This window comes from Stomoxys calcitrans, chromosome 1 (genome assembly GCF_963082655.1).
Source record: "Stomoxys calcitrans chromosome 1, idStoCalc2.1, whole genome shotgun sequence".
Classification (NCBI taxonomy): domain Eukaryota; kingdom Metazoa; phylum Arthropoda; class Insecta; order Diptera; family Muscidae; genus Stomoxys; species Stomoxys calcitrans.
Genome location: NC_081552.1, coordinates 234,032,203 through 234,104,291, shown reverse-complemented (window position 1 = coordinate 234,104,291; position 72,089 = coordinate 234,032,203). Strand labels below are relative to the sequence as shown.

Below are 72,089 nucleotides of genomic sequence, written 5' to 3'. Positions count from 1 at the left end.
ACTGAAGAAAACCCCAGACGTTCTTTTGGTTGGGTCTATGAGAAACCCATCTCCAGATTTCGGAGATTTGCTTAAGCGATTTCACAGAGCTTTTGTTTGGATCATCATTGTTAATCACAAACACTAATCTGAAAAAATTTGGGATTTGGTGACCGGGTTCCGGTCTACCTCAGAAATTACCCGTCCATTTAGATTGATCAGCACAGTATGGTGGATTTGGGGGAGTTCGATAGAATGTTCTATGCATTTGTGGTAAAGATTATTATTAGTAGTACATGGAATGGAAAACCAATGGGTGGTTGTTATCATCATCTCATTCACCGTGGATTATATCTTTCTATTAATTTTCGGCACAAGGACAATGATATATGTATGTATGAAAATAATGTATTTTGTATGAATTGGATTTTGTGATCTTACCTTCTTATTATGGAATAATATCTGGGTGCAATATCTTCCTCTACAGGATCCATAAATGGCCAGGCATCACGATGATTTTTCACATAGACCAGAACTTTGTGCATGCCAATTTGTAGGACCTCCTCGGTTTCGGTAAAGCTAAGAACATTTGTGGTGATGGAATTTTTGTTCGTACAATAATTGTTGTAGTTTTTTAGGTTGTTGTTGTTGGTTGTTGTGTTCATAGAGGACGAGGTGGTGTTGGTATAAAATAATGAAGATGATGATGATGATGATGGTTGGTGTTTTTGTGATTGATATTTGTGATAGGAGGTTGATGATTTTTTATGTACATAGGAGGAATCATGATGGTGGTACAAGGAATTATTATTTGAGGTGACATTGTTATGGTAATGATTAGAAAGGTGTGCAAAAGAGGAATTAGTGTTGGAAGTAGTTAAACGGAAATTATTATCGTTAGGGTGATTGTAGGAAGAAGAGGTAGTAGTTGTGTTGGCCGAAGAGGAGTGCTGATGATTGTTGTTGTGGGTGGTAGTTGTAGTGGTGTAGGTGTTGGTTTGTGTTTGGTTAGTGGAATATTTTAAATAACGTTTAGTTGGTGGTATGGCCGCAGTTGTTGTTGACTTGGATGTTCTACTATTGCTACTACTACTACTATTGTTGTTGTTGTTGCTGTTTTGAGGAGAATGATGATGAAGATGATGTTGGTGGTGATTATGGTGGAGGTTGTGATGATGATTACTGATGTCATGATCACTTTTGTTATGATTTGACGAAGGAGCACAAGATTGCTGCTGACTTTCTTGTTGTTGGTAGTGATGTTGATGATTCGCATGGCTTTTGTTGCCCCTACTACTGTTGGTATTGTTGCTACACACACACGCGCACACACACACGCATACACACCGATAGTGGTGAAATTAGATTTTGTTTTATTGAGGAATTTTTCAATTCAATATGGTGAAGAGCAATTTACAAGGTGAGATCGTACGCATCGGTCGCAGTGGTAGTGGTAGTGGTGGTGGCGGTGGTGTAGTTTGGTATGGATGAAGAAGGGTTGTGGTGTTTGCAGATACATACATAGTTGTGATTTACAAATTTTTGGGTTGGTTTGGTTTTTTGTTTTGTTTTTAATTTCAATTGCATGATACCATTTTTATACACAAAAAAACGAAAAAATTAAGAAGGAAGAGGGTACAAAATACAATTGGTTGTTGTTTAGATGATTGATTATTTACAAATGAAATTTGTACTTGTTGTTGTTTTATACAGGAAGAATAAACAAAACAATAGCTGTAGTACATACATAGAAACATGTTTCTAAGCAAATTTTCGAAATAAAGATTTAACTTAAAAAGCATGCAAGCACCAGAGTGGGAGGGAGAGAGTAATGCGCTCTAATGTCTTAACTGTTTAATTATTATTTTAGAGAGAGACAGAGCCAAAGTGAAATGAAATCCCAGAATGGGACGAATGGGATACGAAGCAAGCTGGAGTTTATATCTATGGCCCCAGTATTTACAAATTTTCTGTTAGAGAGAAAAATCTTCGCAAAACACGGATCAAGGATACAGGGAGCAACAGGGGAACATGAAAATAGGATATAATTTGTCTCGGTTGTCCCGATAGCCGAGTTGGTATCGTGCTCGCATTACCACCGGGGCTTTTTGGTTCTCGGGATTTAAGAAATCATATAGACTTTTAGGTAGACCACCTGGGTTCGAATCCTGTCGAGAACAACAGATTTTTTTTTTTTTTTTGAATTGCTGGCAACATTGGCGTTTTACTTTGCCATGTAAAAATCTCGACCGGAAGATCCAACTCATCGGTGTCGTATGAAACGCAAGACGATATATTCTATGACCTATGTTTACTATGTCCTGTTGTGAGATTGGAAGAGCAGGCACCAACCACAATGTCACTTGTGGTAGTTAATCCCGAAACTCAATATGAGAAAATGAAAAGGAACTGCACAATACCAAAGCGCTGTAAGTATTTATTTTGGAATCATAGGTGATATCTTTGCCAACTTTGTATAAACACGGAAAAAAAGTTTATTTTAAAAATATTCGGATGTTTTCCCAGTGGTGCGAGGGACTAACGAAAAGCATATATGTAAGTTCGCTAGCTAAACACGCACTACCACTAGTCCCAGCATAATATTATTATACAGCAATACAATATGCATGCATCCAGGTGTTGAAATTAGCAAGGGCTTGTCCAACAAGAAGGTGGCGTTTGCCCCCTCATTCGTTTATTTGTGACCACCAAAGGGGTCACCCAACGGGTTCAGCATTTAAGGGTGGCATTGGCGGACGAAGGTGCTAGCCCTGGTAAGATGACTTATAGCCAGGGTTACAGTTGAGATTTTTTAAAAAGGGTCAGATAAAGGTTATTTATTTGGAGAAGTTATTTCATCTTGTTTTACCCATCTATACTGAAGTTGACGCCCACCATAGCCCAGACGTTGAACGCCTGGGTTCAAACCCCGGCGGGAGCACCAACAATATTTCAGCGGTGGTTATCCCCTTTTTCTCCTACCAGTGCTGGCGACATTTCTGAGGCACATTTTTACCTTAGATAGTAAGCCGTATAAAGTTATTTCATCTTGTTTTATCCATCTATACTGAAGTTGACGCCCACCGTAGCCCAGACGTTGAACGTCTGGGTTCAAACCCCGGCGGGAGCACCAACCATATTTCAGCGGTGGTTATTCCCTCCTCCTCCTCCTACTAGTGCTGGCGACACTTCTGAGGCATATATTTACCTTAGTTAGTAAGCCGTATAAATGTCTTTAATAAGTAGTGTCATTGATATGAGGGAAGTATCATCGCTGTTTCTAAAGGCCCAACAAAATGAGCGCGTTGAACTTTGTTTTTGAGCGTTGTAACTCTGCAAACAAATTCTGCAAAAACAACGAGCAAAAGTTAAAGAATTTTCCACTTTGACGACTGAAGTCGAGCGTCATTCTATGTTTCCAAACGTGACGTAGTATTTATAAGCGTTAAAGTTAAAAATTGTTTAACTTATACGCATTTCTTCTTTACATTTGTTTGCAGAGTTGCAGTTTTTAACGCAACGCTCTTAAACAACAAAAGATAGTTTTGGAATTAAATAGAATGTTCATACGCCCATAATGATATTGCCATTCTTTGGAGAAGATCCGGGAAATTAATTTTTACGGGTAATTTCGGTTAATCGACATTCCTTGGCTCTGAATCAAGTGTGAAATCTGATTCAGAGCCTATTTCCAAAAATGAATGCAGAGTTTTTCCAATTGATCGCTGCCATCGGGCAATTCACCTGTGTTTTTCCTCTATAAAATCAGCTGATATCGATAAATTGGGGAACGAAACGTTATCTCTACAAGGCACAAGAAGTAAAAAAGGGTCACAGAAAGGTTCAAAATTCCAAAAAAAGGGTCAAAATTACCCTTTAGGGTGACAACGGTAACGCTGCTTATTGCTAATCCCACTTCGTATGGTGAAATATAGATGGATTCATTCAAATTTCAACACAACTAAATACATGTACAGTGGAATGAGGATGAGGTAAATGCAAATACAGTCCAGATTTAATACCCATTAATGCAGAGCAAAGTTTTATCTTTCGACTTGAAACCCATAAACCATTTACTGGAAAGCAAGAAATATAAAAGGATTCTGATGATTATAGTCCAAAGAATTAGAATAAATGATTTTGTATTAAACAACTCATGCACTAACTAAGAAACTAACCAATGTATGTACAAAATGATTGTAGAAAAAAAAATTTTGTACTCAAATCCAAACCAAACAGAACACAAAAGCCAATCGAATCGAATAGTAGTTAAAAAGAGATATTTGTTTGGTATGAAAAATTAAAAAACAATTGATAACTTACTCATCGGCACTTTTCTCCGAGCTCTGCGATGATATATTTGCATTGGAGGAAGTTTTCGTACATGTGGTATTGCCAGTAGTGTTGGTGCTTTCCTCGCGTTCTTCTTTGGCAGTGACGGCGGTGGCGGTGGCAGCGACAGCGCTACTAGCAGCCGCAGACTCATTGGCTGCCTTTGCATTGGCTTTTGATTTGCGACCACCTTTACCGGTGCTTGCCGCATTTGTATTTGTATCTGTGGCTTTTTGCTTTTTATTGGCCATACTGGAAGTTTTGCCCTTTTGTGTATCTTTAACTGTATTATGGTTATTGCTGGTGGACGAAGATGAGGCGGCAGCTGCTGAGGAGGAATCTTGCAGTGCTGGAGGTATAAAAATATTGCCTGTTAATGAGGAGAGAGAGTTATTGGTTTGACGACCGGGTAGTTTCATATTTGTAGCCGGGGCCATATCCTGAGGGTGTGTATAAAGATGGTGATTGTGATGATGGTGTGTCGATGAATCCTTTTCTTTCTTGATAACAATGGCCGTGTTAGCAAGAGTATCGCTGTTGTGGTTGGCTTCGTGTGCTGAAGTTGGTCCTGTATGTTCCAAATCACTATGAGTATGGATGCTGGTAGAATGATTGTTGTTGCTATTGTTCTGTGTATTTTGTTGTAAAAGTAAGTGTAGACTTTCTGTAGGCACCACACCAATGGCACGACAGAAATTTTCCTTATCTTCGGGACTTAATACTGGTTCCTCTTCGTCGTCAAGTTTTTGATAGGGCGTCAAAGAGGCGGCAACTGTTGCAGCGCTAGCTGCTGAAGTTTTCTGCTGATGCTTAGAACGTTTTTCCGAGTGTTGTTTTTGTGAGGGCGGCGTTGGTGTTTTTGAATCCTTGTTCGCATCACCAACCACTGGTGCTACCTCGTCTAACAGATCACAGTTTTTTTCGCTGTTGCTATTGTTATTATTATTGTTGTTGCTGCTGCTGCTATGTTTTTGTTTCTTACGATGCTCTTTTGATTTCTTCTTTTGTTTCTTTTGGGATTTCTTCTTCTTGTGGTGATGATGATGATGATGATGGTGGTGATGATGTGATTTCTTATTCAATTTTTGATTTTTCTCTTCTTCCGCTGTTTCGTCTTCGTTAAATTCATCTATTTTTTGATTATCGTTATGATTCGTCAAATGTTTGTGGTTATGACGGACTTGAGTATGCTCTTCTTCGTGTTCTTCCTGTTCTTCAGCAATTTGTGAATATGTAGCTGCCACCTTAGGCAATAAACAATTCGCTTGCTCGTCCTCTTCTTGCTCTTGTTCCTGTTCTTCTTCGTTGGGCTCTAATTTTATATTTTTCAACAGATTCAAGTGTTCATCTGTCAGCGTAGTTGAATAGTCCACAATTTGTCCAGCATTTGCCTCCGGCAGATGACGATTTTCCTCCTGTTGTTTGCCCTCAAAATCTATTTGAGTATGTTGTTGACAGCGGTAATCCAGCTCCTCATCATCCTCGTAGTAACGACCCTCGTCTTCGTCCTCCTCTTCGTCGTCCTCGTCTTCGGGTGTTAAACAGAATGTCTCACGATGTCCCAAAAAATCACTCGAATTCGTGGTTATAGTTCTACGCAAAGAACTGGCATAGGTTGATATACCGCTGGCTGTTGATGTTGATTGTGAGCTGAAAATTTCCAGAGAATTGAAAAGAATTCGATTAAGTTTTTTTTTTTCTTCAAAATATTTAACAAAAATATTTGAAAATAATGTATGAAATCATGCAATTTAGTGTTGTTTAAAGTGGATGAAATCATAAGGAATGCATTGCAAAATATAAACCAGCGTTGGAAACTGGATATAATTTCTATTCAAATCCTATCCTCAATCCTTGGATTCCAAACTGACGTTCGTTCCGCAGATGAAGTTATCAAAAAGCGATCAGAATCACGGCCCAACTGAGAAGGCGAACATAGGAATATTTTAATGGAAGCTTGTAACAGTATCCTCTTATACGGGTGCTAGATCTGTACATATAACCTTCATGTCAGGCCCAGGGCACAACAACTGATGGCATCGGCGTATCGGACCGTTTTGGCTGCTTCGGTGTAGATAAAAGCACTGCTAGACCTGCAAGCCGAGTAACGCTATGCACTTTTTAAAGCGAAAATGAACTACAATGAACCTACACAAAACTACATAAATGATCCGGCACGGCATAGCTGAGAGCACCACACAATCTGAAACTTTGAGGTGCGATCTGTGTGGTGTTCAAAGTTGTCACGAGAAGCTTAGCTGCGAGCTACCGGACGCAACCACAGGTTGCGGATAGTGGAATGCACAATACGGAGTGACAACGGCGTGGCAATCAGAGACATAGGACGGAGAGTCTCACTGAGAGACCGGCTCTTGCATAAGTACTATGATGCTCGATATGACAAGGCATATTGGCACCTTTAAATAGCCCAAGGCCACCCTTTTCCCGCGGAGATTGGTTCTTTGGACCGGAACGAGCTTGCTCACCTACCGGAGCTTGACAAGCATCGGTTTCTCCACATGAGAATGTTGCTACAACAACAACAGAAATGAAATAAGAGAAGAGACTACAAGAAAGTGGCATATACCGCGAAACTGATTCCAATTATCAAGAACTTTGTATATAGGAGCATTGGGGATGTAAACTATTGCAAATGCCCATGAACATTCCACTAAGGAACAGGGAGAAACTTCTCACATATGAATGAGTGTAGTCCGATTCAAGTTAAAGCTCAATGATAAGGGGCCTCCTTTTTATAGCCGAGTCCGAACGGCGTGCCGCAGTGCGACACCTCTTTGAAGAGAAGTTTTACATGGCATAGTACTTCACAAATGTTGCCAGCATGAGGAGAGGAAAACCACCGCTGAAAATTTTTTCTAATGGTCTCGCCAGGATTCGAACCCAGGCGTTCAGCGTCATAGATGGACATGCTAACCTCTTCGCTACGTTGGCCTCATGACAGAGCTGCCAAATAAACCGATCTCCTATTTTGACTTCTTGAGTCTCTAAGGGGGCAATTCTTATCCGATTTGTAATATTGGGTTGCCCAAAAAGTAATTGCGGATTTTTTAAAAGAAAGTAAATGCATTTTTAATAAAACTTAGAATGAACTTTAATCAAATATACTTTTTTAAACTTTTTTTCTAAAGCAAGCTAAAAGTAACAGCTGATAACTGACAGAAGAAAGAATGCAATTACAGAGTCACAAGCTGTGAAAAAATTTGTCGACGCCGACTATATGAAAAATCCGCAATTACAACCCAATAGTTTACCACCGTAAACTACGGTGGTAAACTATAAACGCAAATATTCGCAAACGGATATTTTAGGAAGTATTTGCACAAAATGGGAAGGTTAGGTTAGGTTGAAAAGAGGGTGCAGATATTAATTCGCCCCATGCCACTATGGACATACACCTAAGCCAGTAACCGGCTTGTTGTGCGCTCTAAAAACTATAAAGTAACCTCTAAAAAGAGGTCGGACTGCGTTGACCCGAAAGGCTACGGGTTAAACAAGTTTATTGACGGCAGTCCTCTGGCCTTCACCACCAAATCGTCTGCCCTTTCATATCCCCTTACCCCGTTATGGCCCGGCACCCAAACGATGCGGATTTTGCCATCCTCAGAGAAGGCGTTAATCTCCTTCTTACACTACAAGACCTTACCGTCCTGGTTGTTATTGCCCTTATGGCAATTTTACTATCGGTAAAGATGTTCACACTCACACTCGAAAGGCTACGGGTTAACCAAGTTTATTGACGGCAGTCCTCTGGCCTTCACCACCAAATCGTCTGCCCTTTCATTTCCCCTTACTCCGTTATGGCCCGGCACCCAAACGATGCGGATTTTGCCATCCTCAGAGAAGACTTCAATCTCCTTCTTACACTGCAAGACCTTACCGTCCTGGTTGTTATTGCCCTTATGGCAATTTCACTATCGGTAAAGATGTTCACACTCAACGTATCTCCGCCTGCAGGACCGATTATGGTCAGGCAGTCTAAAACAGATCTCAGTCCCCAAAATGGGAAAGTGCAGCACTCTTTTTTGCCTCTACGAAGATGAAAAACACATGGATGACGCTGAACATACGTTCTTCCACTGCACACGTTGTGAGGAACCATGTGCGTCCCTTGAAGACCAACCTTGAAGACAAAATGATCAGATGTATTGGCAACTGGACCGCAGTAGCAAGATCCACCGAAGACGTCCTAAGACAAAAGAAAACTGATCTCAACGATGGGAGCCTGGACGCAAGCATTGAAATGGACGAAGGTGTAAGGACCGATTTGTAACTTCACCTCGATGTAACGCCAAAGCGGTCCGAGGTGGATTTGAATCTCAGTGGTGATAAGGTGGGTTTTTAGTCTGTAATAGGGATTGTTAGCCCGACATAACACATAAGTGACGATTTATGTGCATCCAAAATAAAAAAAGTATTCCCTAGTTTCTTGATCGAAATTTACTCCAAAAAGCCTACTTTTGATAAAGTGCTCCGTGCTCCATATAAAACATAACACAATATTTTCTTTAAATTAGAAAAAAATACACCTCCTCAAAATGCATAAACCCTTGTTTAAACAAAACAATACAAGTGACAAAAATTAACTTAATTGAATATAAATAATAGTAATAGTAATAATAAATAACAAATTAATAATAAATAAAGCATGCTTACATAATTGGTTAAAAGAAACGAATGTTTTTTTGGCCTGTTGTGGCTGAAACAATCAATCAATCAACATGTTCCAATCAGAGTAGCCGAAACAGAAGAGGATGATGGTTATTTTTTATATATTTTGTTTTGTTTTGTCATAAGAGAACACATAAAAATTAAATGGTGATGTCTCAAACAAATCTCTTGGTCAGAATAATACGCGCCAGCCACACAAATACATACGCAAAGGATAAGCTTGCGTTAACGAAGAAAGAGCGTGCAGGTCTTGCCAAAACTCATTTTTGAGAGGGATTTAGTTTTATCTTTTTGTTTTTTGAAAAAAAAAAATCCTCTACTTTGCCAAATTTGTGATTTTTTTCCTTCTTTCTTTACCCAAATGAAAGGTGATTTGAAATGAGCAATAGTTTGGTGATACATTACATTGCGATTGATTAAAGTGGCGGCATGTATTCTGGAGAGTTCTCTCTTTCTTTGATTACAGTTTTTTTTTTAGAGATGAAAAAACAAAAGAAAATTGTTTGATGAATCAAATTATAAAAAAAGTTAAAACTGAGAAAAAGAAAAGCCAACAAATAAATGATCGAAATTGTTATGGGTAATGTAATTCTGCAAAGGTTTTGTCTGGGATTGGGATTTATTTGTTTGGATGGTTTGGATTTGTCTTTGGAATTAAGATGAAAAGCTTGGTTGTTGTTTGTGTGTTGTCGAGATTATGGTGTAAGAATGATGTTTTGGTATGCAAATTAAAATTTTGATATTTTCTTATACAAAGAGTTTTTGCTGTTTTCGATATATGCTTTCTTTTTGGAGAGTTTGGCTTTTTTTTGTTTGTTTTTTTTTTTTTTTCTAGGAGAGACTATTTTGACTTGCTAACCATCTGCGCGCTCTAACGGCTTGAGAGCAAGTTGTGGTCGTTTTCGGAGGCGGCTGTTCAAATTGCAAACGTTGACGTTCTTTTTGTTTGCGTTCCTTCTCTTGACGCTCCTTTAACTCTGCCAAATTACGTATGCGGCTAGAGTTGCGCACCTGCAGCAATCTGAAATTTAAATAAGCGAAATGATATTGAAACAACATTCGCATGACATTGAAATATTTGAAAGTAAAGTTAAAACTAAAGCCGAGCACGGTCAATCTTATGATACCCTACACCACAGAGGTAAAGCAATCCCATGGCAGCCGGTTGTACATAACGCCGCCGCCGCCGCCGCCTCAGTGTACAACACACTGCTACAACAACAACAGCAAGAATCGAGAGCAGCCTCTTCACTACAAAGATTGCTTGCTGGCCTATGGCCATTTAGGACCCGATTAGACCTAAAATTGACCTTAACCTAGTTTAACGTTTGAGTGTAGTCGTTTTAACACCATCGTTGGTCCTGGTCTTTATCTTTGTCAAAGGCCTTATAGAAGTCTATGTCAAAGGCCTTACAGAAGTCTGTGTCAAAGGCCTTATACAAGTCTTAGGCCACAGCGACTAGGCAGTCCGGTTGTTATTGTTGTTGTAGCAGTTTATTGTGTACTTTCTTTCGTCTGCTTGGTTCTGTTGAGTGTCAAGACCCAGGAACTCCGCGACTAAGATGGGGTGCGTCCACAGGGATCTGGGTCTGAGTCGAGTGGGTCTGGCCGGGCAGTTAAACAGGTGACGTGTATCGTGCGGTCCCTGGTTACAATCGGGACATACATCTTGCACGTCGGCATCAATCCTAGCTCTGTAGGAATTGAGGCAGCTGCATCTGCCGGAACGTAATTGAACCAGAACTACTCTGGTTTGCCGGGGGAGGTCGATTTCTTCGGGTGCAATGGGTGGCGGTCGTTCTCCAAGGACTACATTCACCCGGTAGCCAATTAACGCGTCTGCTACCGTGTCTGCATGAATGTTGTTCAGACCCGCTTGATATGTCGCTTGATCTACAGGTTCTCTCTTGTAGCGCTGGACCTCACGCTCTAGATCGTGTAGATCTACCTTAAGGCTTCTGGGCGGTGGGTATCTATCCACAAGATGATGATTTGGAAGATTTCTGCGATAACAGCCCAAAAGGTATTGCTTAGACAGCATGTAGTTATGTCTTCGCACTGGTAGGATCTTTGTCTCCTGATGGAGGTGGTCCACATGAGAACTAAGGAGACAGCCCGTCGCAGTTCGGAGGGCGGCATTCTGACAGATCTGAATATTATTCCACTGCGTGTCACAAAGTTGACGTGACCACACTGGCAGTCCAGTAATATGGGCTGGTAGTTGTTGTTTTTGTTGTTGTTGTAGCAGTGTGTTATACACTGAGGCGGCAGCCCTTGCCAATGAAAAACTCTATCGGGTCAATCCGGTACGTACACCCGGCTGCCATGGGATTGCTTGTTTTTGTTGTAGAAGTGTGTTGCACACTGAGGCGGCAGCCCTTGCCGATGAATGACTACATCGGGTAAACCAGGGACGTACAAACGGCTGCCATGGGATTGCTGCTTGATATTGTAACCACATTCACTGTATTTATACATATTCTATTCCAAGATTATTCTGATCCGGCTACCGTCTCCATATCTAGCTCCAGGAATATGGCTGCTTTAATTGGAGCGGTCCACGGTGATTCTGCATTCAGATTCATAGTGATTGGCGTCATGGGGTCCTGTGTTGAACGCAGGGCCTGATAAAGGCCTGATACAAGTTCTTATCGTTGTCATAACCACATTTGTATGTGGAGGTGGCCATCCTCAAGTTCCATATGTGAGCAATATCGTCCTGATAAGAGGACCTAACGCTGCGGGAACGTTATGACTATTGGTTATTTAAAGGAGCCAATAACTCGCCTTGTCATTTCTAGTATCATAGGCACTCAGCATTTAAGCAAGAGCCGGTGCCACCCGGCATCGCACTGAGGCTCTCCACTCGATACCGCTGACTGTCCGCGACTGCCGTTACAGCTACTCCGTATGGAGCATTCCGCAACCTGTGGACGCACCCGGTAGTTGCCAGCTAAGCTTCTCGTAACAGCAATGAACACCACACACAGATTGGACCTCAATGTTCCAGCCTGTGTGGTGCTCACAACTATCCCGTGCCGGACATAGCTGTTGTAGCAGTGTATTGTACACTAAGGCGGTAGCCCTTGCCGACGAAGGACTTCATCGGGTCAATCCGGTACCTACAACCGGCTGCCATCGGATTGGCATCAATCCTAGGAGTTGACGCGGCTGCATCTGCTGAATCGTAATTGAGTCAGACCTATACTGGTTTGTCAAGGGGAGATCTATTTTTTCATGTGCAATGAGAGGCGGTCGTTATTCAAGAACCACATCTACCGCATCTGCTACCTCTGCATGAATGTTGTGTAGACCCGCTTCATATGTCTCTTGATCTAGCAATCCTCTCTTGTAGTGCTGAACCCCTCGCTTTAGATCACATAATCCACCTTAAGAAATCAGCCCGTCGCAGTTCGAACAGCGGAATTCTGACAGATCTGAATATTATTCCACTGCGTGTCACATAGCTGACGAGACCACACGGCAAATTGTTTCGTACGTGGTTAACAAGGTTTCTTTGTCAGCACCCAAAGTTGCCGGCAAGTGACTTGAGGACCTTTTTTTTGCTTTTGACTTTATCGCAAACTGCTGTGGCATGTGGGAAGAATGTGTAAGAGCTTCCAAATGTGATACCAGCACATTCGTTATTCACCTCACGCGTATTTGTAGTGAACTGTGTGACTGAAGATTTGGTGGCATATATAGATGTAGATATGAGATAGACGTTTAACCTATCGCAAATTTCATCAATGGGTGTGGGGCCTGATGCCATGCTCGTACTATCGTCCGTATATGATACGAGGATAGGTAGAGGTTAAACAGTGCCGGAGATATCACCCCGCCTTGGGGAACTCCCTGTTTTACTCTAAAACGTTTAGATTTCTTATCCTTAAATTCCACAAATAACTGGCGAACCCACAGACGATTCGCGACCCAGCGTTTCAGGCCTGGCTGAAAGGACGTGTTCCACACGGTCATGGAATCCTCAGGTTATGGATAATGAAATGCTCCATACAGAGTAGCTGCAACGGCAGTCGCCGACAATCAGCGGTATTGAGCGGAGTCTCAGTGAGAGGCCCGGCGGCACCGGCTCTGGAATAAATACTGAGAACCTATGATGCTCGATATGACAAGGCGAGTTATTGGCGCCTTTAAATAACCAATGTTCCCGCGGCTATCGGTCTTTTGGACCGGAACGAGCTTGCTCACCTACAGGAGCTTGACGAGGATCGCCACCTACACATGAAAATTTGGCTACAACAACAACGATGAACACCACATAAATCGAAACAGAGAGTTCCAACTCGTGAGGTGCTCATAGTCATCCCGCTCGTCTGCGAGTACCACTGCCTGAGCCGGAAAATTGGGCCGTACTTGGGGTATTCGACCGTCTGGTATAAAGCGAGCGGCTTCTGCGTTATTGATGCCAAGGAATTTCCTCTTGGCAACTAGCACATTTGAGGGGGTGTCAGTTCACTGAAGCGGCGATGGGTGTACTCTCTGAAGCAGACCCAATCGGCCTTCTGATCAGGTGGTCGGTCGATGGTGAGAATTATGGGGAGGTGGTCTGATCCCAAAGAAATTACGGCTTGCCAGGATACGTCACTCAGGAGATTGGGGTATGCAATGGAAATGTCTGTTCAGCTGCTGCATCTTCTCGTAATCCTAGTGGGGGCATTCTCATTCGCCTTGCAAATCGTGGAGCCTTCAATCTGCTCTGCCAAACCTATGCCCCGCTGGTCATTACCTAGGGGAGAATGCCATGAAGTGTGATGCGCATTAAAGTCTCCTAGAACCAAGCGATTATGGCCAGACAGTAGGCCACTCATGTCGGGCCTTGTAAACTTGGCCATTTATTGGGACACAACAGGCAACCAGCCGTACATACACGTGTTATTGCTCTATCTCGGCAGTAACGGACTTGCCTGCTGACTTGACAACTGTGCTGGCTACAGGTGTTGGTCAGCTTTGTCTCGTGGATCGCTGCGACCAATATGTTTTTCCGACGCATAAAATCTACTATCTTGTCGATCTTGCCTCGGAATCCATTGCAATTCAATTTCAATGTCTTTTCTACTCTTTTCCTGTCACAAATCTTTCCTTGACTTAAGTAGCGAGATCACTCTGCCCGAAATCGGACCTGTTCAGACAGGTTGAGGATTTAAACATGTACTCGATTCTCTAGACTAGTCTGCTGATTACCAAACTGAACCATAAATGCAATGCAAATTTGTCCATGAACATTCCATTTAGAAACAGGAGCAAACTTCTCACGTATCACCGAGTGCTATCCGATTCAAGTTTAGGCTCAATGGTAAGGGACCTCCTTTTTATAGCCGAGTCCGAACAGCATGCCGCAGTGCGACACCTCTTTTGAGGAGAAGTTTTTACATGGCATAGTACCTCATAAATGTCGCCAGCATTAGGAGGGGATAACCACCGCTCGACAGAATTCGAACCCAGGCGTTCAGCGTCATAGGCGGACATACTAACCTCTTCGCTACGGCGGCCACCTCAACCATAAATCAGCCTTCTAAAAGCCCCCTCACCATTGTAAAGTTGTGTATGTGTCTACTTTTTATTGTTATTACACTACACAAAATTAAAACTCCCTATACCACACTGATATAGCGTAGGGTAAAATAAGACTTGAACATCTCTTTAAGTGCAACTTAATAAATTTATATAGGCACCCAAGCCCACACACATTCTCGTGTTACTTACTTTCTTCTCCTTAAACGTTCACGTTCTCTAAACAATTGCGGTAGTTTGGGCAAAAAATTCTCATCTAATATCTGATAGAGATCTTTCTCTTTACCATTTGTCGATGCTTTAAATTTGGCTGCTAAATTTTGCCAATCCTCTTCGGTGAAACAAATCACCTGCCACACTGAATTCGATTTCAAACTATTTGCACCGGCGGGCTTGTCCTCGCGATACAAGCGTGTTCCATAGAAATACCAATAGCCGGAATTTTTCGAATCGTAACCCAATGGTTCGACACGTAGACTATCCGATTCCAAATTATTCAAAATGACTTGCACATCCACAGAGTCCAAACGAAAGTGGCATAAATCGTATAATATCAAGAGACGTTTGCGTACGGGCAACGATTGAAAATCAATATCGGTATCAAAGTGATTTTCGGTATTATGAAGACGACACTGTTGGCGTAGGAAACGCCTTAAGAACATCTGATAATTACTGTGGGTTATTTCTTTTGCTACCGAACGTAAGGCATCGCAACCCTTTAATAAGCGTACAATTAATTCAGGCACTAAAGCAATATGATGTTCATCATCTGTGGTAGTACCATCGGATAATAATGCGGATTCTAAATCCTGTACAAGAACAAAATTTTGTACAACATTAGACTTGTTATGGTCTAAAGACTCCAATCACGCCCCCACTCACTTACCTCAATATCAATATCTGGCAAATCAAATGCTGAACTAAACAATGAACAAAAATGTGAAATGCACGGTATCTCCCACCATGATTGTATGTCTGTACCAAGAAGGATAAGAAAAATGAGGAAAAATTATTAAATATTTTATGGAAAAATTTGATTTTTCTTTTAATTACCCAAAAGTCCTATGAAAGTAGAAACCATTTATGTTTACTTTCCACAGTTTCTCAAATGAGTTTTGTTCTCTCTTGTCTTTAGTAGCAAAGAAGGCCCCTTTCAATGTTTGCAAGTGCGCTTCCAATTCCTTAGTGTTTTCTTAATGAAAAAGCCTCTTTCTTTGGCATACAAACCATGGATACTTCGTTTTGAATATTTTTGCGGATAGCAAATTCTGAAAACCAGAAAATTAAATTTAGAAAATATTTTTTTTAAATTGTGGGTAAAACAACTTATATGTGCGGATAAGTTTTCATCTTATTAACTACGATATGTGTATATTTTATGTTTATACCAAAACTACACCCCAGCACTCATCGTGATAAGCGGCCATGCCAATATATCCATCGCGGATAGCCAAAAGAGATCATTGATAACAAGTTCACAACATTGCCATCTTCTGCGGTTTATTCCATTTTTAGAAAATCTTTCCAACGATAGAGCAGGTTTTTTTTTCAAATTAAAAAAACTTTTCTAATTTGGTAGTCTTGATCCTGTTTGCAAGGCTCAATGTGTAGACGTGAACTCAAGTGGACAAAACTATTACACGGATTTTTTATACCAACCACTCGATCTAAAGCCATTCTTATCGTTAGATTAGGTTATATGGTTAAGGACGTGTATGCCAACCCTTGGACGCTACACTCGCAGGCTCTAGGGTCCTGTATTTATACAACTAATGATGGTTAATCATTTATCTCAAAGTATATCCACTAGTCCCTAGCCACTTATGATGTTAAAACATTTGAAAATCATCAATTAAAATATAATCGTAGATTCTAGGGACTATCATGAGATATTTTCCCGTCCACAAAACAATATTTGATATTATGATAGTTGTATCTAGTTACTTCTAGCTCTAGCATTAGTGTTAGGATGAAGAAGAGGGAGGGATGAACAGAGAGACCTAAGGCAGCAACTCGCTTCTCGTGCGCTCTAGATACCTTAAAGTAACGTCGAATGTTAGTTATTCCGCGCTGCTCACAAAATCATCTACCGCTCTCCATTTCCTTCGTTGCTTCAACAAAAACCAATCCCATAGCAGCCGGTTGTACGTACCGGATTGACCCGATGAAATCCATTATCGGCAATGGCTGCCGCCTCAATGTACAACACAATCCCATGGCAGCCGGTTGTACGTACCGGATTGGACCGATAGAGTCTTTGCTCGACAAGTGCTGCCGTCTCGGTGTACAACACAATGTTACAACAACAACAACCATTTACACAAGGAAGTCAATATCCTTAAAATTAAAGATCATAGTGGGCTGTTCTCTAAACATTATTTCCTGCCCAATATTTGCCCTGCATGCAGCACAGGACGCCATGACACCTATCATCTATTTACATGCCCGGAAAATACTACCAATCCGCCAGCAGAACCACTATGGACCGCAACAATTGAAGCGGCCAGATTCCTGGCGCTGGATCTGAAGACTGTTAACGGCCCAGAATAATCTTAGAACGAATCAAGCTCTATACTAAATATTCAATGAACATTCCTTAAAGGAATAGGAGATACTTCTCTTATCAATCTCTATCAGAGATTCGAAGTGAGACCGGAGCTAAAACGGAGCGGCCCAATCTTTGCCGAAGAGAGAGAGCGACCTTTTTTTTATTCTGCGCGGAATCCCAATTCCTCTCCAGCCAATCCGCTCTACCCTCTCCAAACCCCGGATCTCTACACATACAGCGAATGTGGCTACAACTATAACAACGTCTCATCATCTTTCCTACATGACCTGCAAATGCTGTCTTTTGCTGCACCTATTCTTTGTAAGTAGACCCTTACTACTGCGTGTCCCGTAATGACTCTGAAAGCCTTGCTGACCTCTTTCCTTCTTGCTTTCAGTAATAAATCCATCTTCCACAATCCTGACCCCTAAAGAATTTTTGTTGTTGTTGTAGTGTGTTGTACACTGTGGCGGCAACACTTGACAATGAAGAACTCCATCGTGTCAATTCGGTACGCACAACCGGCTGCCATAAGATTGCCCATAGGATTTTAGTTCAGCCAAGTCATATGCCCCCACATTCCCTCTTAATGCACTGCAGCCCGGCATCCAAACGATGCGGATCGTGCCATCCATTCAGCTTTTTACACTCGAAGACCGTCTATGACCTTTTCGTCCTGGTTGTTATAGCGGTGATGATTGTTATAGCACTGATGGAGCATTCCACTATCCGCAACCTGTGTGGCGATCCCGTGTCGGAAATAACATAAAATCTGCGTTGAGACCGCTCTCAATACTATGCTGTCCGATCTATGCTACTAAGCAATATATGCTTAGTAGCATAGATGGGACAGCATAGTATTGAGGGCGGTCTCGACGCAGATGTTATGTTATTTCCGACACGGGATCGCTGTGTGCACCTCACAGGCCGGAACATTGAGGTCCGATCTGTGTGATCTTCATTGCTCTAACGAGAAGCTTAGCTACAAACTACGGGCGCGTCCACAGGTTGCGGATAGTGGAATGCTCCATCAGTGCTATAACAATCATCACCGCTATAACAACCAGGACGAAAAGGTCACAGATTTTTTTTTAATCGAGCACAGGTATCTCCGTCTATGGTTGGCGTTTTATTCTTTAAACAACGTATGTACTGTGTTTTCCTTCGTTAGCCAGGACGTACTCCACGTAGACCAGTCTGGTAACTGGTCTTAAGGATTGACTGGGCAGGTAGCACCGGGTACACCTTCTCGGTCATAGTTGAGCCAAAGCTACTCTGTTTTGCCAAGGAAGATTTAGTTTTTCAGGTGTTATTGATGGTCTAAAAGAACAACATTCGTATCCTCGTGAATGCGATTCGTACATTTGGTCAATTATTCGACTACTGATGTATCCAAATTCTAAGCATCCGTCTATACATTTCGTCCGGAATCATCACATTGGACTATTTAAAGCTTTGCCCTGAAGACCACGGAAGGGACAAATGGCATCCTTCTCGCCCTTTCACTCTCGGGATGCTAGATAAAGTGACGGATTAATCATTCACAGATACTTTGCAAAAAGTGACTGAGGCCCAACCATCGTTTCGAAAGCGGCTGCTGACTTAATGATATCTTGGAATTTCTGCTTACAATGCATCAAGCGCTCTAGCTGTATGCGTCAGGATATCGGTTCGCATAGGTAGGTTATTTCTGAATCCATTCCATTCTCTGAATCCATTCCAATCGGCCGCATTCCCATATTTTCTCCATTGATTGTCGTGTGTATAATCTGGGCAATAACCTAGTGCACAACTACCAACAGGCGGTATATACGTACGGTAGACTTGACTGCTACCACATATATTCCATTAAGGGGTCGCAGACGGCAGTCGTACTCGTATTTGGATTATACTGCACGACATAGCATATTAAGAAAATAGCCATGTCCTTGCTTCGACCTCGTTTGCGATATTTGCCTAAGACATTGTAACCGTGCAAGCTGTAGGCTGTAATGTGCCTCTCCTAGAGTCTCTAGAACGCCATAGGGCCAATTCGATACAAAAAACCAGCCACAGGGAAACTGCGGTTAGAAGCATGGAGGCCACAGTGGCGCAGAGGTTAGCATGTTAGCACGATTGGGTTCAAATCCCGGCATGAACATCAGAAAAATTTTCAGCGGTGGTTATCCCCTTACTAATGTTGGCTACATTTGTGAGGTATCCTGTCATGTGAAAACTTCATGACATGAACATGAAAAGGAGGCCTCTAATCATTGAGCTTAAAGTTTATTCACACTCACTCACTTCCCTGCTCCTTAATGGAATGTACATTGAAATTTTAGTAGCATATCTCAGCTGGATGCGTATCCTGCCTTTAGCCGGGATCGTTTCCTTATATAGAATATTTTACTCAAACAACAAGATCCTTAGGACGGAGACCACCATAGAAAGCCCTAAATAATGACAGACAAAACCTTAACTACCAGATGAAGGCATAACATATTGTTACAACAATTACTACCTATATCCCGCGGTTGTCATTATAGCCATTACCAATGCGCAGGCAGAAATTCTGAGGGATACTCTAACTCGTTTTAACTATATAAATAAACAAGACGTAGTAAGCTGACATAATCTCTGAGGCGCGTAAGTTCATCAAGTAATTCATTTCCAAAATTCTAAAACTTTGCTTTATTCTCAAAGTGGGTATCTCTCAAAGATTTTCGTCCCGCTCCCCGCTTAATTATTGTAATTTTCTGTCTGCTTTTCAAACACAAAAAGACTACGTAGGGGTAAACATTAAAATTTTGTTTCATCCTTTACATGGTTAAATATTGAATCATATGTTCCTGTTTCTTTTATTCACCTCTGACATCAGCGCTCTCAACTAACTCACGTGTGTTAATATTTATTAATTTTTTAAAGCGCCCTTTTCTTTGACTCTAAATGTGATAAAAACAATGCATTTTGGCGCAAAACATATTGACATAATATTCTTTTTAATAAAAACAAAATATGCGCGGGAAAATATTTACAATGAGCAAGAAGACGGCGAGAATGTGGCAAAAGATTTTCTAGTACCACTTTTCACCTTCACATCAACCATAACCATTCACACACATTCATAACCACATATGTATGAGCTAAAAGAACGCACGCCACAGGTGGGGGGAATGACGGGAGGCAATAAACAGCGTAGCCACTACAAAAAAAAAACACGAAGCAATTGAGAAACAGGGAGAGAGAGCGAGAGAAGGAGAAAAATACGATAATAAAAACATATGGCTGCATAAATATTGAGACAAATAGTAGAGGAAGTCAAAATCTGATTAATTTAAAGCTTAAAGAAATTATTCTCATGAATTCAACTATAATTACTAAGCCCCATTCACTCACCATAGCTCAAAATTGAATTTATCTCAAAGATACCACCTATGAAGACGGTAATATGTATTGCAAAATAAAACACATCACGAAAAAAAACATGTGTTATCACAAATGAAGAATAGAGAATGGATACATTGACAAGAAAAAATAGCGGATTGTTTTGGTTGGTTTTGTTATTTTTCTCTGTATACATACACCAATCAATGGCATCGTGTGAGTGTATCAGAGTATGGGTTGAATGAAAAAGGTAAAGCGAAATACAAAATTAGCGGGTTGAGTACAAATTATTTTGGGTGTAGATTAAATAGCAAATAAAAATATTCAAATTTAGGAGTTAGGCAATTGAAGCTGTTTTTCTGCAGCTATTTTGTTAGCCATTTTAAGAACCACAAAATGAAATAAAAAAAAACATAAATCTATTTTGTTTAAGGAACCTCTATACGTTATGAAACATTTGACAAATCTATTTGACATACGATATTTAGGCGTAAACTGACACAGTAGGAAGGTAATTAAGGAATTAAATCCAAAAAGTAAATGCGGTAGTGTGATTTTGTTAAAATATCATCTAAGGAAACTCGTTGGACATTTGGATAGATTAATTGAAGAGATGAAGAAGAACATACATACATATACACCTTTGAACGATTCAAGATAATATAAAGGAAGGATAAGCACCTGACAAAAAACGAGAGGAACTTGGCGGACCTGAGAAGAAACCTATTCATGTAGCCATTTCAGTCCCCTACAGTAATTCAAAATAAAAAGAGGGTTATGTGTCTGGAGAGTTCAGGCATGGAAATATGTATCCAGTACCTACTCCCTACAATTGCAAGACAGTGATACAAATGGTGCACGATCATCTCCAACATCTGTCCTCAACATTGTGTCCCCACCTACTACTTCCTAAGTGCCGGTATCCACTTAGGCCCGGCACGGCATGGCTGTGAGCACCAAATAGGCTGGTGCATTGGGATCCGATCTGTGTGGTGTTCACTACTGGTTCTCGTGATAAAACCTTAGCAGCAAGCTACCGGGAGCTGATAGTGAAATGCTCCTTACGAAGTGGCTGCAACGGCAGTCGCGGACAATCAGCGATATCGAGCGGAGTCTCTGTGAGAGGCCGGGCGGCATCGGCTCTTGCACAAACACTGAGTGCCTATGATGTTCGATATGACACCCTGTTCCGGCGGCGATCGGTCCTTTGGACCGGAACGACCTTGCTTACTTAGAGGATCGCCAACTCCACGTGCAAATGTGGCTACGCAACGACAACAACAACCGGCATTTAGGCGGAAACCCAATACCAGACATGAACCATTTAGGGGCGTGGTATGGAAGACAATTAAGGATTTTGTAAGTAGCACGGAAACCCTAAATAAGAATTTATTTTTCGAGGGTACTTTTTACTATTTAGAGCGCACAAGCCGATTGATTACTGGTTTAGGAGTATGTCCAGTGGCTTGGGTGGATTAAAATCCGCACCCTAACCTAAACATCTCCAACATCTCATCATCAATACTCCTACTCGCGCGACGTCAAATACCTAAGAATGCAATAGGCAGGCAGAACTTCCTGATAGTCTTTCTAATGGTCCTAATCAGTCTCGAACCCACATGGCCCATAGCCAGAGCCTTCAGCGCCGCTTAACAACTAACGTATATAGTTTTTCGGACAATCGCTGCTAGATCGAAATCATCGCCAGAACACCCCAAATAGAACGAAATATTGATCAAAGTGCAAGGAATACCCCATTCCCAATCTCCCAGTCTAAGAGCGATATTCGTTCACTCACTTCAATGAATGATCCTTATTGACCATTCAATGGAAAGCACAGCGACAACGACCATTCATCGAATTGCGACACAATTAGAGCGCATTCAGTCCAATTTTGAATCTCTCGTCTATTTTCCCTTTACAGTCAAGTTCCTGGTGAAGAATCACGCATAGGTAATTGGCCTCCGAATAGAGCGGCATCTCTACCCCAAGCAGGAATAATACCAGCTTAGAGCTAACAGCAATATTGGCTCAAAACATACATTGCATTGTATCCAAAACAACACAAAAATAAAAAAATTTTTAAAAATTCCACATCTTAATTTTTTTTTAATTTTATCACCTCATTTTTTCTATAACTTCCGGCTTATTAGAGAGTTGTCTTCCTTGAGGCCTGACGTCATTTAACGCAGTATGCTACATACCAGAGATTTTGGGAGTGGTCCGAAAATATTAAAAATTTTGTAAGCTTCTGTAATCCTAATCAAATGCATCAAGATGGAAGGGCATATATGTCAATAATCTCCTCATTTAATACATATTATTTTCACACTAATAAATTACCTTTTCTCAACAAAAAAGGAGAAAAACGCTGTTTCCCCCTATATGCATATGTACATAAAAATCGTCAAAATCAAAAGAAACACAATGACATTGGCATCACTGTCGCCGTTTATCTTTCTTTACTGAAAAAAATCAAAGTGAAATTTTTTCTTTTTTTCTGCAATCAATTTCTTTTTAGCTTCATTTTGTCACTGTGAGTAAACTGCTACGAATTCATCATTTAACATAGAAATTCTGCAAAATTTCTAACAAAAGTGAGGGAAATTATGCAATATCCTTTCATTTGTTTTAATCACATATTCTTTATTGCTATTTCTTCTTATTGCATCTATCTCTGTTTCCTTGGCAATTTTGTTTTTCTCTATTTTCTTTTTGGGGCTTATTTTGTAACACATTTAAAAGTTCAAGAAGTTGTCGTCCACCAGCACCAGCCAATAACCGCACATAATTTCTTACACACACGCACGCACATATACACTCATACATAAACAGCGCACGCATATTAACTTTTAGTTAAAATTTTTTAATTTTCTCAACGATTTTACTTTTGCTTACATTTTTTCTTTCTTTCAAGCTAATCCTCACTTTTTGGCTTGTGTTCCAGCGCTCTCTAAAAAGGTTTTAGGTTTTTGACTTTTTTCAATTTTCACGGATTGCTACTGCTGCTGCTGCTTCTTCTTCACAGTACACACTCCTCTTTTTGGTATGTAGAAAAAATTGTGATATTGGATATTGCGTTTAAATTTAATTCAATTTTTTCCTCACTTCAGTATTTCCAACACACTTTTCTCACTTAAAACTATGTGTTTGCTTATTTAATAATTTTGTACAAAAAACAATTATTGCTTTTGTCGGCCGTTTAAAACATTTAACATCTTGATTTTCTTCAATTGTGATTTTTTCACTATATATGTAAAACTGAAACACGAAAGCACTGAAGTCAAAGTAGCACCATGCTCTTACGCCGGTGAGTATAAGCCGGCTTGGTGAATCCGCCAGACTATGGATTGGGGCCAACTGCGATGACTGTTTGATTGATATGACGGCATAAAATTGACCGCGAAAAAGTGAATTCCATTCATTTTAGCCTTATTATAGTTACTCAAAAAAATATAACAATAAGTTGGACATTTTCCCAGAACATTCTTCTTGTTTTTATTTATTTGTTCGTTGGTTAAAATTGTTCAACTCAAAATAACGTTACTTATTTCACGTAATCGGTACTTAATGAGTTGAAGATTAGTTGTATGATTTTCACCAAATCAACGATGTATGAGAATTCTAAGTAATGTTTTGGCAGGGGCAGACTATGGCAAAACAATTAAGGCTGGTCTCATTTGTATAACAACCACAAATCATATGGTGCAATCCGCCATCTTATATTCAAGCTGATCGACGTTTTGCCGACACACAAAGAAATTTTTGTGCTTTTGTGTAAACTAGAGCGTACTTGAGCACAGAATATGTGAGAGAGAAGGTAACAACAAAGAGAATGCAAACAAAAATCTGACATCCTAATACCACCAAACCTTGCCGGCTGTTAACAGCTGTTAGCCTGAGACCACATTTCTTTGCAGAGTTGCATTTTTTAACGCAGCGCTCTAAAACAAAGCTCAATACGCTCATTCTGTTTTGGCCTTTATGACCTTGATGTTGAGAAAACATTTACGCGTCATACGGTCGCTATATAACAACCTACCAACAAGTGGAATACCCCAGATGAGGCCCAATTTCTCGCAGATGAGCAGTGTGATACATTCGACACCTACTGGAAAAAATATGTATAAGTATGGGACTGGTGTATGTCTTTACTTAAAGCGAGTTCGGCGTGACTATTTGTTATTGTGAATAGTTGTGACAAATTCGTTAAATCGAATAAACATGGGCCCTTCACATTTGAAAATACATATATATTGTCGCATGACATGTAGCATGTTAACCAATTTTTTTTTAAATAGTGGATAGGAAATCTTTTTGTTATATAGATCCATCCGCGGCGAATATCAATATTTTTAGCGACTACTTTTTTAAACACTATAAAAATCCCAATAATAACATAATTTTTTTTATTAAAATAAAGGCTAGTACTATATTCGCTCTTCGCGATATTTACTTTTTTTAATTAAAACATTGTAAAACAAAAAAAAAACTTGTTGATTTCATTCAGTAGGACATTCCACATTATGGTACTATGTTGGTACATTTCCTCATTACTTTTGGTAACATTTTAATCTAACTTTTTTCTTATCATTCCTATTTGTGCAGCGTTTCCAAAACGTATTCGGGAAAAACAAGGGTTTCTCTTTGTTGTTATCTTCTTTCTCGCATATTCTCTTCTCATGTACGCACACGTATACACAAACGCAAACAAATTTCTTTGAGTGTGTTGGCAAAAGTATGTTCAGTTTGATGATAAGATGTTATATTGCACCATATGATTTGTGGTTGTTGTACAAATGAGACCACCTTTAATAGTTTCGCCATATTCTGTTGTTCAATTTGAATTTGAATGTTGAAAAATGCAACTCTGCAGACTAATGTAAAAAAATCAACACACAAAGGTTAAACAATATTTAACTTTGACGACTCAAAACACTACTTCACACGCGTCGGTAAAGAATAACGCTCGCTTTCAAAAAATTTTCACTTTTACGGTTGGAAGCGACTGTGCCACACGCGAAGTATTGTTTTAAGTGGTCAAAGTTAAAACATGTTTAACTTTTGCTGGTCGATTTCTTGACCTTTGTTTGCAGAGTTGCATTTTTTAACGCAAAGCAACTCAACGCCAAAAATCAAAGAGTGCAGTCCGATTAAAGTTCAGTTAATGATAAGGGATATCCTTTTTTAAGCCGGGTCCGAACGGCGTGCCGCATAGCAACACCACTTGGTAGAGAAGTTTTAACATGGCAGGAGACCTTACAAAAGTAGCCTGCATTTGTAAGGGGATAACCACCACTGAAAATTTTTTTCTGATGTTCACGCAAGACAAGGACATATAGTCTGATAACACCTTTAGGACTAAAATAAAGCACAGCAAATTTAATACTTTATTGTCAAATCAAAATTAATCGGTTCTTATCATCTGTTATCGCATGATATCGATTACTTACCAGTACAACTTTGCACTGACATTCTTTCCAGATCATCTGACTTGCACTGGATAGAACTAAAGTAAAGAACACCAAAATTCTTTATAGGTCGGAAATGAATGTTTCGATATGTTACGAAACGGACCATGTTCCCTTTAAACGGATGCATGTTCCCTTTATCCTTCGGTGGCGGTTATGAAAAGAGAATATGAGAAAGAAAAAGTAATAAAAGCAAACAAAATAAGAAATCGATGCATGGAATTTGGGAAAACTGAAATCAACCCGTACAACCGATAAATAAACTTTTCATGCAGCGTATAAATCCCTTTCGCTTTATATCCCTTTTTGGAAGAGAATATTCGAAAACGAGCTAGTTAAGGCCTTAATAGAATGAGCGCGTTGAGGAGCTTCACATTGAAAAAAGTAACTCGCAAAAATTAAACAATTTTTAACTTTGACGACCAGAAACACTACTTCACGTGTGTCAACACAGGATGTCGCATGTTTTCGTGAAAGTTGAAAAGCGTTGCTTTTGTGGACTTTGTGTGTAGACTTGCATTTTAGTAACGCGACGCTCAAAACCAAAGCTCAACGCTTATTCTGTTTTGATATGCAAATTTATTTGATTTTTATATCTACTAAAAGTCGACTTCGACTTTTTCATACAAAAAGTTCAATAATCGATTAGTCGAGTATCGAAATAGATTTGCTCTCTCGTTCCGCTCTCTATCTTCGGCAATTCCGTCATTCCATTTTCGTCGAGAACAACCATGCTCAGAAAACCAAGGCGAGGTCTTTTCGTTGACGGCGGCTAGTCGGCTGAGCCAAATAAAAAATTCTCATCATCGGCTTTTAGTAAATTGCAAATCGTCCAGAATTTTTCGGCTAAATTGTTGTTTTTCAAAACCCGAAATTAAAGGCAAAATAAATATGTACTTCGTCTCCAGCCAAAGCCACATAGAAAAATAACAAACATTTAAGCCGCTCAAGCCGATAAAGACGGCGGCGGCGCGGTTGATGAAAAACTAGACGGAAGGCGGCGCGCCACCCTTTGGAGCCAACTCGACTTCGTACACTGCCTCAACGACAAAACTTTTCAACTTTTCTTTCATTCGTAAAACATCATCAGCTCGTAAGCAAGTAAACTACGCGAAAATTTTTTCCGATTTTCGGGGCAAGTTTCGGTCTACTATTGAATAGCTATAAAATTTTTAAATTAGCTATAAAGGTACCAGCATAAGATACAAAATTTGCGAAAAAAAATACACACGACATTTAAACGACGGGGTGTTAAACAATAGAAAGATAATGATGGGTATATATAAAATATCAAAAATATATAACTAAAAATTATAAATTTTTAATTGCAAACAAATGATAAAGTGTTAAATTGTTAATTGTAATAAAATTTATGGTGTCCTCCAAATGGATATCAGCGACCGCTAGCGAAAGAAGGAACGAACGGGTGTGACAACCATCGAAAGAAAAAAAGGAATAACTAGAAAAAGAATACATCTTTTCTGGAGTATATGGCATGAGCAAAAGTTGTGTAAAAGTGTCGTCAGTGAAAAAAAGTGCATGCAAAACAAGAAAAAGAGTGACATTTTAAGAAAATCAAACATAAGCTTTTGTTTTTTTAAATAGAAGAGAAACAATTTTTCAAATAAAACCAATAAACATCATCAACATAGCAGCAGCATAAGAAATAGAAGCAAAGCACAGGCGAAAGGTAAATTGAAGACAGGCAAAAGAAGTGTTTTTGTTTTTTTTTGTTTCGTTTTATGTGGCTGTGTTTGTGTGTATCAATTTTTTGTTTGTTTTGTGGGGATGTGCTGCGCGGAGTATATAACCTGTTTTTCGTTGTTTGCAAAAACATAAAAAAGTACTATTATGTACAGTGCATAACTTACCAATAATCAACTTTGCAATTGCTTACCAATTACAATACAACAACAATAATAAATACAAAACTGGTAATCGCCGACATGAAAATTTTCACTGTTTCTCTGTTAATTGCAAGAGAGATACCCCCGACCAGTCTCACTTGCTAGCCTGCCACTTGCCATTCAGAAGTGGATGTGGTGACATAAAAGGAAATACATAACGTACACGCATACTCACTTACACATTTACATATGGTCTCAGACACACACTCTCACAGTGTGTAGTAATAGAAAGTGGTTGTTGGTTGGCCCGGTCTCCCCTTTTATTTGGCGGCCGCCATTGTAACTCCTTGTAGCCCCCACTCTGGTTTTCCTTGATGATGGCAGTTTGGAAAACCGGAGTACTAAATGCATGGCCAAAAAATCGAGCGTCAACAAAAGGCAGAAGATTGAAAAAAAGAGAAATTTTTTACTTTTCATATGAATTTGTAATTGGATACTGGTACTCGTTGCTGCGGCCGGTGCCAGTGGCCGTTACTGATGTTGTATTGCAATGGTGCATGATGACGACTTATCTTTTTCTACAAAATACCAAAAAAAAACCAAAACCAAAGACAATCTACAGCATACAAAACGGGGGATGCAAGTTGATGTTTCCATTTGGTTAAAATATTTTGTTGTTGTTTTTCATTGTCGTCTGTCTGGTTGGCGACAATTTTCCAAGTTAAAATGTATGCAGTGTGTAATTAGTGATTGGCTGGCTGGTTTTGTAACAGTTAGATCACCAAAAAGGATTTATTATAGCAGTAAAGAAACCCATGATTCAATCATAAAGGCACACCGTTTGCATGGGACATCAGTTGTCACATACAAGTCATGTCTAACTGTCGGGTGGAGTAATATCACAAGTAGTAAAAAATAAATTTATCAATCTCACCTTAGAGTTAATGTTTCACTGGCTTAGACAAAAAATTCTACGTTGTTGTAAGTAATGAATTTTTCTATTCAAAGACTTTGAAATTTTAATGTTAGACATTTTTTTAGAATTTTCAAAAGTAAGTCATGTATGCGTGTCTGGGTTGTGATTACGTTAAGGGCATGTGATGTCTACCCTTGGATGTGCACCCCTCTGTTAGTGTAGGTGAGTAAGCTGGTTCCGTTCCATTGGACCGCTCGCCGCTGGAACGTTATGGCCGTTGGTTATAACCCGCCTTTTCATATCGAGCATCACAGGCACTCAGCATTTAAGCAAGAGTAGGTGCCGCCCCGACTCTCACCAAATCTATTCAATCGATATCGTTAATTTCCGCGAATGCAGTTACTTAGCATTCCACTATCTGCAACCTGAAAACACGCCCGGAAGATCTCAGCTTATCTTCTCGTGATGTCGATGACCACCACACTAATCGGAGCTGAGAGTTCCAACCCGGTGGTGTTCATAGTCATCCCGTCCGGTAGTCATATCAGAGTAGTACGTCTAATGGTACCAAGTTTAAAGAGTTCCCATAGCTTAGATTAAATAACTTCCCAGGAATCTTTTTCTAAGCATGATAATCTCATTTTGCTTCAATGGCGAACGGAAAAGTGACACAATTTTTAACATATGAACATCTATTTTGAAATATTTTTACATTCTATAGCGCTAGGTTAGGTGAGGTTAAGGGGTATTCGACTAGCAATCTCGTCATAGAGGAGAGAAAAAGTAGGCAAAGAATACACATTGAACCGTTTACATCAGTAGAAACAAATCGAATGGAATGCCAATGCCTATAACAAAAACGAAGAAAACCCGACGAACCAGATAGAAATTCTTATAAGCGAGAGTTTTGTCCCGTTAGCTAGGTCAAGTTTCTACAGTAGTCCAGAATTGCGAAAAAGCTAAGTGCATTGGTATAATTCAGGCGAGGAAAGTGGTGCCCAAGACCAGACCTAACGTTGAGGACTCATGTCAGCAGTCCTAGGTGACGCCTCCCAGTCCCAGGATAAGTGACTTTTTGTTCCCCAACACACTCTGCTTCAGAGCCTTGGCCGCACTAACAGTCAGCCCACACCTCAGTTGTGTGGTTATCGTAGCACAGGAAAGGATTTAACGAATCGATTGTGCCACTGACGCCGAACCATAAAGGGGATCTCATAAGCGATAACTTTACCCCGTTAGCCACATCAGGTTTTTCAGGGAAGGAAAGTGGTGCCCATGACGAGACTTGACATTGCAATGAACAGTAAGGACTCATGTCAGCATTGCTAGGTGACGCCTCCTCAGCCCCAGGATAAGTGACGTTCTGTTCCGCTAGACATTTTGCCCCAGTGCCTTGGCCACACTGCAAGCCACAGCGTCAGCCCATACCTTAATTGCGTGGTTATCGTAGCACATGGGACGATTTAACGAACCGATCGTGCTACTGACGACGAACCATACAGGGGATCTCATTAGGGAGAACTTTGCTTCGTCAGTCACACCAGGCTTCTCCATTAGTACAGAATTGCAAGAAGGCTAAATGCATTGGGGGAATTTAGGCCCGAAAAGTGGTGCCCTGTGTCCAATAGCAGACCTGATGTAGCAATAATCAGTCGGGACTCATTTCAGCAGTACTAGTTCATGCTTTCCCAGACACAGGATAAGTGACTTATGGTTTCCCAAAACACTCTGCCACTGAGCCTTGGCCATACCGCAAGCCACGGCGTCAGCTCACACCTCAATTGCGTGGTTTTCGTTGAAAGCGCCCACCCTATTAAGAAGATGGCATAGGGTAGGGTTAAACGAACCGATCTGATTGGTCTGGTCGATCGCTTTGTTCCCCGCTACGCAGCAGAGCCTGAAAGACTTTCTTGTGGTTGCCAAAAAGTACCTGCATCTCTTAACCAGTCTCGACTTGTCATGACCCGACCCCATAACTTTAAGTCGATATCCGCACTAAGTTCGCCACACCATCTAAGATTCTAAACGCCCTTAGCGCTCCAAGTATGTTCCATATTCCATATGCTTTTCCTACTACCATGAAATCATTAGAAATCTCTATTTGATTTAGGAACAGAAAAAGTGTTATGTATATGAAATGGGGTGAGTTAAAAAGTTGGCACACTAGGATGTAGAAGGCGATCTTCAAGATACAGTGCTATTATATCGTATCAAAGAAAGATATCGCTCGACTCTGAAAAATCATAAAAAGTTTGAGAGCTTCTCCCATATTAATGAGTGTCGACCAACTCAATTTTAATCTGAATGAGTCCGGGTCCTTTTTTATAGCCAAGTACAAACAGTAAATTTACTCATAAATCGCGCTAGCACTAGGAGCATATGATGCTCGATATGATAGGGTGAGATATTGCGCGTTTAAACAACCAATGACTTCCTTGTTCCCGTGGCGATCGGTCCTTTGGACCGGAAGCTTGACAAGGATCGCCACCTCCACATGAAAATGTGGCTGCAACGACAACAGTTTAACTTCGCGGAAGCAGTAACAGCTTAGATTTCAGTTGACCATCTTAGATCAAGCAGGCTTGTGAGCAACCCTATCGATGGCTTATCTTCTTGGCAGTAATCGGCTTCTCAAGGTGACGCCTCTAAATAGGTCTTTTAAGTAGTCGGACAAAACTCTTGAATTAAGGCAAATCGATGACGTAATTGCGCTTCCGCAAGGTTGGGATCATTGTTTTCTGATGCAGGTGGTCCACATGAGAACTAAGGAGAAAACTGCTTGTTGTTGTAACAGTGTATTGTGTTTTATCTTTCGTCTGCTTGATTCTGTTGAGTATCTAGATCCAGGAACTCTGCGACTAAGATGGGGTGCTCCAGAGGGATATGGATCTAAGACGAGTGAGTCTGGCTGGGTAGGTAAACTGTAGCAATTAGCTGCATCTGCCGGATCGCCATAACTCTTCTGGTTTGCCAGGGGAGGTCAATTTCTTCAGGTGCAATGGGAGGAGGTCATTCTCTAAGGACCACATTCACCCGGTAGTTATTCACCGCATCAACTATCGTGTCTGCATAAATGTTGTCAAGACCTGCTTGATATGCCGCTTGATCTAGAGGTTCTCTTTGTAGCTCTGAAACTCACGCTCTTCACCACGTAAATCTTCCTTTACGCTTCTGGGCGGTGGATACCTAACTACAAGATGATAATTTGGATGGTCTCTTCGTTAATAATCCAGAAGGTATGGCTAAGACAGCATGTAGTTATGTCTTCGCACGGGTAGGATCTTTGTCTCCTAATGGAGAAGGTCCTCGTGAGCACCGAGGAAAAAACCCGTCGATACTTAGTATATAGAAAAAGTTGGTGATCGCAATTGCTAAGCATTTGAGTTCCACATTTAACTCTTTATGCATCTCCGATAATGATGCCTTGCCAATATTGCAGTTTATTTTGCTGCCAGACCAAAGTGAACGGTACGGTAGTAGTTCAACCTCAAACAAATGTAATCAAAGTAGAGGCCCGGAGCCATGATCGTTCAATAGAGCGCATACGCTACGATCTCGATGCCGTCTAGAGGGTGTGGAACAGAGGAAGTTATAGATAGTTATTCCCTATATCACTTTACGTGGCTTCAATTTCGTATCTCTAAATTCCACAAACGACTGGTGACCACACAGATAATTCGTAATCCAACGATTTGCGCCCGGCTGGAGGGACGTTTTTTTAATGTCCTCAAAAGCCGTGGTATGACAGATGGTATCGAAGGCTTTCGAGAGGTCCAGGGCAGTTTTATCGCATGGCCTGACCTGATTTAGACCACGATTAATATTTGTGGGTATGGCGTACAAAGTAGTCATCTTGCTATGCAATCTATGGAATCAGTGATGGTGCTCAAGAAATGAAAATTTCCGTCTTGGCTCGGGAGGAGAAGTCCCTCAAAAGTCTCGGCTAGTGGCAAGAGTAGAGCAATCGGTCTGTGAAAATCTATACTCGGTTCCTTTCCAGACTTCAATATCGGAATAATTTTGCTCATTTTTTATTCCCTGGGACCAATGAGAGTGCCCAGAGAAAGAGAGAGACCGGTTGAGTATCTGTGTCATAAACTCAACTCCCCATACATCCAAGTCCTTCTGCATCAGTGTAGAGATTCCGTATGGGCCTAGCGCCCTGGACGACTTGGTACTGAGGATGACAATTATTACATCGTTTAGGGAAATTGTGATGATTTTTCAATGGCTCGGAGATCACGAATACGACGATTGGCCCTCCTTCTTGATTTGTTACTTCCTGGAGATGCTCAATAAATTGCAATGGTCATTAAACTACTCTAAAATCAGTCTCACATCATGGTTTCACAGTTTAAGAATAAGTTATGGCCTACTCCTCCCTAAACTAATTCATAGGGTTAGACACCCATAGCCTCATCCTATTTGCATAGTCTTCGTATAAAGTGTCTTTTGTTCGAAAAAGCTCAATTGGTACACATGAGATTTTATCGTGTCTGAATTATTTTAATTTAATTTGGTTCACTTCTTCAAGGTCGAATCCACAGGTCTCACCATTTAGAATACATTATCCGCCATTCAAAATCCTCTGTCGGCAAAGCCAATCCCGAATATTCTATCTCGTAATTGGTATATGCAGGATTCGAACTTTTCAATTTAAAAATAAAAAACCAACATTTGGCTATTGTCAAAATTTCTTTTGCAAAACGAAATTTCAATCGTAAATGAATTTTAAAGTTTCAGCTTTCTTCGCTTTTCTCTCTTCATTTCTCTCTCTCTCCATCTAATGTGGAAAGACAAAAGACGAAATAAATTCTCTGCCGCTGTTTTGATAGGCGACAGCACTTAACATGAATTGCGGTTTTCGGAATCACTTTGCCATTCATAAGATGATGGTGATGATAATGACGATGACATATGACGTATAGGTTGGTTAGTTGTTGTGTGAGGCAAACGTTTGTTTGGCTGTATGCCTTAAAGATGGGCTTTTGTAGTTGTTGCCTAATGTGTGCTAAAAGATCGACTCATTTCAGTCAAGGACATTTAAATAGTTGCGACGTTCTTCTTAAAAAAAGCATATATAAAATATACATACATGTACATATACATATATGTATGTACTTAGTTATGTTATTTGGTATTTTTATGTGTATATAAAGGGTGATTTTTTTGAGGTTAGGATTTTCATGCATTAGTATTTGACAGATCACGTGGGATTTCAGACATGGTGTCAAAGAGAAAGATGCTCAGTATGCTTTGACATTTCATCATGAATAGACTTACTAACGAGCAACGCTTGCAAATCATTGAATTTTATTACCAAAATCAGTGTTCGGTTCAAAATGTGTTCATTCACCGTTCAGCGATGAGGCTCATTTCTGGTTGAATGGCTACGTAAATAAGCAAAATTGCCGCATTTGGAGTGAAGAGCAACCAGAAGCCGTTCAAGAAATGCCCATGCATCCCGAAAAATGCACTGTTTGGTGTGGTTTGTACGCTGGTGGAATCATTGGACCGTATTTTTTCAAAGATGCTGTTGGACGCAACGTTACGGTGAATGAACACATTTCGAACCGAACACTGATTTTGGTAATAAAATTCAATGATTTGCAAGCGTTGCTCGTTAGTAAGTCTATTCATGATGAAATGTCAAAGCATACTGAGCATCTTTCTCTTTGACACCATGTCTGAAATCCCACGTGATCTGTCAAATACTAATGCATGAAAATCCTAACCTCAAAAAAATCACCCTTTATTTCATTTGTACATTCTTGCAGCACATTGCTTTTAGTTTTGTTGTTGTTTGCTAGCAGCCTTTTGTGCCTTTCTTAATTCTAAGTTATTTGTCGCATTTGTTTGCAAGTTTACTTTTTATGTATGTGCATATAAATGTAAGACAATGTGTTTGCCGAATTCTAAATTAAACACATTTCTATGCGAAGTGCTACACATTCTTTCATTTCAATGTAAAATGCTAGCTGCCTTTGTTTTTCTAGTATTGTTTTTTTTATATACAAGTTTGTTGAAAATTTCCCACCAGCTGTTTTTATTCGCACTGCAATATCCCCAATCGGTCTCTATCTCTTTAATACTTTCTACTCCCCCACAGGGGTTTATGCCTAAATGCCATGCATGTTTTATTGGTGTTGCTGTTGTTTTATATTATCTTGCTTCCTCTCTCTCTCTCTCACTTCCTTTCGGCATTTCGCAATGAATTCATTTTTGCACACAAAAAAGCGAATGAGAACAAATCCATCCATCCATCTACACATTCGTCCATCTATAGAGCAAAACAACCAACACCAACCACATGTACAACAACAACAACAAATGACTGAATAAAAAAATCAATATTTGCCTGGCAGAGCGGCGTTCTCATTTGCTCCATCATTTGTTTTTTAAGAAAACAAACAAAATGCTATTGAATTTCTCTTTTGTTTAAAATCAACGAAATTTAACAAGAATTTGTGAGGAATTGTATAATTGCACTTGTGTTAATAATTGTAAAATAATGAGTCGTCTAGAATGTTAAAAGGTCGTAACTATTTTAAAGTTTTTCACTTATGTAACTAACTTTTTTGTTGTGGCGGTGGGGAACTGACATAAAGTTGAAAGAGAGGCTCGCCAACATACATAGTGTGGAGTTGTATTTTGGAAAAACATGTTCTATTTGTATCGTTATTTCTTTATATTGCCTATCCAGTTGGAGAAAAATGCACTTTAGTATGTAGATGTAGTAGGTTGACCCCAGCAACACGAATCTGAAATCCATTTTTGGTGCAAAGGCCCGTGGACTCCCTTGGAGACCATAAAACTCACCTCAATTGAAAATGCCGCAACATTGGCAATTTGGATATCAAACTAAAGGCATTAACGAGAAGATCTCGTATTAACGAGAAGTATTGGTAAGTATCCAATGGGTCTTGAGGTAGTGAACTCCTTAACCTAGACAATATGGGAACGAAATGAAAATGAAAAAAAGTGAAAAATTCGTTTCGTTTATGGGACGAGTATGACAAAGGGCGGCAGACGAAAATTTTTTCTGAACATGGATGCCGGATTGACTGGACTCACTGAACTGACTGTAGATTCTTTTACCAAAGAAAGGAGAAACAGTTGCTGGTGTTCGATAAAAGGTCGCTGAGCACTAAACAGACGTCGCAGCCGTTATTTGCGATCATGTGTGCTTAGACGCGCACGACTACATTATCATACACCGACTAGACATTTAGGTGGGCGTCGGTCAGTATTTCACTTATCTACCCCAGGGAACTCACCTTTAAACCCACTCAACTTAAACACAAGCCTATTGGCTCAGGAGAAGTCGTGGAGTATGCCGACGTCGTGAAATTTTTTTATTAGGGGTTAGTTTTTCAGAACTCTTAGATCACTTTTCAGGAAGTACTTCGCAATTAGCCGAAGTTGACTGAGAAAATGGTTCAGGCGTAAATCCGTTTAGGTACCCGCGTTAGGACGTATTGGGTTGCCCAAAAAGTAATTGCGTATTTTTTAAAAGAAAGTAAATGCATTTTTAATAAAACTTAGAATGAACTTTAATCAAATATACTTTTTTACACTTTTTTTCTAAAGCAAGCTAAAAGTAACAGCTGATAACTGACAGAAGAAAGAATGCAATTACAGAGTCACAAGCTGTGAAAAAATTTGTCAACGCCGACTATATGAAAAATCCGCAATTACTTTTTGGGCAACCCAATACATCCTGGGGATGAGAGGGATTTCCAATCACAAACACTAAAAAATTATGTGTGTGAAGATAAATTCGGAATTTGACTAGTGAAGACATAACAATAACTTAACATCCCTCTGTTACTGGGATTAACAGAGCACTGTTAAGCAAAAAACAGTGAAAAAAATTTGCCACAACATTTTTCATAAAAAATTAAACGTGATAACAAAAACAAACAATTCAGTTTTTTTAAACATAGCATAAAAAGGTGTATAAAATATTCTCACCACCCTAAATCAATCCTAGGTTGCGGTGGTGCTTATTTAAATACTAAAGTGATATATTTCACAAACATAAACTTTTTTGTTTTGTCGTTCAGCTCAAAATTTTTTAAATTTTTCGAAAATTTTAACATTTATATGCGATTTGTTGGACGACAAACAATACAGAATCGCTACATGGTAACGATTAGTAACGCTGATTGCGACCAATTGTGATTTCTCAAACAGTTAAGAAATTTGCCACATGGGAATTGATCTCTTCTTAAACTACTTTGTTATTTTTTTCCTGCAGTGAAGAGATCAAAAGTTCGGAATTTTATATTTCTTAGGGCGTTGTTTTGGGCCCTTGCTTATAGAAATCGTAAAAAACAAAAATACAATCTATTGCTGTCACTGAATAGTTAATTCGTTCTAACCGTGTGATGAGCTCATATGCATCTATACATGACGCTGCATATGGGGCGTGTACACTACTTGTCAAATTTTTTTTCCTACATGTTAAAAGTTGCTCAATCAAGCAGGTAGCTGAATTGATTTAAATAAAAAAAATCTATATGACTGTTTTCTATTATAAAATAATTTGTATTTCATTTTTTATTTTGTTTTAAATAATGTCATTATCAACGGCAATATTTAAGTCTTGGTAAATATGGAATTACAATTTTATTGGCTCAGTTCCTATCAAACTAAGTTAAATAAAATATTTAAAAATATACAAAAATAATTAATATCGTGCCTTTCTTTTTGTTAGTTTAAAAATAAAAAGGTTACTAGGAGCCATGTTTCATTTGAATCGCAAAATACAGACAGACATTCATATGTCATTTTGTTCTTATCAATCGTTTACACGTGATGAAACAATTCATAATATTCTTTTGTTAAATAGATTTTGATTGTGAGAAATTGCTTTTCGCTGTCAATCAAAAACACAATAGAAGATGGTTAGATTGGTTATCATCAACTGTTTAATATGTATTTGAAAGCAAATTGAAGAAAAAAAAACTTATTATAAAGTACTTTAATATGTATTGATTAAAATTTGCGTAAGAAATGGTTAAGTATAATCTTATCTTGGGAAAATAAAAAATGTATTTGCAATAAGAAAAATGTTGTAGTTGGTCAAGCAGCAGTCATTCATACTGCAGAATTAGACTAAATGTCATATTGAAAAATTATGCCGCAAATTACAATACGAGATGGCTACTAAAGAAACTTTGTAATGGGATCAGATGCTCGTTTTAGATTGTTAACTAAAAACAATTAGGCATTCATAGATTTTTTTTCTAATTTGACTAACAACTTTATATTGTTTTTAGTATGTATTTTTAATTGAACCACCATACATAAAATAGCCCACTCTTTATATGGCCTATAGTAATATGAACGCTCATTACTTCAACTCACCTGCTAAAACATTTTGTTGTTTTTTTTCCATTATATGTATCGAAAAAAAACTTTTGTTCCTAATAATAGGCATTTGCCTTAAATGTTTGCTTAATTGAGTGATATTTATAGCGGAAGTACTGAATATGCAAATTAACAATGCCGCCACTAATCCAAAACTGCCATATGTGGATATTTAAAAAAAGCGTAAATCTCACTGACTCAGTTGATAAATGTCTCAATCAATGCATTCCTCTACCAACACAGTAAGTATTTCTCTTAGAAGAGTACTCTCATAACTCAAGTTTACTCAACATCAAAGCAAACGGCTTATGTCATTTCAAGGCAGAGCAAAATTGCATGGTTATTGTTTTTTTGTTTATTGCGAGAGAAAACAGCAAGCACACATCAAGATTGCATCTTACTATGTTGAAGGGTCAACAACAACAAAAATAGGTATCTCTTAAAAAGGAACATCTTTGTATGTAATAAAAGTCTTGTTGTTGTATAGATTTATGTTTCGTTGGCAAAGCATTACAAATTACCGTCAAACTCTCTCTTAAAATGTCAAATTTGTAGGTTCCGTTACTCAGCGCCTTGAGTACTAAGACATTACATATTGGCAACTCCATTTTTCTTTAATTGCAACGACCACCGCTTGATACACACAGTACGTGATTAGATAACCTTTTTGCAAAGTCCTCGTTCTTAAGAGTATATCCTGGTAGCGAACTATCCATATCGAAGTTTATGTGTCTTCTTTTACCTGTAATGTAGTTACAATAGACTCTCAGGGTTAGTGGTACAGTACTTCTTATCATATAGCAGAAAACATTGTCTGTATAGTACAAATTTGCAAATTTTCCCGTGAACATTCCATTAATCCATTAACGCACGACGCTCGATTCCCTTGTCCGATTTTGATGAAATTTCATGATTTTACTATTTAGCTCATTAAAAATTAATTATAAAATTAAATAAATTAATATTTGAGAAGAAAAATTAAAAAAAAAATCGTTTTATATCCAAGCCAATATGTTTTTACAACAAATAAAATAATGTTTTTAACCTATGGCTATTTAGCGAAGAAAAGTGGATTTTAATGACTTTGGCATAATATCGCACCTGCTTTCAAAAGTAGGCTTATCGCCATAAATTTATTTTTTATACCCTCCACCATAGGATGGGGGGTATACTAATTTCCGCATTCCGTAACACCTCGAAAAATGCATCTAAGACCCCATAAAGTATATATATTCTTGATCGTCATGAGATTTTAAGTCGATATATCCATGTTCGTCCGTGTGATTTCCCGATTTCTCGATTAGACTCTACAGGATTTGGCTGAAATTTTGCATGACGTGTTTCATTATGACTTTCAACAACTGTGCTCAGTATGGTTGATATCGGTTGATAACCTGATACAGCTGCCATATAAACCGATCTTGGGTCTTGACTTTTTGAGCTTCTAGAGGACGCAATTCGTATCCGATTTGGCCGAAATTTTGCATGAAGTGTTTTATTTTGATTTCCAACAACTTTGACAACTATGGTCTAAATCAGTTCATAGCCGCCACATAATTCGATCTTCCGATTAGACTTTATTGGCTTCTTGAGGGCGCAATTCTAATCCAATATGGTTGAAATTTTGCACATGTCGTTTAGAAGGCCCATTGGTCGTTATGGGTTAAGGAATAGGGGCAAACTTTTCACATATCAATGAGTTCTGTCCGATTCAAGCTTCATGAGACATCTCCTTTTTTATACCCAAGTGCGACATATCTTTGGGGAGAAGGTTTTACATGGGGGTAGTAAAGATCTCACAAACGTCAACAGCAGTAGGAGGGTTAACTACCGCCGAAATCTGAAGTTCTGGCCAGGATTCGAACAACTGCGCTATGGAGGCGTTCATGTCTGGCCTGTCTGGATAGTAAGCAATGTATTTTTTTAAGGATAATACAACAGAGTCAGTAGCCGCTACTTTTCCCAAAGATATAACTCTCTACAACTTATGCTATTAGGCATTTGGTGTAACAGACGTAATCTGTTGGATGGAGGCCATCGTGGCACAGAGGTTAGCATGTCCGCCTATAACGCCGAGCGCCTGGGTTCATATCCCTGCGGGAACATCAAACATTTTCAGCGGTGGTTATCCCCTTACTAATGTTGGCTAAATTTGTGAGGTATCCTGACATGTAAAAATTTCTTTACCAAGTGTTGTCGCTATGTGGCACGCCATTCGGACTGGGCATAAAAAAAGAGGCCCTTTATCAATGAGCTTAAATATTAATCGCACTGCACTCGAACATGAGAGAAGTATCCCCTGTTCCTAAATGGAATGTTCATGGGAAATTTAGTTAGTATTTAGTAGATGTAATCTCTACTATAAATCCCCAGCAGTTTGAAAAACTTTTTTTAGGAGCATACAATTTTTAATTATTGGGACCTTCACACCGAAAAGAGGCATCTCTTGGCTCAACACTTAAATCGAGGATTGCTTTAACCAAACTTTATGTAATCAAGATTTCTTATCGGGAGATCGGTATTAAAGGTGTTATATTAATATATAGGCCATCTTTGAACTTTAGGCTGTAGAGTGATTTCAACAAACAGACGGCCGGACATGCCTAGATCGTCTATATAACGACGATCTAGTACTTTGCAGCGTTGAAAATGTGTATTTTGATGTGTTGCAAATGGAATGGCGAACTCTTCGGTGATGGATATAAAAACATATAGAGCATTTTTGGGTAGTAGAATATTTGGAAGTTTTTGAACAGATTTGGTAGGATTTTTCTTAAATTTTGGTAGCAAATATTTTTCTTGAGTGGCAACACTGGTCGTGAGTTGTCACGTGATTTGTGACTGATATCCAAATCCAATCACCTTGATGGAATTGAAATACTTCGAGCGTGAGGGTCTGAAATGAGACGTGATTTTCTCGTGAATCGTTATTTTCTTTTGAGTTGTGAGTTATTTTTGAATCGTGCGTGAACGTGAGTGGACATTAAAAGAAAATGTATTTCTTTAATCTTGATAAAAGTTTCCATGAAAATCGAATTTCAAAGAATTTTGCATGTTGTTTACTACAACATTAATTTTACAAAATTAATTTCGAAGAAATTGTTTATGAAATTAAAATTTGGAAAAATAAACAATTTATAAAAATAAGTTTTTGAAGAAAATTCCATGATCATTAATTTTTTCAAAATTTCGACTAAATTATTTTTAAAATAACACCAATTTAAAATAACAACAATAACGAAAAGTCTCATTGAAAACTTTCTCAGTGGCAACACTGTTTTCACCTAATTGTGTTCATCAGTCAATTGCACAGTTTTAATCAAATTACTGAGATTGTGATTGAAAAAAGTCTAACATGAATAATTTAAAACCAATACCATTCTTGTTTTCAATATTTTTCACATTAAAAAACCCCATTCAATTTGGAATTGTATCTATATTCTTGTTTACAAATCTTAGTAACGAAAAGCTGTTATGCATTTTTTTCTCATTGGCAACACTGTTTTCATCCAATTGTTTGTCCATCAGCCAATTGGGTTGGTGTTAATTAATCAAGTTACCATTAAAAAAAAACCTTTGCATAAATAATTTCTTCACAGCCAAACTAATGCCGGCCTTGTTGTCACATTTTTTCATTTCTTATCTCCTTGCATTGTCTGTCTATTTTGCTGGCACTAGTCACAACAAATGATGATGACGTTAGGAAAATAAACTATGTATCTACATTCATAGTTTTGTTTTTGTTGGTGTGTGTGTTTTTTTTTGTTTTTCTATCTAAGGTGTCAAGTTTAAACACTACAAAAACGACCGGTAAAATGCCAAATAATTTAAGAGATAATCAGGTGGGTGCAGGTGGGTAACCACCAGCTGATGGTGGCGATGTTTGAGAATTGGCTATTAATATAAATATGCGGGATGTGTGTGGCGTGTGTTATTTGAGACAAAATACACCAAAGCTTTGTTAGCATAACTCTACTCACAACATTAATGGTGTTAAGATGCACGAGGGTCAAGGAATCAATTGGGTTATTTGAAGATTAATGCTGGCGACATGTATAATTATTGTGTGGCTTTATTTCGTCTTATTTAGAGTGTATAATTAAAAAATTATCTTGGCAATTTCCAAACTATTTAAGTATGTGTTTTTTACACATTACTACTACATACGAATGCTAACAAATGTATTGTTAAAGGAGAGAGAGAGAGAGAGAGAAATACAGCTCTATATTTGTGGTATGTTCTTTCACTATCCGAATGCTAGATTTAAAGCGAAGAGATTTACCGTTAAATGAGAAGTCTAGTTGTTATGACCTCAAACATTTTGATTGTAAACAAGTAAGAACGTGCCAAGTTCGGCCGGGCCGAATCTTATATACCCTTCACCATGGGTCGCATTTGTTGAGTTCTATGCGCAGTAGACAAACAAAGAATATTGAAAAAGAACTGTTATGCTATTGAAGCAAAATTGGGAGATAGGTTTATATGGAAGCTGTATCAAGATATTGATCAATTCAGACCACGTATTAGACACGTATGTTGAGGGTCATGAGAGAAACCGTTGTACAAAATTTCTGCCAAATCGGTTGACAAATGCGCCCTCTAGAGGCTCAAGAAGTCAAGATCGGTTTATATGGTAACTATATCAGGTTATTTACCGATTTGCGCCATACTTAGCACAGTTGCTGGAAGCCATAACAAAACATCTCATGCAAAATTTCGGATAATCGGATAAGAATTGCCCGCTCTAATGGCTCAAGAATTCAGGACCCAAGATGAGTTTATATGGCAGCTATATCAAAATATGAACCGATTTGGCCCTTTTACAATCCCAACCGACCTACACTAATAAAAAGTATTTGTGCAAAATTTCAAGCGGCTAGCTTTGCTCCTTCGAAAGTTGGCGTGCTTTCGACAGACGGACGGACGGACTGACATGGCTAAATCGACTTAGATTGACATGACAATCAAGAATATATATACTTTATGGGGTCTCAGACGCATATTTCGATATTTACAAACAGAATGACGAAATTAGTATACTCTTATCCTATGGTGGAGGGTATAAAAATATATCGTCACCTTAAGCCATTTTCGACAGGTGTTGCATTTTCGCATCAGTGACTTTGCGAACATTTTAATATAGGAGGGCGGTTCGGAAACTTCTTAGCCTATCAATGAAGGAGAATAGTTAATTTTTCAAAAATATTTTTATTTTTTAATATAATCTCCTGAAACTTCAATACACTTAGTTCAACGCTTATCTAGCAATTCTATGTCTTGATTAAAATAGTGGTTTTCAACTGTAATTGCATCTTCATTTGATGGGTGGTCAAGCAACTCGTACTTTAATTCGTTGATTTTAGCCATTGTTAAAACACTCTTGTGCGCTGGTGCGTTGTCTTGATGAAAAACTATTTTTTTGTGTTGCAAGCCAGGACGTTTTTCTCGAATTTGCACATTTAATTGATCCAAAAGGTTGCAATAGTACTCTGAATTTATTGTTTTACCCTTTTGCAGATAGTCAAGCATTAAAATACCTTTGAAGACCCAAAAAAACGTTGCCACAACCTTAACAGCTGATTGAATTGCTTTGGCCTTTTTTTTTTGGGGCACTTCCTCCAGCTTCAGTCCATTGTTTGGATTGTTCTTTTGTCTCTGGAGTATAGTGGTGGATCCGTGTCTCATCTTATGAAACGACGCTTAAAATCCATTTTATTTCGCTTAAAACTATTCAAGCAAACTTGAGAATTGTTCATTCTTATGTGTGTTTGGTCGACTGTTAACAAATGCGGCACCCATCTTGCCGAAAGCCTTTTCATCTGTAGTTCTTCATGCAGAATTAAATGGACTCGATCATTTGAGATGCCCATGATATTAGCTATTTCACGCACTTTTATTCGTCGATCATTTAATACCATAGCATGCACTTTGGCTAAAATTTCTGTTGTTGTTGCTGTTTTTGGACGTCCACTATGTGGTTCATCTTCAATGCTTGCTTGTATGGCCACGTCTAAATTAAGCAATCCAATTTTTTACTGTTGCATATGAAGGAGTGAAGGAGCACTTTCACCTAACATATACACCATATCATTATGAATTTCTTGTCCCGATAAATCTTTTTTATGTAAATATTTAATGACACCACGAATTTCTAATTTTTCCCATTGTAAACACCTGTTTCTATATGAAGGAGTTGCCAGATCGAAACAAAATTTAACATGCGTTCATAGCAGAGATGGAAGTTTCATAAACATTTAGTTTTTTCTCTGTTTATACCGCGCTTTTTGTGCTAGGCTAAAAAGTTTCCGAACCGCCCTCGTATGTATTGGCTGTATATTACTAATTTATGTCTAAAAAACACATTTTTTACGGATTGCGCTAACTCTACAAAATAATGTAGCAATAATGATTTTTTATTTTTATTATAAATTTTCGTAAAATAAGCCAAGGAAACATTTTTATTTAGGAAAAATGTGTAAAATTTCACTTTTTTCCAAGCTTTATATTTTGATGTAAAAAGAGAAATATGCCAAATATTGTTCGTTTATTGTTCAATTGGCTATGACAGAACATTTGTTCCACTAGCCGAACGTAGAATAGCTTTCCAAGCGCCTCGATCTTCTGCGCTTATTTTATAATCACTGGCATCAAGTTTCGAGGTGTCTTCCACCACTTGATCTTTCCATCGGGCTTTAGGTCGTCCCGGTTTGGGTGTACCACCATGTTTGTCTTCAAAAGACTTTGATGGAGCTTCTTCATCCATTCTGACTGGCCTTTGTATATCGTCGTCCTACAGCTCGTGGTTCATACGTCGCCTATATTCTCCATGAACTCTTATGAACTTAAGATTTCTTATGGGAAGATCAGTTGCTATATCATATTATAGGTCATCTTTGAACTTTAGGCTGTAGATTGAATTAAAAAAACAGACTGACAGCCGGACATGTTAAAATCGCCTATAATTGTATAACGACCCCATATTTTTGTAGGGTTGAAAATGCATAATTTGATGTGGCGCAAATGGAATGCCGAAATGGTCTACTCTTCGGTGGTGGATATAAAAACATATACAGCATTTTTGGCTTGTAGAATATTTGGTAGGTTTCGGTCGGGTTTGGTAGGATTTCTCTTAAATTTTGGTAGGAAATAATTTTCTTAAGTGGCAACACTGATCGTGACTCTCACAACAAACTTTACATGGAAAGCTATAAGCTGTTTCCAACAGAATTGGAACAGTTTTTTGAGACCGAATCTTTTATTGGGAATCAAACTCATCCAAAGGATCACTCAAAATTTTATGTTATTTAGTCTTGTATTTTGCCTTGAACCTACTTAGGGTCTTAGAATGGCAACGATCAGGGATTTTGTTAGTTGTACGGTATTCTTGACATAGATTTTTCTGGGTTAATAAGCCAATTGCAGGCCATATTGCCATCAAAAAGATTATAATCCACACCCACCTAACATTGTTCGGCATTTTAAGTGATGGTATATAACACGTTGGTTAATCGGTTATCAGAAGTTATCAACATTTTTGCGACTATGCATGATTTAAAGGAATCATATCGGATCTGTGATAGGATTTCTAACTACGATTCATAACTCATTGAATATTAGTAACAAAACGTGTCGTAGGTCATATCTTACCTCAATTGTCACTTTGCCTTCTTCAATATCGCGTTGTGTTCATGTTCACCAATCATGCAAATAAATAATGTTTATGACTGTTTTTGCGCTACCACAACAAATTCTTTGTGTTCTTCTTAGCCAGGTGGTGAATAACAAACGACGCACAGTGGCGCAGTTTGTGTTTTGTCGTTGCAAAAATCATATATTTTGAAATGAATAAGGTAATTGAATGATTTAAACGACATATGATAGATAAGTGTCTAACCTATGAAATGTATGTTTGAAAAGGGTGCTCGTCAAATCAAAATTTGTGGAAAAATGGTAACTAAGTGGAGTAATTTTTTTTTTTCAATTTTACACATTTTTTTCCTCTTTTGAGGCTTTATTATTTTAAAATTATCAACCAAAACAACAAAAAAAATTTTTATTTTGAAAAAATTTTTTAATTTTCTGTAAAATTTTCATAACAATTCGTAATTTGGGTTTTTCGGAAATTTTGAGCTGTGAGGCGTATAACTTTAAATAGTAAAGAAAAATCAATAATAAATTTTCCACTAAGTAACGGGGGAAGAACAATCAATATCATATATTATTCGGAGAATTATGTAGGATTTCCAATGGTTTAATCGGATTGCAATCGGTTCAGCTATAGCCCTACAATTTCAAAAATACCGACGATACCTTGACTAAAATCTTAAAAAAAATTTTTGTAAATCCAATATCTCATAAACCTTTAGGGATATTCCAGATATGTAGGCTTGTTTTGTATGTTCTTCGAGCTCTAGCTTTTGCCAAAAAAATCATAACGATGGACTCATAAATTTTTATTTCGCAACTCTTCAAATTGTGAAATGCCCGAAGTGGCCAATATTCATGCCCCCCCCCTGGACCTATAAGGGTCTCCAAATTTTGCATACTTATTGGAAACCATTTCCACATTGACTATGTCAAGTTTCGTGTAGATCCCTAAGATTTTTTCCACTGTGGGAGATGTCCTCCATACAATTTTTGAACCACGTATTTTTTAATTTGTTTGCCTCTAAACGAAAATGGGGTAGCTATGGGCAGCTAAACTTTTTGAAATTATGTTAAGGGCAATCAAGGAGCGTATTTTCAAAATATAGCGATAGTATAAAAGGGTATATCTTTTATTTTCCACCAAATTTGGAAAATTTTTAAAAAATTGGTACTTTTTTTAATTGTAACGCAGGGGTTAGCATATCCGCCTATGATGCTGCAATGGTTATCCCCTTCAAATGTTGGGGACATTTGTGAAGAACTATGCCTTTGAAACTACTAAAAAGACGTTAAGTTTGGCCGCGCCGAACTTTGGATACCCACCACCCTCGGGTATATATGAAAACCCCCTTTCGCCACAATCCGGTGAAAATTGGATAACTTATGCACCCAAATTCGACACGGATATTGAGTGGGGTAATAAATATAAGTCACTGTTGAATTTTGTATTTCAAATTTCAACATAATCGGGTAATAAATAAAGCTTTTTTCGACAGATCAGTCTATATGACAGCCATATCCTAAATATAGTCCGATCTGAACCACATTTGGGTCCTATGTTAGGGGGCGTAAAACAACTCACTGTTTCAAATTTCAGTGAAATTGGTTAAAAAGAAAGCTTTTATAGGCTTTAGACCCTTTATTGGAAAATCGGTCTATATAGCAGCTATATCCAAATATGGTCCGATTTGGCCCGTTCAAGAACTTAACCAGCGTTAAAACGTCTTAGAATTTTACGTTAATCCGAAATATATATACTTTGTAGGGTCGGAAATTGATATTTCGAGGCCCTTAGCATTGGGCTTAAAACTTGAATCGAACAGAAGAGAAGCTTGTCCTGTTTCGTAATGAAATGTTCATGAGCAAATTTGCAATTTGCATTTATCTAGAGAAGATCAAAAAATCATTATCATCATTTTTTATTAATTATATCCATCTATAGAAACAATAAAATATTGGGTTGCCCAAAAAGTAATTGCGGATTTTTCATATAGTCGGCGTTGACAAATTTTTTCACAGCTTGTGAGTCTGTAATTGCATTCTTTCTTCTGTCAGTTATCAGCTGTTACTTTTAGCTTGCTTTAGAAAAAAAGTATATTTGATTAAAGTTCATTCTAAGTTTTATTAAAAATGCATTTACTTTCTTTTAAAAAATCCGCTATTACTTTTTGGGCAACCCAATATAACAACTCCTTATCTAGTTTTCGAGATATTGCACTTGAAATCGCACAAAATTACCTAAACATTTTGTGTTTTTTTAACGACCATATCTTTTAAACTAAAAATCTTACATTTCTATGGGTAGCATTTTTGAAATCGTTAAAAAGTTCTACATGAGAAGCATACTTTCATAAGTTCGTTGATACACATAAACATTTTGCTTTTTTACACCTTTTTTCTCTGTTCGTGCCATTGTGCAAAGTGTGCAGGTAAAAGCAATCTTCTAAACCACCGGCAGTTTTATGTTTGATTATGATTCTACAAATCAGTCAAACGTAACAAACTCACACTCACACATGTTAACATAAGCAAACACATGTTCTTGTTATTGAATGCTATCTCTATGCTTGCTTGCTATAATATACCACCTCACATGGCCCCCATGCCACCCCATCGCCCTTTTGCTCTCTTGCATTCACTAACAGAGAATGTGTCAGAAATAAATATCAGATTCACATAACATCAATAAACAACAACCAATGAGCAACGATGACTACAATGGCGGCGTTGTCTAAGAACGGCCAAAAGCGAAACATTGAAGAATGTTGAATGTTAAATAAACAACGGTAAAGGCGACAATCGATGTCGATGAAGAGTAGAGTAAACTTGTGATATCTACTCAAGTGTAAAGCCAGCAAAGCTATGGGGATATTAAACTCTGGTATATATAATACGTGCAGAGACGGACAGACAGATAGACGGATAGACGGACGGCAAGTGTTATTTATAATTAAAAACAATCAAAACCACCTCCCCGCATTTATGGGTGTAAAGCAAAATCAATGAAGGCTAGAGTTTTGTTTAAAAAAAATATTTTTATTTTGTTTAAATTTTTTTCGTTGTCATATTGGCTTGCCGGCTATCTTTCTGCGCTGCCTTCCTCGCAACTTCGCTATCAAGGAACTTTTGTGTATTTTTCCATTTATCTTAAGAACTAATCAAAACTTTTCAAAGGCTAATGTGTGTGTTTTTATTTGCGATTGATAACAAAATCGCAGGTTTTAATTTGTCACGATTAGTTTATGGTCAATGCAATGTTGGCAGTAGGTGAAACACATGATATTGATTTTCTTCAACTGATGCAATTCTTTTTACAACTATGATAAGAGTCACCGTATGCCGATATAACCTTCATAAGAAAATTAAAACAATTTCTTTCTTTATTTCATCAGGGTGAAGCCGTTTATCATTAATGACTTATATTAGCCATAATGGTTGGGTTTAAGGGTTGTTGGCTGTGACTTAAGTGAGTCTTAAGGTCAAAACGTGGCGTGAGGAGGTGGCGTTGAAAAATGCAACTCTACAAACAAATGTCAAAAAATCAACTCGCAAATATCAAACAATGTTTAACTTTGACGTCTAAAAGCAATACTTGAAGCCTAATACTGACTTCGACTTTTCGACCGAACAGCTGTCAAAACGCATTATAAAACCAGTAAGGAAAGGCAAAAGTCGGGCGGAGCCGACTATATAATACCCTACACGAACTGATGTACAAAGTACTTTTTATATGTAGAACTTATTTCGAAATCTAGTCAGTCTTCAATTTGGATACCTATTGAAATATCAAATAGAACCTCGTAAGATTTTCCTATTATAGGACAACAAATTTGGATTTCCACAATAGGCCATATCGGATAAAAGATTATATGTGAGGTATATCGGTATACCTGTGCCAATTTTTTTAGTGGGACGTCAAATAGAACATCTCACACCCTACGTCTCATGCAAAATAGAACGCAAATTGTGGTTTCTACATGCTAATGATACATCGGGGGACCTATATCTAAATCTAAACCGAATTTTATTAAATTGCACACGTATTTAGACGTCGAATAAAACACTTCTTACTACATCTGCTTAAAATCGCACTAAAATAGTGGCTTCTACAGCGTTAAAAGACCATATCGGACAAAATTTATCTAGACCGATCCCACTCACATTGGGACTTTAAATAAAACAACTCACGCTAAATTTTGTAGAAATCGGGCCAAAATTGTGCCTACCACAGCCTTTGAAATCCAAATCGGATGAACGATATATATGGGAGGTATATCTTAATCTGAACCGATTTTTAAGAAATTTTGCACACATATGAAGACGTCAAATAAAGCACCCCGTGCCAAATTTGGTAAAGATCGGACAAAAATTGTGGCTTCTACAGCCTGAAAAGGACATAACGGACGAAAAATATATATATGGGTGATATACATAAATCTGATCCAGTTTTTATTAAATTTTGCAGTCGTATTGAAACTTTAAAGAAAACACTGCGTGCAAAATTTTGTAAAGATCCGACCAAAATTGCGGCTGCTATAGCCATAAAATTCCATATCGGATGAAAGTTATATATGGGAACTACATCTAAATCTGAATAGATTTTTATGAAACTTTGCACACAAATGAGGACGTCGAATAAAACATAAATTTTGTAAAGATCGGACAAAAATTGTGGCTTCTACAGCTTGAAAAGGACATAACGGACGAAAAATATATATGGGAGCTATATCTAAATCCGGATCGATCTGGGCCAAATTGAAAAATAATGTCGAAAGGCCTAACTCTCTGTCCCAAATTTTGGCAAAATCGGACAATAAATGCGCTCATTGATGGGTCCAAAGCCTTTAATCGAGAGATCGGTCTATATGGCAGCTATATCCAAATCTGGACCGATCTGGACCAAATTGAAGGAAGATGTCGAAGGGCCTAACACAACTCACTGTCCCAAAATTCAGCAAAATGGGATTATAAATGTGGATTTATGGGCCTAAGACCCTAAATCGGTGGATCGGTCTATAGGACAGCTATATCCCAATCTGAACCGATATGAGCCAAATTGAAGAAAGATGTCGAAGGGACTAACACAACTCATTGTCCCAAATTTCAGCAAAATCGGATAATAAATGTGGCTTTTATGGGCCGAAGGCCCTAAATCGGCGGATCGGTCTATATGGGGGCTATATCAAGATATAGTCCTATATAGCCCATCTTCAAATTTAACTTGCATATGGACAAAAAAAGAATCTGTGCAAAGTTTCAGCTCAATATTTCTATTTTTAAAGACTGTAGCGTGATTTCAACAGACAGACGGACGGACGGACATGACTAGATCGTCTTAGATTTTTACGCTGATCAAAAATATATTGGGTTGCCCAAAAAGTAATTGCGGATTTTTTAAAAGAAAGTAAATGCATTTTTAATAAAACTTAGAATGAACTTTAATCAATCAAATACAATCAAATATACTTTTTTTTACACTTTTTTTCTAAAGCAAGCTAAAAGTAACAGTTGATAACTGTCAGAAGAAAGAATGCAATTACAGAGTCACAAGCTGTGAAAAAATTTGTCAACGCAGACTATATGAAAAATCCGCAATTACTTTTTGGGCAACCCAATATATACTTTGTAGGGTCGGAAATGGATATTTCGATGTATTGCAAACGGAATAACAAAATCAATATATACCCCATCCTTCGGTGGTGGGTATAAAAAGTACTCTTTCGGTCAAAAAAGTACGTTTTTAGTACTATTACAAATTTTGCATTTTCCATCCCTGATGTACATTGGCGTCTGTGGCGCAATGGGGAAAGGTGTTTGTGGCGAAATGGGGAAAGGTGTTTGTTCGAGTTTCAGCAGCAAACAAAATCTTAAAAAAAAAAACTGTACAATAGAAGTTTTCAGAATGATAACGATTGGGGATACTTTCGAAGGGTTCGTTCACAAAAAAAAAATGTTGTTGATCTATGAACATTTGTGGTCGATTCACTTCCAATTTTCCAACGCCCTGGTTGATTTTTTTTTGTGTGGATACACCTATGGCGAAGAATTATCATTACGCACAGGCAACGTCCTAAATACACAGATTATAATTCGGTCACGATGCAGTCTAGCCGAAAAAAAAACACCAAATTACAAACCAAGGAGTGATAAATAAAATTCTTTTGTCTCAAAATAAGGAAGTAAATGTTAAAGCGTTGTTACAATTTATCGTCTCGAAAATGTGGACAGTTTATCGCTTTAAAAAAAATTCCTTGTTGTTTATTTAACAAAGACTAAGTTGTGCCCCAAAAGAGTGCAGCGAGTGAGTGTGTCACTATGTGAAGGGAATAGTTGACCACATGCAGGCCACATACAAAACACTTATCACTCTCTCTCTCTCTTCTGAAGATAAGATGGTGGCCCCTTCAAACTACTTGCCTTCATTCAACGTCTGTCTGGCAGTCGGTTGTATCTGCCCTAAGTATTGTGCATTCAATACAAATCAACATCAGAGATTGTCGCTGTGGCTGTGGCTATGGCTGTTGTTTCAAAGTATTATGGAAATTTACTACTTGAAGAGCATTTGTGCCTCTATATCGGCTATTTAAACAACCAAACAACAATAAAACAATTGTTGTACAATATCATTGTATGAGTGTTTTTATTATTTGTCTTGCTTTCTTCTACTAGATTTTGAAGAAAGAAAACAAAAATAAATACACAAAAAAGCTAAAACAGCAGCAACGACGAAGGAAACAACAACTACAACGCACCGATAAAGAAATTCTTGGCTGAAGTTTTTATTATAAGCCAACAAATCATTAACCTGATAATTCAAAGTGCACCACTCATCAGTCAGTGTTCGTTCCTATTGAACTTAAACAACTGACATTCTATTGTGGTTGTGGTGGTTTTCACATGGCATGATTATACAGCAATAAAAAAAACAACCAATTTTTAAGAACTCCAACAAACCTCAGTGTTTGGTTAAGAGGATTAGATAGAGTAACTTTAGGAGTTTTACTTGAGTTTATATTGAATTGATTTTTTTATGACCCAAATATCTCCATTGACATATCGATAATAAAAACTTCAAATCTTACAACTTAAGGCTAACCTTTTAATGTGAATACCAACGTTCAATGAAAGTATAGGGTTACCATACTTTTCTCTCGTCATGATTGCAGAGAAAACGTGAGATTTATCATAAATCCTACTTTTTGAAGATTTATGTAAAAACTATGAGATGACATACGGTGGATCGATATAGAGCAGTATTTTGGTAGAATTATAAAGGTAAAGTCACTAGCCCAACAACAATGAACTGAACGATACAAACCTGTGGTGATTGTGGCGGGAATTCCCATTAGGCTATCAACTTTCTGTACATTGACAAATTAACATTCAAGTTTTTATTTGCATTATCATTTGTGGGAGCCATAAGATTAAATGATTTAACATTATACGCGTTTAAATTATAAATTAAAACAATGAAAATTCTAGTGGGATTTTGATAAAACTCTAAATGAGGAAAATTCCATCAGCTGAGCTGGTAACTTTAGGTTAGGGTCAGTTTGGAAAGAGGGTGTAGATATTAATCCGCCCCATGCCATACACCTAAGTCAGTAATCGGCTTGTTGTGCGCTCTAAAAACTATAAAGTAACCTCTAAAAAGAAATATTTTAGTCTGGTATTGCGTCCCTACCCAAGTACCGTTGTCTGTTACACGCGAAAGCCGGGAAATGCTCCAACGTCTCATCATCTTCCCCGCATGCCCTACACGTGCTATCATTTGCCGCACCGATTTTACATAAGTGAGCTCGTAGTCCTATGTGTCCCGTTATGATACCAATAACTAAATTGACCTCCTTCTTGCTTCCTTTCGGTAAAAGCCTCGTCTTCTCACGATCTGGATCCCCCCATAGGATTTTCGCCGTCCTACCGACTGTTACGCTGTTCCACAATGTTGCATGCGCATTCGTCGCCCACCCTCTTAACTCGGTCTGCGTCGACCCGAAAGATTTCGGCTTAACCAAGTTTATTGACGACAGCCCTCTGGCCTTTACCGCCAAAATCGTCTGCCCTTTCATTTCCCCTTACTCCGTTAGGGCCCGGCACCCAAACGATGCGTATTTTGCCATCCTCAGAGAAGGCGTTAATCTCCTTCTTACATTGCAAGACTGTTCGTGACCTTACCGTCCTGGTTGTTATTGCCCTTATGGCAATTTTACTGCAGGTAAAGATGTTCACACTCGACGTCCTCACGTTAGCACCACACCACTTCGCGCATTCCGTGATCGCCCGGATCTCCGCCTGCAGGGACGTATTATGGTCAGGCAGTCTAAAACAGATCTCAGTCCCTGGGTTCTCAATGTAAACCCCCAGGTCCACTCTGTCCTCTAGCTTTGATCCATCCATGTAACATGATTTTCCAGGTGGCAATACTAGGGTTCCGTCAATCCAAGACTGAGCCGATGACAGTAGCGCCTGCACTCGACTTCAAGGTTTATCTCAGGTATCCGATCGGAAACCTTTTGCTTTCCTTCCAGGTTTCCTCTCGTCGCCTCAATTATACCGCGATGGTATGAGCTGCTCCCATCCTCAATCCATTCTCCGATCGCCTTAAGTCTCACAGCCGCAGTGGCTGCCTCACACTTAATCTGGTCGGATATCTAGAATAGTCTAGAACAGTACCCTAGTGGGCGTGGTCCTCATCGCTCCGCCTATACCAAGACAACATGTTCTCTGAACCTCTTGTATAGGCCTTCCACTTTTTCTCCATGGCAGTCCACCAAACTACTGAGGCGTAAGTAAGTATTTGTCTAATCACACTCCTGCAGAGCCAGTGGACTATCCTCGGATTCAGGCCCCATTTCGTGCCTACGGCCCGTCTACACAGTGCCCAACATCTGTGAGCCTTCTTCATACGCCACTGAATGTGACACTCCAAATTCTGGTTCCTGTCCAAAATCTCTCTTAAGTATTTGACCTTCTCAGATATCGAAATCGTTCTATTGAGGAAACGTGGTGTGTCAAATTGGCCCACCTCGTCTTCCTCATGAACAGGGAGACTTCAGGCTTCTCTGGGTTAACGTTAAGACCCCTAGGTCTAGCCCAGTCGAGTGTCATCTGCAAGACCCTTTCAGCCCTTATGCATAGCTGGTTCGGATCCTTACCCCTTAGATGTAGTACAACATCGTCTGCATAGCAAACGGGTTCAAATCCCTCCTCAGTCAGCATCCGTAATAGGTAATTTATGGTGGTCACCCATAGGAGTCGCGATAAAATGCCCCCCTGTGGCGTGTCCTGTGTCACTTTCTCCCTTATATTTATGCCATGGGACACCCAATTTATCTATCGGTTCCTTAGCATATGGTTTATCCAGTCTCTAAGAATCTGGTCCACCCGGTACTGGTCTAAGGATTGGATCAGTGTGTCGCTCCGCACATTGTTAAAAGCCCCCTCGATGTCAATGCGTACCGCCAGTGAGTACGTTTTGACATTGAAAGATTCTTCTATTGAATTTTATGCACAACCTCGTGCAGGACAGTCTCCACCGACCTTCCCTTGACATGGGCATGCTGGATGTCCTACTCTTTATCATGGTGTCCACAATACGTTCCATGGTTTTGAGTAGACAGGACGTAAGGCTTATGGGTCTATAGGCCTTTGGTGTCGCATAACTTGCCTTGCCGGGGTTGGGTATTATCACCACCCTTGCCTCCTGCCAGGCTTTCGGAGTATATGCAAGTCCTAGACACGCTGTGCCAAATTTTGGCCAGATGAGCTATTGATTTTACTTTGTATAAATTTGCTTCGTATTGACAACAAATTAGAGAACAAAATTCCAACAAATCATGAGACCCAAACTATGCAAACCTTTCTTCCAAAGATGTGTCCTATGAAGACCAACAACCCAACCGGTTCAAGAAGTCAAATCGGGAGATGAGTTTATATGGGAACTATATCAGTTTATAGACCGATTTGAACCGTATTTGGCACAGTTGCTGGAAGTCATAATAGAACACTATTGTGGCTTCCAGGGGCTCAAGTGGTCAATTCGGAAGATCGGTTTATATGGGAGCTATATCCATATCTGAACCGATATGGGCATTTGCAATCCCCAACGACCCATATTAATAGTAAGTATCTGTATAAAATTTCAAGCAGCTACCTTTACGCGTTCGACCGCTATCGTGATTTCAACGGGCAAATGGACGAAGGGACGGACTGACTTTGCTAGATCGACTCTGAATGTCGGGACAATCAAGAATATATATACTTTATGGGGTCTTAGATCAATATTTCGAGGTGTTACAAACGGAATCACTAGATTAGTATATCCCCATCCTATGGAGGTGGGTATAAAAACAACAGCGATTTGCTTTAAACACTATGAGGTCATTTAGATAGAATTCCACTTACAGTGTGTTGATAATTTCGTTAACAGGGTTATCGTTAATTCAGATAACAGTATTATCGAAAATTCCGATAACAACATTTGCGTTAATCAAGGACGATAAACTAAAATAGATAAATCACCGATAAATTGCAACTACGGACAACGGTATAAATCTGAAGTTTTCTTTTGTTTCATTCTTAAGAGTCGCCTAAGAGAGAAGAAAAAGGAATTGGGGAAACATAAAAACTGTAAAAAAAAGCAAGTATATTAATAGAGAGAAACCAACTATAATGTTTAAAAGTGTTTTGTAAAAATAATTTATAGTTTAAAAACAAAAGTGTCCACAATCGATTGAAAACTAGCCAAATCAGATTCATGGGTCATGCATAGCTCCCGTTTAAATTTTCTATGTTTATTTCTAATTTTTGTACTTGGTGCCTTTTTTAAAGAGTCGCATAATACATGTATCTATATTGAACATCTGTGGCGTTAATTTTAATAGTAATTAACGAGACTAATTAAAAATATTCGATATCGGTCTGTATGGCAGCTATATCCAAATCTGGACCGATTTGGGCCAAGTTGCAGAAGTATGTCGAGTAGCTTAACTTAACTCACTGTCCCAAATTCCGAGGACATCGAACAATAAATGAGCCTTTTATGGACCCAAAACCTTAAATTGAGAGATTGGTCTATATGACAGCTATATCCAAATCTGGACCGATCTGGGCCAAGTTGCAGAAGTATGTCGAGTAGCTTAACTTAACTCACTGTCCCAAATTCCGAGGACATCGAACAATAAATGAGCCTTTTATGGACCCAAAACCTTAAATTGAGAGATTGGTCTATATGACAGCTATATCCAAATCTGGACCGATCTGGGCCAAATTCAAGAAGGTTGTCGAAGGGCCTAACTTAAGTCACTGTCCCAAATTTTTGCAAAATCGGACAATAAATGTAGCTTTTATGGGGCTAAGGCCCTAAATCGGCGGATCGTTCTATATGGTAGCTATATTCAAATCTGGACCGATCTGGGCCAAATTCAAGAAGGTTGTCGAAGGACCTAACTTAACTCACTGTCTCAAATTTCGACAAAATCGGATAATAAATATGGCTTTTATGGGGCTAAGACCCTAAATCGGCGGATCGGTCTATATGGTAGCTATATTCAAATCTGGACCGATCTGAGTCAAATTGAAGAGGATTGTCGATGGGCCTAACTTAACTCACTGTCTCAAATTTCGGCAAAATCGGATAATAAATGTGGATTTAAGACCCTAAATCGCCGGATCGGTCTATATAGGGGCTATATCAAAATTTAGTCCGATATGGCGCATCTTCCAACTTGACCTGCTTATGAACAAAGAAAGAATCTGTGCCAAATTTCAGCTCAATATCTTTATTTTTTAAGACTGTAGCGTGATTTCAACGGACAGACAGACGGACGGACATGGCTAGATGGTCTTAGATTTTTTAAGGTCGGAAATGGATATTTCGATGTGTTGTAAATGGAATGACCAAATGAATATACCCCCATCTTTCGGTGGTGGGTATAAAAACAAGTATAATTTCACAGCTTCCAACACTATGAAGTCATATATTGGGTTGCCCCAAAAGTAATTGTGGATTTTTCATATAGTCGGCGTTGACAATTTTTTTCACAGCTTGTGACTCTGTAATTGCATTCTTTCTTCTGTCAGTTATCAGCTGTTACTTTTAGCTTGCTTTAGAAAAAAAGTGTAGAAAAAAGTATATTTGATTAAAGTTCATTCTAAGTTTTATTAAAAATGCATTTACTTTCTTTTAAAAAATCCGCAATTACTTTTTGGGCAACCCAATAGAAATAAATCTTGTGGAGATTTATTGGGTTGCCCAAAAAGTAATTGCGGATTTTTTAAAAGAAAGTAAATGCATTTTTAATAAAACTTAGGATGAAGAAAGAATGCAATTACAGAGTCACAAGCTGTGAAAAAATTTGTCAACGCCGACTATATAAAAAATCCGCAATTACTTTTTGGGCAACCCAATATTATAATTTTTTGTTTTTGTTCTTAATAGCTAGTGTCATCTTGCATTAGAAAAAATAGATTTTATATATAATTCTTGTTTTAGTACATGATGCCATTAAATTTAATAGCATTTCTAATGATTTACATTCCTCCTATGCAGTCATATTGCCTTGTGTAAAATGATCTCATGTATGATTAAAACCAATTGAAATATTGTTTCACACAGATCGTTTACTCGAAATTAGTAAAATTTGCAGATTAGCATCATGAAGAGCGGTGTCAATAGTTCGAGCAACCAAAGTTTTGTGGATATATATTGGTTGCCCAAAAAGTAATTGCGGATTTTTTAAAAGAAAGTAAATGCATTTTTAATAAGACTTAGAATGAACTTTAATCAAATATACTTTTTTACACTTTTTTTCTAAAGCAAGCTAAAAGTAACAGCTGATAACTGACAGAAGAAAAAATGCAATTACAGAGTCACAAGCTGTGAAAAAGTTTGTCAACGCCGACATATGAAAAATCCGCAATTACTTTTTGGGCAACCCAATATTTGCCTATAAATATATTGTGCCTTTGTTTTTGATTTTCAGACTAGACTAAAATAAATACTACCAACCCCCAATTTGTTAGTTTTGGCGCCATACCATACCACTATAGAAAATAAAAACACACATGCTACAAAAAAACAAGTGAGAGCGTGCTAAGTTCGGCCGGGCCGTATCTTATATACCCCCCACCTTGGATCGCATTTGTCGAGTTCTATGCGCGGTAACTCTTTTTAGACAATCAAAGAATATTGAATAAGAACTGTTATGCTGCTGGAGCTATATCAAGTTATAGTCCAATTCGGATCATAAATGAATGCTGAACATTGTAGAAGTCATTGTGCGATATTTCATTTCATTCGGATAAGAATTACCCCTTGTAGGGGCTCAAGAAGCAAAATCGGGAGATCGGTTTATGTGGGAGCTGTATCAAGCTATTGATCGATTTCGACCATATTCGACACATATGTTGAAGGTCATGAGAGAAACCGTTGCACGAAATTTCTTCCAAATCGGATGAGAATTGCGCCCTCTAGCGGCTTAAGAAGTCAAGATCCCAGATCGGTTTATATGGCAGCTATATCAGGTTCTATACCGATTTGCACCATACTTAGCACAGTTATTGGATGTCATAACAAAACACGTCATGGTAAATGTCAACCAAATCGGATGAGAATTGCGCCCTCTAGCGGTTAAAGAATCAAGATCCTAGATCGGTTTTTATGGCAGCTATACCAACTTATGAAGCGATTTGAATCATACTTAACACAGTTGTTGGAAAGGATACCAAAACACTACGTGCAAAATTTCATTCAAATCGGACGAGAATTGCGCCCTCTAGCGGCTCAAGAAGTCAAGATCCAAGATCGGTTTATATGGCAGCTATATCAAAACATGGACCGATTTGAACCATACTTAACACAGTTGTTGGAATGGATACCAAAACACCACGTGCGTAATTTCACCCAAATCGGACGAGATTTGCACCCTCTAGAGGCTCAAGAAGTCAAGACCCAAGATCGGTTCATATGGCAGCTATATCAAAACATGGACCGATTTTGTCCATTTACAATCCCAACCGACCTACACTACTAAAAAGTATTTGTGCAAAATTTCAAGCGCCTAGCTTTATTCCTTCGAAAGTTAGCGGACAGCGAGACAGACATGGCTAGATCAACTTTAAATGTCATAACGATCAGGGATATATATATTGAGTTGCCCAAAAAGTAATTGCGGATTTTTTAAAAGAAAGTAAATGCATTTTTAATAAAACTAAGAATGAACTTTAATCAAATATACTTTTTTTACACTTTTTTTCTAAAGCAAGCTAAAAGTAACAGCTGATAACTGACAGAAGAAAGAATGCAAATACAGAGTCACAAGCCGTTGAAAAAATTTGTCAACGCCGAATATATGAAAAATCCGCAATTACTTGAGATATCAGACGCATATTTCGAGATGTTACAAACCCAATGACCAAGTTAGTATACCCCCATCCCCATACAAATATGGAAAAACAATAACATTTAAAATTTCCCCCAAAAACAAATAATTTTTTTAAATTTATTACTTTTTAATGAGTAAAACTATGAAACATATGAAAGATTAAGGCCATGTTCTATACACTTTATGGGTTTTGCTTTGGATAGAGAAAAGGAAAAAAAGCTGTGGGTACAACATTTGGTGTAGCCATGATTGTTTGCATGATCAATTTTTAATTTTCGCATGAGTCAGAGATACTTAGACCAATGTATTGCGGCCAGACGTCATTAATGATGAGTAATTTATTTGGCAATTTTGGGTTTTTTTTTTCTGGTATATATCGTTTATTTATTTTCCGATATTCACAAACGAAATTTAAGCGCATACGTCCGGCAGTTATTTATAGGAAAATGGATCGTTTTTAATTGAATTAACAAAAAAAAAAGTTCATTGGCTTTAAGCCAATAAAATATAAGTGTGTAGTAGCCAGCATGACCTGCATGCATGACTCCAAAAATTGGGAAGAGCTGTATAGACTATCAAAAAGTTTTGGAGAAAGTTTGGGAGGGTGTGGTTTTTTTGTAAAAATCCACAGGCTTAGCATACTGTTGCTAAGCTTCCAGATCCGACAACAATAGCTAAAATGCAAGGGAAAAGGTGTGAGATTCAGTTTACATCAGACCTATGTCAGTTGCATCAGCGGTCCATACTAAACCTTGGTATTGAAAGTCATGACAGAACTCAACTAGTAAAATATCACCCGCATCGTATAGTTGGTACATACAAACATTTTCGTATCTCTTCTACATACACTGATAGAAAAAGTGACTTTGCAAAATCATGCACCAATGGTGTCATATAGTGAACACGCGTTGTCAATTTCATGACCGGCGGTATGACATTATCCCTACAAAATGTGCACGCAAAAAAAATAAAACCGTTTGAGACATTTTTACGAGAAACAAAATGCTTTTATTACGAAGTTTTTTTGTTTTTTAATGTAGCTATGTAACGTTTCGCTTCAACATATCAACCATTAGCCATAAACGTACTAATATCGAATGTAAGTTAGGTTAGGTTTCAGTGGCAGTCTGCCATCACACTCACTTAGACGTTTTCGACCATTGTGATACCACAGGAACAGCAGAAGGGAGATGCCTTCTAGTTCCTACCGTTGAACCATCCAGATTGCTTTAAAAAAACTTGCGAATGTTCACATCCGCTAAATCAGACAGGTTCTCAAAGAAATGAGAACCTTAAGTGGAACTCCTTCTAACTGCTAGTGCGGGACACACACACAGAAGGTGTTCTATAGTCTCTTCTTCCTCGATGTCCCTACAGCTTCGGCAAAAGTCGTTGCTGGCAACCTTCAGTCTGTCAGCATGTTTTCTGATTAGACAGTGACCTGTCATGACGGGCACAATGATTGCGACGTCTGTTCTAGCCAATGACAGCAAAGCAGTAGACCTCTTCAAGTCTAGATTAGGCCACATAGTTTTGGAATGCTTACAGCCCCCTCTTTGTCATCTATCATTCGTTGCCCTTCGGGTCTGGTCCTGAAAACTTAGCTTACAGGCATACCCAAAGATTTCAGTATCCCTGGAATGTGTAAGTTAGTACCTAGTCTCGCAAGCTCATCTGCTTTATAATTCCCTGGAATATCTTTGTGGCCCGGTGTGAACCCGTGAATTTTGAACTGTTCAGCAGTCTCGTTGAGAGATCTGTGACATTCGATGGCTGCCTGGCTGTCTGAGAAGATATTTATGCCAATCATCGTTATTACATTCCATTCTACCACTTCCTTAATTGCAAGGATATCTGCTTGATACACACTGCAGTGGTCGGGTAACCTTTTCGATATGACCAGTATTAGAGTACACCCCAAAGCCCACCTGGTCGTTAAGTTTGGAACCATCCGTATAGAAGTCTATGTAACTTCCTTTACCAGGAATATCGTAGTTCTAATCGGTTCTATCAGAATGAGTGGTACAGTAATGTTTTATCAAAAAGCAGTTCAGGTAGGGTGTAATCCACACTGCCTGGAACTTCGGATATTGTATCAAAGTAATACAGTGTACGTAGCCACCCCATGACCTAAACCTCACGGCAGTGGTCGCTGCAATTTAGGTAGCCACATTGTCCAGAGGCATAAGATGCAGCATTAAATTCAATGCATCATATGGTGTGGTCCTCAGTGCGGCTGTGATGCACAAACAAGCCATCCTTTGGATTCGGTTAAGTATTGAACTGTAGGTGGACTTTTGAAGCGCCGTCCACCGACCACAACACCATATGGCATAATAGGTCTGACATCTGAAGTATATACCCAATGCATGACACGCGGTCTAAACCACCAACTTTTGCCAATGGCTCTCCGGCAGGTGTATAGGGCAAGAGTGGCTTTTTTGCCCTTTCCAAAATGTTGGATTTGAAGAAATCCGGGGATCTGTTCATGTGTTTATGGGCCATATCTGAACCGATATGGCCCATTTGCAATCCCCAACGACCTACATCAATATGAAGTATCTGTGCAAAATTTCAAGGGGCTAGCTTTACGCGTTCGACCGCTATCGTAATTTCGACAGACGGACGAATGGATATGGCTGGTTATACTCAGAATGTCGATACGATCAAGAATGTACAATATATACCTTATGGGGTCTTAGATGAATATTTTGAGGTGTGACAAACGGAATGACTAGATTACTATAACCCTATTCTATGGTGGGTATAAAAAAAACGAGACAGCAGACTTTGTCCGAATGATGTCGTTTGGGGACAGTTTCGAACGTTTCCTCCACAAAAAAAACTTTTTTTGATTTATGAACATTTATGGTTGATCTGATAACATTTGTTTGTTGATTCAATGCTATAACCCAATGGGGGACAATTTGACAAAGTCGTGCTTGATTTTTTTTATAGATGTATTTGACAGAGTCCATGTTCGTAAATTTTTCCTCAAATCCATGTTATAAACTATTCCTCAAACATTTTATCATTAAACAAGACCATTTATATCTGTCGCAATGGCATCCCTGCCATAGATGCCCTACTTGTTTACTTTTTAATTTCAACAATAATCAAAATAACACTAAAAAAAAACAATCTCATAAATTGGCATGTCTCACCTACCGAACAACTTAATGATGGCGATCTATCTTAATTTAATTTAAATGCTGAATTTTTAAATTAAGACAAACTCATCCAAAATAGATTGACTTTGGTCGCGAATTTTATACTTGTGTTCACTTATATGAATGTGTGTGTGTGTGTGTGTGTATTTCAATACCACTCTCATCCCACAAACGAAATCAAAAGAGAAACAACTCAACCCAACCCATGTGCTTGTTCACCTTAAGCAAAAAAGAAAAATTGAATAATTTTCTTTTACATGTTGTATTCATTTTCACTTTCACAAAAATGCCGTCAACATTGACCAAATCGGTCAAACGTAGCAACATTGTAATCCCTCACAACATGAACCTAACATGAAAGAAAAACAAAGAGGTTTTGTGCGTAATGGGATTGTCATGAAAATCTCAGGGTTGCCAGAGCTATCGATAAATTGCTAGAATATTTTTAAGAATTATCGATAAATAAGCAAAAAGAACTAACAAAATTGCCATAAATGTCACAAACAAAGCTATGAATGTATCGGGAGTTTTCTAGACGGGTGGGTAAAAAAAACAAGTAAAAATTTACTAAATAGATTATGAATTTAATATAAAAATTTTGCTCTAAGTGTCTGGACTGAAAGTGATAACGGATTAATAATTTTTTGATATCGGAAGGGGTGCGGAACCTCCCATTTACATTACAACAGCACTCAAACAGATAATTGGGTCGCTCGGGAGTCCTATATACTCAAATGAACGGGTTTGTATTAACCTTTGTTTGGGTAAGCTTAGTGGGTCCCAAGATTCAATACAAAAGTGGTTTCATAAGCGTATATAACGATTTTATTTAATTAAGGTTTAAAATTTACTTAACAACTTAATTCAGCAAAACTTTTAAAGAGAGCAGGTAGAATAAGAAACCGAGTATAATACGTAGGTTAGGTTAGGTTTAGAAGACCATGCACCATGTCACTATGGACTAGAGGTGTGCACGTGAGCCGTCGTGTTAGGCGTGAATCACGAGACTCACGAGAAAATCGCGGCTCACGAGAAAATCACGACTCATGAGACACTCTCGACACATAAGTCACTCACGAGGCACGTGAGTGATATAACTCCCATATAAACCGATCTATCGATTTGACTTCCTGAGCCCCTGGAAGACGCAATTTTTATCCGACTTGGCTGAAATTTCGCACATAGTGTTCAGTTAGGACTTTCAACAACTGCGCCAAGTACGGTCGGAATCGGTCTTTAATGTGATATAGCTCCCATATAAACCGATCTCCCGATTTGGCTTCTTGAGCCCCTGGAAGTCGCAATTTTTGTCCGATTTGGCTGAAATTTTGCATACAGTGTTCTGTTAGGACTTCCAACAACTGTGTCTAGTACGCTCCAAATAGGTTTATAACCTGGTATAGCTATCATATAAACCGATCTCCCGATTTGACATAACGATTCGAATCATCTTTGAAGAAGTACGGTCCAATGGTGCCACCAGCCCATAAACCGCACCAAAGTGTAACTATTTCTGGATGCATTGGTAGGTCTTGCAATGCTTTTGGTTAATCTAATTCTGCTTATTTACGTACCCATTGAGCCAAAAATGAGCCTCGGCCATAAAATGGAAGAAGCGCGCTATGAACTTTCTTAACAGAGCACGCATTCGGATAATAAAATGCAAAAATTTGCAAGCGTTGTTCGTTTGTTAATCACGGTTAATTTATAGACCAAACTGAAGAAGTTTGACAGTGAAACAAAACACGAAACGTGCATGAGCTGTTTAAACCAGTGATGCCAAAAATATAATAGCTAAAAAATCACCCTTTATATATATGAGCTATATCAAGTTATTGACCGATATGGACCGTACTTATCATGGCTGTTAGAAGTCACCTTCAAATTTTCAGGCAAATATAGTAGTAATTGCCCCCTCCATAGGCTCAGAAAGGCTCAAGTTATCGACCGATTTATAGCATACTTGGTACAGTTGTTGGAAGTCATACCAAAACGATACATGCAGCCAAATCGGATAAGAATTGCGCCCTCTAGAAGCTCAAGAATCTTATCGGGAGATCGGTTTATATGGTTGCTATATCAGGTTATGAACCAACTTAAACCATACTAAGCACATTCGCTGGAAGTGATACCAAAACTTTACGTGAATTTCACCCAAATCGGATAAGAATTGCGCCCTGTAGAAGCTCAAGAAGTCAAGACCCAAAATCGGTTTATATGTGGCTATGTCAAAACGGGGACCGATTTGGCTCATTTACAATGTACATTAATAAGAAGTATTTGTGCAAAATTTCCAGCGCTTTGCTTAAATCCTTCGAAAGTTAGCGTGCTTTCGACAGACGGCTAAAGAATGGCTTAATTGTGTACCCTCATCTTTTGTTGGAGGGTATAAAAACATATTATGGCAATCCTGAAGACAGTTGTTTTACATAAGCCTTCACTGGGAATTTCGTTGTATCGGCTAAATGTCATTTTCATACAATTTTAGCAGCACTGCACTATATAGCAGTAAAATAAAACAGAATTAATATAATAACCCCATAAAAATCTTTTATGAAAAGACCTTTTCGTATTTTTGTGTTGCCCAAGAATTGGCAACCCTGTTCGACTCCTTTCTGTGATTTGCCTTCTCAGTTTCTCTCTATCGCACAGCCAACTCTCTTTGCTGACACCACTTGATGAAAAAAAAAAACTCGTTTGGTATTTATAATCATTTCGATTATTTAAATTTTTCCATTCGTTTATAATTAACACAGCAATATGTTCACAAGACTGCCAAAGGCTACACTAAAGTCATCAAACTTGTTGCCTGCGGCAGTTATGATTACCCAGACGATGACCAAACCAAACAATAAACACAAATATTGTATAATTTCTAATTTATTTATTTGTTAATTTTTGTTGTTGTTGCTTCTTCTTCCTGCTTTTGAGTAGAAGTGAAAATAGTGTTAGTTACACACATCACACTTGAGCGAAATTTGAATAATACAACAACAACACAAATCATTTATATTACTTTAGCCCCCCTCCTTAGCTCTCTCTTTCACACCTTTTGCTCTCTCCTACCCCCGTTAATTCGATGAGTTTTCTGAGAAAATTAAAGTGAATCATCTCCAGACCATCATTGTGAATGATGGCCGATTATTTCATTGCCAAAATGCCAAAAACCAACCATACAACAATCGTCACTTTTTTTTGGGTGGCAGGTGCCAGTTGCTGGCCTGATATTCAATAGTCTGTTGTTCTACCTTCTGCGAGGAAAAGAAAAATATGGTGCATGAAAACAAACAATTTTTGTTTTTGTTTTCAGGGACCAATCACTCTGTCATATTAAAAGAACAAACTAAAAAAAACTTTTTTGGGGGTTGTCCTATGATTCATCACTCATTGCATGGTTTTGGCAAAGAGAACACTTGAAGAAACGCAATAAAGTAGGTAGTTTGTGTGTAGTAGAGGCCAACATTTGCAGGCAAAAATATGCATGAAATTGTAAAAGAATGTCGAAAAAGGGGTATGTATTTGTAAACATATGTATATCAAATAAAGGCTGAGGTTGTGAATGTAGACTTTGAATTTATATTTTTTTCCTTACTTCGGTCATGCATTTCGTTAACTTTGACATTATGAGTTTGGCAGAAGTAATGTTTTTTTCTTGCAATATACAGTTCAAGTGATGATGATGCAAGCCAGACTAACTCTACGGATTTTTAATGCAATCTTGCATAACATGCAATAACAGTCGATAACATGTACTTGGAAAAATATATATGTATAAATTTTTATAGCCACCACCATTAGATCCATTAGATGGGGGTATACTAATCTTGTCATTCCGTTTGTAACACCTCGAAATAATGGGCGCAATTCCTATCCCATTTGGTTGACATTTTGCAGGACGTGTTTTATTATGACTTCCAACAACTGTGCTAGGTATGGCTGAAATCGGTCTATAACCTGATATAGCTGCAATATAAACCGATCTTGAATCTTGACTTCTTGAGCCACTAAAGGGCGCAATTCCTATCCGATTTGGCTAAAATTTAGCATGAGGTGCTTTGTTATGACTTCCAAAAACTGTGCTAAGTATGATTGAAATTGGACTATAACATGATATAGCTGTCATATAAACCGATCTGGGGTCTTGACTTCTTTAGCCACTAGATGGCGCAATTCTTATCCGATTTGGCTGAAATTTTGTATGACGTGTTTAATTATGACTTTCAACAACTGTGATGAGTATGGTTAAAATCGGTCTATAACCTTATATAGCTGTCATTTAAATCGATCTGGGTTCTTGACTTCTTGAGCCTCTAGAGGGCGCAACTATTATCCAATTATCTTCAACATACGTGTCAAATATGGTCTGAAGCGATCTATAGCCTGATACAGCTTCCATATAAACCGATATCCCTATTTTACTTCTTGAGCCCCTAAAGGGTGCAATTCTTATTGGAATTGGTTGACATTTTTGATAATGACTTCTACTATGGTCTCCAAGATTCAATTCAATTATGGTCCGAATCGGATCATAACTTGATATATCGCCAGTAGCATAGCACTTATTTTCTTGAATGCTTTATTTTCCTAAAAAGAGATAAAAGACTTGACAAATGCGATCCATGGTGGAGGGGGGTATAAAATATTAGCAAGCTTTTACTTGTTATACCCACCACCATAGGATAGGAGTATACTAATCTAGTCATTCCGTTTGTAACTCCTCGAGGACCTCATAAAGTATATACATATATTCTTGATAGTCTCGACATTCTGATTCGAACTAGCCATGTCCGTCCGTCCGTCTATCGAAATCACGATAGAGGTTGAACGCGTTAAGCTAGCAACTTCAAATTTTGGACACATACTTTATATGGATGTAGGTCGTTGGGTATTGCAAATGGACCATATCGGTTCAAGATTTGGGTATAGTTCTCATATAAACCGATCTCCCGATTTGATTTCTTGAGCCCATGGAAGCCACAATTTTAGTCCGATTCGGCTGAAATTTCGCACATAGTGTTCTGATGTGACTTCCAACAACTGTGCCATGTACGGTCCAAATCGTCGAAGAATCTGATATAGCTCCCTTATGAACTGATCTCACGATTTGACTTCTTGAGCCCATGGAAGCCACAATTTTTATCCGATTTGGCTGAAATTATGCACATAGTGTTATGTTGTGACTTCCAACAACTGTGTCAAGTAAGGTCCACATCGGTCAATAACCTGATATAGCTCCCATATAAACCGACATATAAACCGATTTTTTGTTATTTTATTTTAAAGATTTTTTTATTACTCATTTTATTTAATTTCTTTATTTTGATATTATTTATTTAATTTATTATATTTCATATTATTTTTTATATTTATATTCTTTATGCTATGTCCCTTTTTTAATTTTTTTTTTATTTTTATTTTTTTTAGTTTTTATTTTTTTATTTTTTTTATTTTTTATTTTTTTTATTTCTTATTTTTTTTTTATTTTTATTTTTTTTTATTTTTTTTATTTTTTTTATTTTTTTTTATTTTTATTTTTTTTTTTATTTTATTTTATTTTTTTTATTATTTTTATTTTTTTTTGTTTGTTTTTATTTATTTTTTTTTATTTTTATTTTTTTATTTTTTTGTTTGCTTTTATTTATTTTTTTTATTTTTATTTATTTTTTTTTATTTTTATTTATTTTTTATTTTTTTATTTTACTTTTTTTTTATTTTTTTATATTTTTTTTATTTTTATTTATTTTTATTTATTTTTATTTTTTTTATTTTTATTTGTTTTTATTTAATTTTTTTTTTATTTTTTTTTTTTTGTTTTTTTATTCGATTGGTTTTTTTATAAGCATTCATTTCATATACCATATTTTCTTTTATCATGAACTTGAAGAAGATGTGTCATTCTCGTCAGCTTCCTTACACAAAATTGTCATCAATTAATGTAGTCTGTTTAGCTAATCGACTTTATATGCAAATCAAAACAAATTGTAGTGGCATATGAGCTCCAAAGTCATTGCTGAAATTTATAGAAATTCCTATGTCATATGAATAAGGAAATTCATTACTACAAAAAAAAATAAATTGTAATAAAAACAGTATGTATAGTATATACATATGTGTATATATCTTGTTCACACGGTCTGTATGTATGATTGTTAATTGTTCATATGTGTATGTTAAACGAAATTATTGAAATAAATGGTTGCTAAAATTTATAGCTAACATCAATACGTCGGACATTCGGGTGGTAGCGTCCACCAACAACACCATACATTTCACATTGCTATTGTTGCTTGGTGTTGTAGTGTGGTGTGGTGAGCTGTGGTGTATTGTGTTGTGGTGTCTCCCACACAAAACCACCAAAGGATGAGATTGAATCTTGGCAACGATGAAATACCCATAACCAAAGCGAGTGTCGCACGTAATTGTATCTCTGCAACTTGTAAATGCGCAAAAAATACAAAAAAAAAAAACACCAAATCAAAGTGAACAACAACAACAACAACAATAAAATAAAGCAACCATAACAACAAGCAATAACCACATTAACCATTAGAACACAGGACTACAAAAGATTTTTTGTATCATAAGTAGGGCCCATTCAAAAGCCATATTATGACGTAAGATTTTATGTTATTTAAAATTAAAATTGTTAAAATAACACCAGAATTTTGTTACCCCCTTTTTTTTGAAATTCATTTCATGTATTTCTATTTTCAAGGCACGTTTGAGTACAATCGAAACGTTGAACATCTAATTTACATGCGGCATTTGAAGGCGTGCCGTTATGAGTTGTGCATATCGCCATAAAGATTCCATTTATTTTATTATTTTATTTATTAATGAAATGTTGAAATATTTTTACAAATTATTTGTTTTATTTTAAAAAAATTTTTTGAAATATTTTAACGAATTATTTGTTTTATTTTTATTTTTCAGGTAATGAATTTTATTGGAAAATATTTCAAATGGAATGCTTTGTTTAAGGTAAAATAGCAATAAGGTGTTAAAGTTAAGATAAAGTGCGCATACAGTTTTAGAATATGCAACCCAAACAACCGAATTTTGTTGTCAGCCCAATTCAGCATTCGAATTTTCATCCAAATCGAATAAGAATGGTGTTCTTAGATGCTCAAGATACCAAACACCACGTGCAAATTTTCAGTCTAATCGGAAGAGATTTGCGCCCTCTAGAGGCTCAAGAAGTCAAGACTCAAGATTGGTTTATATGACAGCTATATCAAATCAAGAAATTGATTTATATGGGAGACAGACCACGTTATAGAATTCACATGGGTCTTTGATGTCGTAACGAAACATCATGAGTAAAATCTGGAAATGCAATAGGGAGGTTATTTTGTACGATAGCTGTATCAAGTCAATCCCCGGTTTTTAATTTACCGGCAGAAATAGCTAAATATTGGGTTGCCCAAAAAGTAATTGCGGATTTTTTAAAAGAAAGTAAATGCATTTTTAATAAAACTTAGAATGAACTTTAATCAAATATACTTTTTTTACACTTTTTTTTCTAAAGCAAGCTAAAAGTAACAGCTGATAACTGACAGAAGAAAGAATGCAATTACAGAGTCACAAGCTGTGAAAAAATTTGTCAACGCCGACTATATGAAAAATCCGCAATTACTTTTTGGGCCACCCAATAGAAAAAATTAAAATAAAAAAAATTAAAATTTAAGCTAGAGGATCAAGAAGTCAAGACCCAAGATTGGTTTATGTGGCAGCTATACCGGTTTTTGAGCGAGCTATATCAGGTTATGGATCGATTTGCACCATACATAACACAGTTGTGGAAAGTCATAACAGAACACCTTATGCAAAAATTGAGCCAAATCGGATGAGAATTGCGCCCTCTAGCGGCCATAATTAGCACAGTTATCGGACGTGAGACCAAAAGATCACATGCAAAATTACATCCCTTTTTAGGCAAACAAACCACAATGGATAACAAATAAAAGCGGACTAAGTTCGGCCGGTCTGAATCTTATATACCCTCCGAGTTCTTTTCCCGGTATCTCTCTTTATGCAAACAAAGGATATAAGAAAAGAATTACTACGCTATTGGTGCTATATCAAGTTATGAACCGATTTAAACCATAATTGAATTGAATGTTGCAAACCATAATAGAAGTCATTTTGCTAAATTTCGGCCAATTCGAATAGGAATTGCGTCCCTTAGGGGCTAAAGAACTAAAATAGGGAGATCGGTTTATATGGAAGCTATATCAGGCTATAGACCGATCTGGACCTTTCTTGGCACAGCTATTGAAAGTCATCACAGAACACTACATGCAAAATTTCAGCCAAATCGGGCAAAAATTGTGGCTTCCAGGAGCTCAAGAAGTCAAATCGTGAGATCAGTTCATAATGGAGCTATATCAGGTTCTTGACCGATTTGGACCGTACTTGACACAATTGCTGAAAGTCATAACAGAACACTATGCGCTAAATTTCAGCCAAAAATTGCGGCTTCCAGGGGCTCAAGGAGTCAAATCGGGAGATCGGTTTATATGGGAGCTAATCCAAATCTGAATCCAAATCTGAACCATTTGCAATCCCCAATGACCTATATTAATAAGAAGTATCTGTGCAAAATTTCAAGCGGCTAGCTTTACGCATTCGACCGTTATCGTCATATCGACAGACGAGCGGAGGGACGGATCGACTCAGAGTGTCGAGACGATCAGGAATATATGTACTTTATGGGGTCCTAGATCAATATTTCGAGGTGTTACAAACGGAGCGACTAGATTAGTGCACCCCCATCCTATGGTGGTGGGCATAAAAAAAAATAAAAAAATTTAATTAAAAAAAATAATTAAAATAA

At 38.0% G+C, this 72,089-nt stretch overlaps 2 protein-coding genes and 1 long non-coding RNA gene across 5 annotated transcripts in view; 1 reads left to right on the top strand and 2 right to left on the bottom strand.

The window, feature by feature from the left end:
- The window catches only part of LOC106093562 (microtubule-associated protein futsch), a 33,928-nt gene extending 10,498 nt beyond the window's left edge, over positions 1–23,430 (bottom strand). The window contains exons 1-7 of one of the 3 annotated variants that reach the window (XM_059370093.1): positions 23,342–23,430; positions 15,586–15,800; positions 15,419–15,507; positions 14,725–15,341; positions 9,860–10,021; positions 4,303–5,961; positions 421–558 (exon numbers count right to left, since the gene is read on the bottom strand). In XM_059370093.1, coding sequence (XP_059226076.1) covers positions 421–558; positions 4,303–5,961; positions 9,860–10,021; positions 14,725–15,341; positions 15,419–15,507; positions 15,586–15,613 — 2,693 coding nt within the window. In that variant the 5' untranslated portion in view covers positions 15,614–15,800; positions 23,342–23,430. Of the gene's footprint in view, positions 1–420; positions 559–4,302; positions 5,962–9,859; positions 10,022–14,724; positions 15,342–15,418; positions 15,508–15,585; positions 15,801–22,786; positions 23,291–23,341 lie in introns of those variants that run through there. The other 2 variants (XM_059370096.1, XM_059370097.1) reach the window with 2 other exon arrangements.
- On the top strand, positions 22,904–23,927 carry LOC106093563 (uncharacterized). Its single transcript, XR_009398526.1, has 2 exons — positions 22,904–22,979; positions 23,361–23,927. It is a non-coding gene; the product is annotated as an uncharacterized LOC106093563 (long non-coding RNA).
- A 19,375-nt stretch (positions 23,928–43,302) lies between these two features.
- LOC131997669 (histone-lysine N-methyltransferase SETMAR-like) lies at positions 43,303–43,737 on the bottom strand. The gene has a single exon (XM_059368885.1). The coding sequence runs from the start codon at positions 43,735–43,737 to the stop codon at positions 43,303–43,305; it is 435 nt and encodes a 144-aa protein (XP_059224868.1).
- Between the last annotated feature and the right edge of the window lie 28,352 nt (positions 43,738–72,089).

Coding starts and splice junctions, on each gene's coding strand:
- LOC131997669 (XM_059368885.1), bottom strand. CDS start 43,737: ATGAGACACGGATCCACCACTATACTCCAGAGACAAAAGAACAATCCA.